Genomic DNA, 72,089 nt, shown 5'->3' with positions numbered 1-72,089 from the left:
ATCTGTAAGGTAGAAGAAGTAACAGAGCAGCTGATGGAAACTACTACAAGGCAATTTGAAAACCTGAAAAAAGAAAAGGATCACCAGCTTTGGCTTAAAGAACAGTATGCTACCTCATCTGCCTCTCCAAAGACTGCTATAAAGCAGATTTTCCCTGCTATGAATGAATGTCAAAAGACTGCTCCAGTCATAAATATATCAGCCTCTTCTTCAGACTCTCTCTCAGCTTGTAGTTTTCCAGAGAATATCCCTGTACAATTGACTGAATCTCTGAGAGATTTGACACCTCTTGATTCAAAGGATGGATCAGAGTCTTCAGAAGGAAGTGTCTCAGCCACTCTATCAGAACAAATAAAGCCAAAGGAAGAAGAGAGTCATGATACAGACTCCAATAGCTGCACCTTAAGAAACCAAGATATGACTTTTCTGGAGATTAATGGCAAGTTGTGCAACAGTGTTGAAGAGTCTGAATCTAGTGGTGACCGTGGTTCCTGCCTTGCCGTGAACAAACCTGCAGATAGTGCTGTTCAAATGGCGCGCACACCAGAATTTTCAGATTGTGGGGATACTCCTGCCCTTTCAAACAATATCATAGAATTTTCAGAAAATGAAGAGACAGTTCCTGTTTCAAGTGAACTAATGGATTTTTCTGACCGTGAAGAAATACCCGCAATTACTAAGAATGTAATGGACTTCTCAGAAAGTTTAAAAATCTCTTCTGTGTCAAAGCAAACCGTGGAGATTTCAGACAAGGAAGAAAGCCAGCAATCTGAAACTAAACAGCCTGTCATAAGAAATGAGAGCCTAGAACGGGACACAGTTGCAGCCTCAACCCCGGATTCTGACTTGCTGTTCCCTGCCACTGCGCTGCCTGTTTCCAACTCAACGGTTAGTGAAGAACAGATCTCTGATCTACCGGTATCTGATTTTGATGTAAAATCAGCCACACTAATGCCACCTGCTGTGTCTCTGAAATTAATGACTCCTGAAAACCAGCAATCTGAAACCGAAGCTCAAGTACTTAAAGATATAATATGTCCCACTAAAACTAAAGACTTGAATTTGAATCTTGTATTCGAAGATCTGATGATAAGTACTGTTCTTAGCGTTTTATTGCAAGAAACCATCATCAATTCAAAGGCTAGAGCTGAAAATGTAGGTAACAGTGTAAAGGTGATTTCTGAAGAGAATCCAGTTCTATTTCTTTCCAAAGAACAACCTTTCGATGTTAACAGAGTTGAAGATCAACTACCTGTAGTACAAACACCTTGCAAAGAAACCATTTCTGATACCACAAACACACCACAGAGCACTTGCAATGAAGAAATCCCAGTCTTGTCTGAAGATCACCCTAAAGAATTAGCTTGTGGAACTTCTACATTTTCAGATGTTAATCCACGTTCTAAAGACCTGAAAACTCCTGTTGCTCCTGAATTTGATACTTCGAAGTCATCCAAGACGAAAGAAAATTCTGACTTTTTCATGTTTACTTTGAGAACACCAGTTACCCATGTTTCCCAAGTCTCTATGCTTTGCAAGCCTCAGACCACAATCAATGTAAATACTGCTGCAGAAACAGACAAATCCTGCTTGTCAGAAGATGTTACAGACCTTACAGTTACTAATACACCAATCCGCTCCTCCAAAGAGTAAAGTATTGAACAGGAAACTAATGTCATAAAGAATACCACCCGTAATGCCATTCCAGATCTCCTTGCTCCTGAATCTACTTCACCAGAAACCAACTCCATGCACTCCTCCCATATCAATCGAACAATAGAGAGGAAAGACATCGGAGCCCATATGGGTATTAATACATGCTTTGCTCATTGGAAGTTTCACCTATGGCAGGACTGTAAACTTATCAACCAAGGTTGGTGTTGGATTTTCTTGCTGTGGCTTTTCCTCTACAACATTTTTCAGCCAAAGGATCGCCTTCTCTTCTTGAGCAGACTGGTGGGAGGGGGTATACTGTTACGACTCTGTCGTCCCATTTCTAGGGGGCGCTGTAAGGGGACTGTCAGAAGCCTGGGAATCACCTTGAACACCTATCTAGAGTCCCTTGCTGACCCCTGTTTTTCTCTTTTCTCTATGGTACACTTGTATAGTACTACATTTGCTTCTTGGGACTGCAAATCCCATAATGCACAGCTTGGTAGTCAGGAAAACCCGGATTCTGTTTCCCATTGTCTTCTATGGGAGAAGTCCAGTTGCTCCTTTTCACTGGATCCTCTCCTCCAGGACTTGCAAGTGTCCAAAACTACACACACCTGAAACCTTTCCTGTGCAGCCCAGCTTGGAACTGCTTATAAGCAGCCATTTCCTCAAGATCCCCGTCGTGCATCGGACTTCGATTCCTTTGTGTTACAGACCCTTTGTCGGATGGTGTTCCAGTTTTGTGCCTGTTCCTGTTCTGTTCCAGCTTGATCCTGTTTCCTGTTTCTCTGCCCTGCTCCTGATTGTTCCAGCCAGAGTCTGCTCCCTATCTCTTAGCCTTGTACCTGTTAGTTTCTTCCAGAGCCTGCTCCCTGTTTCTCTGCCCTGCTCCTGCCTTGTTTCAGCCTGAACCTGCTCTCTGTTTCCCAGTCCTGTTTACTGCTAATTTCCTACTCCCTGTATTCCAGCCCTGTCCTTGCCTGTTCCAGCCAGGACCTGCTCTCAGTTTCCCAGTCCTGTCTCTGTTTGTCCCAGCCAGAAGTTTGCGCCCTGTTTTTAAGTCCTAGTCCCGCCTTTGCTTCAGCCTGAGCCTGTTCCTAGTTCTTGCCTCTGCCTCTTTGTTTGTTCCCTTCTGTTTCTGTTTCTTCTTGGTTCTTTGTGTCTGGTAAGTGTTCTATCAGTCTTCACGAGTGCATACGTGTCCTCCTGTGTACTGGGGTTGGCTCCTGGTTTCCAGGAGGCAATTCCAGCCCCCATCCTTGTCCAGTATTATACGTTGTATTTCGTGCCTAACAGTGACAGTGTGCTATTGCTGTTTTCTCAGGAATCGCCACTGTGTTTCCAGCTGGACCCACAAGAGCGTGTCCTGTGTATGTAAGTACTATCCTTGTTTGTGCTCTAGGGTCCAGAGACAGAATCACTTCTGCTGCCTCCTTTCTATGGGGCTGGTAGGGTGACTATCTGTAAGAGCAAACTGCACAGAGGCATTGAGATTCCCTGTCACTGTGGAAGGTTCTGCGCCTTACTCTGTGTACAACCCCAGCGTGTTTGTCCACTAGTAATCCGTTTCTATTTGTTCACACAAGGGTTGCTCTGCTTTTACTTTCCTGTTTCCTGTGCCTGTCTATAGCTGTCCTTTCCGTGTATGCCTTTAGCTGCTCTTCTGCCCTAGTACACTACCTCTTTAGGATATTCGGTGACCTCAAGGGGTGTCCCAACCAGAGTCCTGATCAGACCTGTCCGAAACCGTGACACGTGGAGGAATCTTCCTCTCTTCCCCCCCCAAACAGTGAAGGGTAGAGTTGTCTGGGGCGCAACCACCGCTATGGGTGGAGCACTTACACGCTACACATAAGATCGCCCCGCCGGGTCCATGAGGTATGAGATAGGAAGTGGGACTGGAAGGGTCCTTGACCCTCCTTTTCACACATTATTGACGGGAGTGGTGAGTGATAGCTACCGTTTATATTGTTTGCTCCCCACAGGAACAGCAAAATTATTGATCCTTTTTTAATTATTGAGTACCTGTTTGCTGCTAAGAAGTGCTGGTACTCTCCCATTAAAAGCAGTAGAGCAATGCTGGTACTACCCCTTCCAAATTAAGGCCCAGATGTACTGACATTTTACATCATGTTTGCAACACTTTTTTTGCCACAGCCGCAGCGAAATGCTACCCGAGATTTACCAAGCCACGCAAGGGCCGATTTGTATTGCTTTGCGTGGCGTGCAAAAAAAGTAACTTGTGCTGCATTGTGATATACTGCATCAGGTATGCTTTATGTGGGTGGAGCATGGACATTTCAAACGGCAAAGATTTACTAGAGGCAGTAAATTGTGGGTTTGTGCCACATAGTGTGCCTACCCAAGAGAGGCATAACTAGGAGTATCTCCATTTCTTCTTGTTACGTCTTCTTTCTATGTGTGCTTAGAAGAGAGAAGAGGGAGGTCACTCAGAAAGAGCAATATGCCTCTAATGATTGTTTTGTGCAGGAAGGCATGCCTTCTTGCACAAAACAAACCGGCCCATAACGTAAGCACCTATGCACCATGGCGCAAGGGTGTCTCTGTGGCGTTAGACTGCCTGACGTGAGCCAGGGCAATGAGATAACCGAAGTTCACCGTAGCTTTATAGATATGGTCATTCCTGCTCTCTTCCTTTCCCACAATGCAGTGCAGCAAGTTGTCTTGATGCATTGCTTTGGGTGAACGGTTAGCAAATCTGGGCCAAAAGAAGTGCAGTTACTGAGTACCTGATAGCACCTACCCATTCAAATCACTGTGTATCAGTTACACAGTGATCAGGCGTTCACTGCAGGTAGCTCTAAGGGGCACTTTAAATCTCTCTGGAATGAGGTGCTTGGTGACTTTATTTCCCTTCTTATGAGCTATTTTCCTCCTTCTTGAAGTACTTTTGCTTTCCCTATCAACACCTGAAGGGAAGACTCTCACAACTTTCTTAGTATTGCAGGTTTTAAGATAGTAAGTTCAGAGACTGAGTGCGTGTGGTGGTCCAGCATTCCTGAATGTCTCCTACGCCTACTGAATGATCCGGACAAACTGTGGCTTTGTTACAGGTCTTTGGAATCTCCCATACCCTACATATCAGAGTGATGTCTCACCAGTGCCTTGGCTCGCACTCCTAGGCTGGTGGGACAATAGGCATCACCCACTTCCTGCTCCCAGGAATCCAGTGGTTACAGGTGCCAGATTAGTGTGAAACCAGATGCATACTGTGCTATCATTTTGAAACTGGATAATTTCGAAGATAAGTTAAAGCAAAAATAGTACACTTGAATAAAAAAAAAGGATGTTGACAGCGGGGGCACAAGAGTTCTTCCACAACCTATTTCGCACACAAAAATGCTTCTTTGCTGAAACACCACAGCGAAAGTCTTGATTTTCATTGACTATTTCAAACTGACCCAACTATACAGAAAAGTGTAGTTTTTGTGTGGAATATACCACAAATCAATGGGGAAAAAAGCATTACCTCACCCACCACAAGAGACCACAAAATAAATAATTAGAAAGGATCGGGATCAAATCACCATATCGCTAGGGTAGGGTAGTCATCCAGTTGAAGGAAGGGTTTTAGGTTCTTCTTGAAGGTATCCATGGCAATTATAGAGCCGATATCTAAGCAGAACATATTCCAATATTGGGGTGCTAGAACAGTGTAGGGCCAGAAACCGGTGGTAACGTGGAGTTGTGATGCGCTGGAGATGGTGATGCACGGTTTGCTGGGGCATAGAAGGCAAGACTTAAGGTTAGGTAGGTGCAGTGCTCTGAATGAAATTAAATATTATTGTTGGAAAATTGTCCAACAGTGATTCCTAATTGATGAGCCAATCAGCCATCTAGAAATAGGCAGGAAGAGCCTTTAAGGCTTGGCAGTTCTAACATGTTTTGACTTTCAAAGTTGAGGGCTTTATCCAAGGACGGGTAGGAGTGTAGTGGGAGACTAAGGAGAAGTCTGATGGAGTACTAGAGTAGTGGTTTTAGCAGTGTGGAGGGTACGATGAGGCCAGACTTTGTAGATTATTAGTAAATTGGCCCAGGCGGTGAAAACATTGTAGATTACGCTTTTCTGCTTACTATCACAAAGGCCCTCCGTACTCATGTCGGCGGCTCCACAGTTGTGGCAGTATCTTCGCACTCATGGTGGGATCTCTGCAGTGGAGTTTCTCATTTGTGGCGATGCTGCCACGAGTGCAGAGGTCCCGCCATGACTCCTGAGCCTCCGCCATGAGTGCAGAGGCTGTTTCAGAATCAATACACCAGAATCAAACAGGAGAGGTAGAAGTATCAGGTTACCACTCAGCTTCCCAACTAACCGTCTTTTAATATCAACAGAAGTGTAACCACTCATCCTAGTATTCAACAAGGAGTCAAAAATACTAAAAAGTGCAGTGAAAGTGATCTAAAAATGCCTCTATCACTCAGCTACAATCCAACTTTACTACGGGTGGGATAGGGTATGTTTAAAAACAAATATAATGTGATGTCCTTCACACATATCAGGTCAGGTCAACATGTTTCAGCCCATTCTTGCCCAAAAGGGTAATTTTCTTTCTTCAGGACCAAAGAATCAGTGGATCACAAAGTGCCCAGATATGGGTTTTACCTTCCTGTACTCCTCAATTTAGTGCCATGACTTTACAAGCTCCATACTTGTGGTGCCCAATTGCTCCTTATTAAGAGAATCCCCTACTCCTTCTGTTTATTACAGAGCCACATCTCTTGATGTAACTACCTGGTCATGAATTCACTTAACACAATGATGTAAAACACCAAGAGATGTCAATGTCAATATACTACTGTTGATGGGGTTGCATAAAGATGAAGTGGTATTTCACATACTTACATGGATAGGAGTATATGACAAGTTTAAAAAATAGGGTAGAGTTGCCACCTCCTCCTTGTTAATTATGTCAGATCTGTGTGACCTATGACCCATTGCCTTTGTTTTATGATGTATAACTGTTGCTATGCCTCATATAACATGGTGCTATGTATATGTTTTATTATTAAGACTTGCAGTAGATACCTATGTTCTGCCTATACAGCATCTGTTCTAGTAGGCATTTGCCTCACATGTCCACACCTTCTTACGCATCCTAGCGGGAAACAGTACAAACAGGGCATTATGGTCTGTTGTGGCTCAGATTGACTCATCCATCAGAGACCATCATCTTAAAGGACATTTGGCGTTCCCCCCAACTATCACCTGGTACAAGTTCTGGGCTGTGTCGGACTATGCTACACACAACCTTGGTGTCACGTATGCAGATTCAGTCTGTTATCTCTCGTAATGGCAGATTGCTAGTTACTGACGTTTAAGCCTATGCTTTGTACAAAATATATACAGTATAATATAATTCTAAGTTTCTTCATTCTGTTCATTTTATGTTCACTGTTGCCAATATATTTGTGATTTTCCTAAGCAATTTGCTGCATATGTTTTGTATTAGGTATACAGTTCAAAGATAGCCTCCAGCATGCTTATCCATACATTTAAGTTTATGCATTAATCTGTGGAGGTTAGGCCGTGGAGACTCATTGTCCAGCATCTAGCAGGACTGATTATCCATTCGAATATAGGCCATGCTTCAGGTAAGATTCGATCTTTGTTCTCTGCTCCAGATAGATCCTAGGTAAAAGCAAAAAGGAATGCTTCAATTAAGCTCAGTCACTGGCTATTGCTCGGAGTTGCCTCCCAATCCATCATTTTTTGCTCACCATGCCACCTCAGTTTAGACCCAGCCATATGCAAATCAGTCTTGGCCCTGCTCCTCATGGGAACAGTCAAGCTTGAACTGGCAGGCCAGGTCATCCCTGAACCAGAACACAAGCACCATAGTTCCAGTTCTGCCCTAGTTAGGGCTCTTCAACCAGGTATAGCGTGGTTCCAGAGGCACAGTGACCCCGGGACCCATGTCTGGACATAGCCGGTGCAGTTAGGACGGCGAATGCAAAAAACAAGACAGTGATGGATGGAATGCTTGAATTATTCTCAACCACTGGCAATCGCTCAGGGCCGAAACCAAATCCATTGTTCATTGCCCACCATGCCACCTCATTTTAGACCCAGCCATGTGCAAATCAGTCATGACCCTGCTCCTCATGGGAACAGTCCAGTTCCAATTGCCAGGCCAGGTCCTCCCTGAACGGTAGCACAAGCAGCCTAGAACTGTTCTTGCCCTAGTTAGGGCTCTTCACCCAGGTATAGCTTGGCTTCAGTGGTACAGTGAGCCCAGGACCCATGTTTGAGCATACCCAGCGCACTTAGTGCAGCAAATTCAAAAAGAACAAGGTGATGGATGGAATACTTTAATTAATCTCAGCCACTGGCACTCGCTCGGGTCGCATCCCAATCCATTGTTGTTTTTGCCCACCATGCCACCGCAGATTGGACCCAGCCATAGGCAAATATGCATCACCTTCTTGCATTCGCCACCCTAAGTGCATCTGGGCCAGGTATGCAATATATTACAATATTTCTATAGTTCCCTCGTTTTCATCACTTGATTTCACTTGCAAGGAAGTGTCACTCATAGTTGTTGAAATGTCAATCATAATTACACTGAAATTATGAAAGTGTCACACATAGCAAACTGAAACCTTGGCAACTATGTTCCCTGCCATAGTGGCTCTTCTGAAGGCATTGGATGTTTGCTGAGCAGCCGCCATGTTTCATGCGGCCACTCAGCAAATGTTTTTGTAAAACATAAAAGTAATGACCCTGACATCCTCAGTTTTCCTCCAGACACCTTCAAATACCAAACACCCTAAGAGTTTCTCGCAGAGTGTGAGGGGTAATTTCTTTTCTTTTGTTCACTTCGGGACCGCCATGATTTTTCTGGTGATCCTGAAAAGAAAAAAAGTGCATCTACTCTAGGTAGGGCAAAGGTGTGATGTACTTACACTGATGGCCCCAAACCTGTTTGGCCATTGCTGTAAGATTTCCACCAGAGAACAAGCAGGAGCACCTCCAGTAGAAACATGATGGTTTGCCCAGCAGTAAATAATGGGGCGGACTGTCAGTTTGGTGGACTGAATACTCCAGGGTACAATTGTGGCAGAGAACCCAGTCCACTAAACCTTACACCGGGTCCTCTGTGGCCAAAATTTGACATTGTTACATGTTTCATGTTAGAATCTTGCAATTTCAAAACAGTCGCATCTACAGGCCAATGAGTTGGCTGTGTGTTGTATAGTTGCAGCTTGTCAACCGCAAACTCTACCACTGCAATGGTTTGAGATGTCTTAGTCTCTATTAACACACTTAGAAATGCTTAATCTAACCATAATCTCGAATCATTTAAGACAGGAGCACTTGGATGTTATGTTACATAGACGGATGTGGTTAAATTCCGGAATGGGATTACAATGATTTCAACACTGTTGGACTGGAAGCCACATGTAGCTATGGGATAAATTTGCATTCCAGACCCCAATACAGTGACCATGTGAGACTCTCCATGGGGGCTGTGTTCCCGAAAACAGTCTGGAAAATACAGAATAAAGCAGGGAATTTGGCAATATATTTTCCAAATACTTTCGATACAAATATTGGTGTTACGGTTAATGCCACAGGTGAGCTAAAATATATTCCAATCAGTGAAAAATTGGAAATAGATGTGTATACATTAGATTCAATACTGGGGGAATTCTCATCTTCCTTAACTGGTGTAACTAGGGGCTTTAATGCAAATCTGTATTTAAAGAGGACACCAGCAGTCCTATGTATGCGATTCATATACCCCCGATCAAGTTCAAAGATGATTCCGAGTGGGTCCATGCCTGTTCACCTCCCACATGTGAAAGACTCTGCCGATATTTTCAATCAGGGTGATACATTTCATTCATCTAAGAGAGGTATGGAAAGTGTATGTATGCAATTGTGTACGTCAGGGCTGAGTATGAGGCCTATGCGCACTTTTGCCAGTGTGCTTGCCTTTGGATCCTCAGTGTCCTAAGCTGTCGGTCTGGCCACATAGAGGACATTCTCAATGTTATAAAGTCTCATGTACAACCATCTATGCCAGGGGCCTTTGCTGAATATGCAACTGCTCCCTATTGGGTGAAACCAAACTTGCACACTTACTCACATGTATATAAAATATCTTTGTAAAAGTCCAAAAATCACTCACTCCTCCTGGATCTGTCCAGGACATAGAATATATTCAATTGTTGGATGAATTGTACGCAATCATGAACTGAGGACAGCGCCACAAAAACACATTGGTGTTCTGTGCAGCTTTCTACATTTTTGGCTCTTTGCACCTTTTTGTTGTTACTATGACAAAACCTCTTTACTTTGAACATATATGCGTGTCTTTTGTATAGTGTTCGAGTGTTACTGTTATTCACCCGTTGTATGGTTGATTCTGAGAAGGTGTGGATGGTAAATAGCTTTTGGCACAAATTTTGTGTTTCTTTTACTTTAAATGTTTCTTTGATTTAGATGTTTGTGCTATGATGGGCATGTTTTTGCTCCTGTTCAATGGTCAAATCTAGGGTGGTCTCGTACAAGCAATGAAGTATTAATCAGGATGTATTAAGATACCGCGACATCGTGGATTAGATATTGTCCCACAAAAGTACTGTGTCCCCCCGGCACCGGCTTTCCGTCAGCCTTTTTATGGTGGAGTCCCCACCAGAAAAAGGCTGGCAGAAAGTGGGGTTGTAATCAGCCAGGTGGCGCTGAGTTCAGTGCCGCCCTGGCTGAGTGCAACTCTGACCGCCGTCGACCCATCAGGAACGATTTTCCTGGCGGGAACGGCGGTCTCCTGGCGGGTCTGCCCGCCAGGTTTGTAATGTGGCAGTCAGACTGCCACTGCTGCGGTGGTCCTAGGATCGCAAACCTCCTAATAAGGCCCTATGCCTTTTTCACCTAATAGCTGCCTGTGGAGATCGCGGAGTTCCTATAAAGAGCTAAGATGCTCTGTTATCCCACAGAATGTGCCTGCACTGGGAGGCATGCTGCTGGAGAAGCCAGCTGTACAGTCATTCACTTTTTTGTGCAGATAAACTGAATATTTGTATGTTGTGTCTGTCGCTGGATCTTGTGTAGGGCATTACAGTGTTCACTGTTTTAAAATAGGAGCCTCATAGTCCTGTCTCATTTACAATGTTTACTTTAAAAAAATGTTTATTGTCAATAAACAACTATTGACATGATTTTAGAATTTACTTAAATGTAATTATAAATAGAAATTATTTTGAAGCCATTACACATTCATGTAGGTAGAAGCAATTAAAGTCTAGAGGTAGCGAGAAAAATATCCAAACAATAATTCATTGGCAGAGTCTCACTACCTATTGGAATACAAATGTAGTTGTTTTAAATATGAGATCTGTTTATCAAAAGATTCCCCACCTCTAAGAAACTACTCCCATAGATTCAAATGGAAGGTTAAATAAATCCTTCAGTTTTGACCAAAATGTTGCTATTTTAATATTGAGGAAGTATTGAGTGACAGGAACGGCGGGCGGCCTGTGTAAAGGGGATGCTGGACTGAGGCATCGATCTCTCTCGTATCCTAGTAATTTTAGCCCCTCTAAAAATATTATGACAGAAATGACTGACATCCCATACTTCCCCATCACATATTTTAAACCAGCTGTTTTCATATGTGAATGAACACCTCCTGAGCACTTGTATGACAGTCTGCTCCATAAGAAAGTCTTTAAATTAAACAGTCCCAGCAAAATGATGTTCGGAAGACCCTCACGTTTATCTTGAATATGTTGGGCCGCATCACACAAAAGTGATCACTCGCAGCACTAAGTAAAGACACGGGCCCTGATTTAGATCTCAGCGAGATACTTCATCACAACGGTGAAGGATTTCCAATCTGCCGAAATATAAATCCCCTTGTATCCTATGGGATTTATATTTCAGCGGATGAGATATCCATCACCGTTGTGACGGAGTGACAGAGTAACTCGTCCACCGAGATCTAAATCAGGCCCACAGTCTCTGCCGCAGTTCTGCACTGATTCAAGAGCTAGACCGGCGCTATTTTACCATCCGAACTGTAAATGGTTGCACGTTACAGGAACTTGCAAGGCGTGTGCTGCTTTTGGCTGGCAGTTACAGCACGTTTTTTACATACCAGAAACAAACAATAGAACATCCTAACTTAACATAGAAAAAGTAACATAGCCCAATTAAAACATAATCAGGCACATCAAAAAGTACAGCCAAACCAGAATACAACACAATAACCGCAGTGCAACACAACAAAATCACAGTACAATAATGCAGCACAAAAACACAGCAGAACACAAAAAAAACACTAGACGCCATACAGCAAATCTGCACAAACACTCTTGTCGCACAGTACCATCTTCCGAATCCTATCTACAAAACAAGGTGGTAAAAGAAATAGGGCCCTATTATGAGTTTGGTGAATGGGAAAGCCCGTTTGCCAAACTCCCAACAGGGTGGCCGCTGCCTACACGGCAACCTTCCTGCCGCTGTTATTAAGAGTTTCCTGCTAGGTCAGCGGTCGGAAACCTAAGTTGCTGGCCTAATAGGCTACAGCATTGTCTCCGGCTCATAATCGAGCCAGCGGCAATGCTGTCACTTGCAGGGTGCACCAATACCCTTGCAATGTTCACTGTCTGCAAAGCAAAGCAGACAGTGAACATTGCAATGGTGCTGGCCGGGGGGCCTCTGTACTTGTTCTCCACCAGCCTTTTTATGGCGGTGCTACTGCCATGAAACTGCTGGCGGAGAAGGGGGTCTTAGTCCCTAGGGCAGCGCTGCCCTGGGGGACTAGGACTGCCAACCACCTCCAGACCGCGGTGATCTGAGATCCTGGCAGAACTGGTGGTTCCCTAGCGGCCCTACCACCAGGGTTGTAACGTGGTGGTCAAACCGCTGCATTAGCAGCGGTCCAGACCGCCACCGCGAGTGTGCCGGTCCAGAGACCGCCACACTTATAATTGGGCCCAGAATCATTTGTAAAGCGCCCTAAGAACAGGGTGTTCCAGCACTGAGACCATAGAAAACTAAGTAGTGCACTTCAATAGGAAGAAAATAAACATGTTTTCGGCTGTTTGTGGAAATACGTTAAGGAAGTTGTCATGCGGAGATAAGGCAATGGGCCATTCCAGAATTTAGCTGCAAGGTAGATTTTCAGTGAGTATTCTTTATTTGAGTGATTAAGTAACAATGAACAAGCTTCTGAAGGGGAGTGATCCCATCTTAGTGACGTCTCTGTAAGTGATCATAACAGATAGCCCTCTGCGGGTTCATTGGAGCTCTAGGTGAAGCTATGGTAGAAAGCTGTGGAGTCAACTGATAGACTGCTGCTGGTGTTGGAGGTACGTTTCACTCAGCATGCTAGACTTTTTTTTCTGAAATAGATGGGGAAATTATAGAAAATATGTAATTTAGCTTTCTAGAGAGCTAATCATAATTCCTATGACAAAATGAAACCCTTAATTTTGTTACTTTAATGCTGGCCCCTCCACAGCAAATTATTTTAATTCCACAGGTCCTATTAAAGCAACATGGAGGGCTTTACTTTCTCATGAGCATAGGATGCTAGCAAGTTAGATTTTCATCAAAACTCTGTGGTGAAGCTGCCGCAGAACAATGGGAAATCAACTGACAGATTGCTGCTACCATGGCAAGTACGTTTTTCTCAACATGTCAGCATTTTTACTCACATTGCTGAGTAAGATATTTGTGAATTTCTTGAAAATTTGCCATAATTGTAGCTTCTGGAAAAGCTTCCAATATTTCCATAACAAAATCAGGAGAATTTTTCTTTTCTTTCATACATTGTTAATCAAACATCAGCAGAGGATCAACTGTATTTTAGGATAAAATCAACCTATAACTCACAACAGTTCATAAAATTAGTATGATACCACCAACAAATGATTTACATGGTGAATAAAATCCATTACCACTCTTTCTTCCTTTCCTCTTTGTGACACTCAAAACCAGATATTGACTACAGTGCATTTCAATGGAACAAAATGGCAGACCCTTAGCATCAGAAAACCCAACTGGTATGTAACCATCTACCGAAATAGTCCCATGAACAACAAACCAACCAATAACGATTTTGGGAATATAATCCCAAAGTTTTGTGATGTTATTTACAATAGCAATATAATCCAAAGGGGTGGGCAGTCCCAGGTAATTATTGAACAATGTGGATGTCGTAGGATGGCAGATCAAGTACACCAGACTTCTTGTCTCTTTAGGTAAGTATGATTTATTGCTCTTTTACAGAGTAATTTTTTCGGTTAGGTAAGTCTGTGATAGTTGGTTGTAGATGTCTTCTCTCATCTGGGCGCTAATCTCGTCTTCTTCTTTCTTTCCTCTCCATAGGCCTCTCAGGAAGCATGTGGGGACAGAAGAAGAATAGGTACGGTAAGTGGTTGTTTTAACTTTTCTCTCTCTCTCTATCTCTTCTCTTCACTCTATTGTCTCAACACTTATTCTCTCTTTCTTTCTTCTCCTCTTTTGCTCTTATCTCGTCTTTTCATGCTGGTTCTTCCTTAGCCCTGTTTTCCTGGTCTTACTCTTCTTCCCCTGTTTCCTGTGGAGGGGGTGTTCTTTTTCTCTCCTCCCTGTCTCTAAGCTTATTTCCGCTATCCGCTTTCTCTCTCCTCCTGTGTCTTTCTTTCTTCTCCTCCTTTTCTGTAGATGCATGAGTGGTCTGTTTCTTTAATATTAGCCCTCTTTCGTTCCCGCCGGGTCTGTCTCTGTTTCCTCTCCTCTCATTCTCTTAGTCTGTGCTCGTAATATCTTCCCTCCCCTCCTTTTCTATACCACTTCCACCCCATCCATGCTCGTTGTGTTGTGCCCGTGAACCCCCACTTCCTGCCCCATTTCCCCGTGTTGAACTCCGTACCTGACTTGGCCACGCTTCTCCTGAAGCGTGGCGGGTCCTAGGCGTGTGCTCCCCGGGGCCAGCGGTCTCCGTCCAAGGGTCGGGACTGTGAGGGTGTCTGCTCCTCCGAACTGCTTTCCTCCCAGGAACTCCGGACGTCTCCCGGTAGTGCTCCTCCGTTGTCTCCTCCCGTTTCTCTGGTCCTCTCGCCGGTCGGCTCCTCCAGGGTTCCGCTCCGGATGGATTCCCCTGGGCATTTCTGGGTCTTCCCTTTTACGGCCCCTCCTTCCCGCGGGCACTGCGGAGAGCCAATAGGGAAGCCGGCTCTTCGGGTTGCTTCCGGGACACTATGGGCAGAATCAGCACTAGTCACAGCAGTGTGCGGGTCGCCACGGTCCGACCCGTCACAGTGGAGTATTTTCTTATGCTATACATCGAGCCCTCTGATTCCACCCTGATCAACAACTACCTGGATTACTATCCCTAGTGCTTAATTGATAAAATATGAGTGCCTCTTCCTACATCTTTCTGCTTTGTGTGTTTTTCCCTCTGTTGCTCTCAGGAAATGTCTGATGCAGAAAAGTAACCGCCAGTGGCCCTCGCTGGCAACCGCCGTCTCAAATCAAGCGCTGACATTGCTCCTTGGATACGACTTGCTTAACTTTTACTTAGCAGTTCAGACCTCATTTCATTACCCAGGCTAATGGACAGTCACACAAATACATGACTGACTGCATAATCCCTTAATCATTTCATTGACAGAATGGGGCTACAAGTATTTTTTAATTTATTGTAATACTGGCTGTATTGTCAACTGGAATTATCATCAGTTTTTATCGATCTGCCTATATTTTAGGTGCAATATTCCCAAAGTGATCAAAAGAAAAAAACATTTGATATTCACATACAATTAGAACATCCCTGAATAAAATGCAACAAATAACAAAGTGAAGTAAGGAATGCTTGTTTTATTCTCAGCCACTGGTGACTGTTCAGGACTAGAATCCTGTCCATCATTTTGTGGCCACTAAAATACTCTAGACAGAGATGAGACTTATGAAAATTAGTCGACGTTTCTGCTTCAGTAGGAATTATCCTTTCTAGGCAAAGCACCCTCCTTTAGGGAATACAAGAGACCCCAGACTTGTTTCAAGCTGTGTGGGTCTCATCAGTGAGGTGTAGCTTGAATCCTGGGACACAGTAAGCATGAATCCCTCTGTCTGTGCATGTCCATTGCACTTAATGTGCCCACCAGAACACACAACAAAGTGATAGAAGGAATGCTTTAATTATTCTAAGCTTGGAGCTTAGTTCTAGTCTATACTTTTTCACCTAATGTATCGCTCGAGAGAGGCCAACCATATGCATTTCTGACTTGGTCCTGGACCAACATCAACAGTCCAGACAGAATTGCTAGGCCAGACATGTATCTGCCTACTTAGGTCACATTAGTGAGATATAGCTTGAGTTCTGTAACTCATCAAGCACAGGAGCCATATATGGACATATGTCTCACTCAAAGCATATACTGCAACACATAAAGTGATTGAATTAATCCTTGAATTAGTCTTGGAAAACACTTAGGGCTGCATTCAAGGCCATTGAGGATTAAAATACAGAATTATAGATGGGTAACTGTGGATAGCATGGATGTTTTTCACCGAGGGGTTCTGCGTGGCATCAAATAGCCAAGGTGAAAAAATCTAAATTTTTCAAAATTAGTCATCTATAATTTTATGATGTGTGATGATCTCCAAAATCATCTCTTCATGCTTCCAACACGTACACAGGAGCAGAGCTGTAATGGTATCATCATATATAATATATAAAAAATGTATAAATCCCCCATCTTCTGCTATCCATCCCTACCTATCTCAACATATACCCTCCCTTCGCCCCCAAGTTAAAAAAGAAAGTTAGCAACCCCCAACACAGACACCCGCCGCCCTGTACAAAAAAAACTGCCTCGCCCATCTCTAAATGTTAAAAAAAAAAACCTGGCCTACGGGCACCCACCCACACCACCCTCCGCACATAAACACCCACCCCTCTTCGAACTAACTAGACCCAAAAAAGTAACTGCCTCTTTCTCCCCTCCTCCACCACACTCTGCAACAACCCCAAACTAAAACAAAATAACAAGGACACCTGCCATCCACCACCAATTGTCCAACCCCCTCGCACCCCAAAATTGAAATAAAATAACCTGACCTCCTGCCACCAACCCCCACCACCCTCTGCACAGTTTCCTCATTGCCCCCAGCCAAAAGCTGTGCTCCCCGCCCTCGAACTGAGAGTGGAGAAACGGCATAGCTATTCCTAGTGGCGTAACAAAACTTGATGGGGCCCCAATGCATAGTACATAGACGCCCCCCACCCCCTCTGGACTCACGCCGGAGTACGAGGCTGTCCCCTGGATAACGTCACAGTCGTGGTTAATCACTTTGGTTAACCATTGTTCGCACGTCACTGCAGTGAATAACCAGATTTCAACCCAGTTACTCATGCTAAAGGCGTACTATAGAAGCCATGTCCAACATTACAATTACCACCAGTGAAGATGCATCAAAGATGTAGCTCTGCCACCATCACATGTGACAAAAAGAGTTTGATTTGCTTTAATTCATTTTTAATGCATTTTATTGTACGTGACTGATGACCAACAGAACTGACTCCCACCACCAGCCTCCTTTTTCTAGTGCCTGGGATGCCAGAAGGTTACTTCAAAGCTCTAGAGGAGTATGGGAGTCGGGAGGGGAACACAGAAGAGTGATGATAAATGCAGTGTTCTGGGATCCACATGAAGAGAAGGATTGTTCTTCAATGCATGTCTGCGCTCCAAGTGGTCAGATAAGGGGTGGTGATGAAGCAGAAGAAGAACATTGGGAAGATGCTTAATGAAGAGGTTTCCCCTAAAACAGGAATGCTTTGACCAGTACACAGGCAACAGGTTTTGTGCAGTCAACGTTAGTCCCCTAGTAGTGTGGAGCGCCCTCGCACAGCATCAGCCACAATGGCACGATATCAAACCACATAGACCTCCAAAGCTTCTTACTGGTCACAATGGAATTATAAGTTTTCAATTTGACATGGAGAGTGTGGCTGCTGAAAACAGCTGAAATCTCCATGTGAAAATCTGGTGGAAAATTTGGAATTATTAAGAGAATTGGACCCAGAATTAGATTGCACCAGTAATTCTACATTTCTTTGTGGAACCTCAGGGTTCAAATCATAACAGGTCAGAAGGTCCTGACTGTAGTACCTAATATTGCCGCCAACAATATCATGGCATCCTCATATGGAGTAAGGACTATCAATGGACGAAATATCAAAAGGGAAGTGCATATAGAGGAAGTATAGATCTAACAAATTACGTAGCGAGAAAACTGGCAAGATCAGCTAGAAATCGCAAGCTCTGAATTGGTGACACTACTACTGGAGCCACCTAGATTCAAAACAGAAAGGACATGCACATTATTATTCACAGGAAATGCATCCAGAATCTGGAACTCACTTCCACCAGAGACACAATCAAACCTGTTGATGCACAGTTCAAAAGAGGAATTAAATGACTGCTGCTCAAAACACGTCTGGGCTCAAAATAGAAATGACTACCTTCCCTGCATGGACCGTAATTGAACTCCATGATAATCTTGGAACCATGCAACCAAGTGGGTACCATCACATCAAGGGTGGTTAGATTGTATGCGTCAGGTATACTACTAATGATGTATACCACAATGTATATATTATATAATGTGTATACTAGGAGCCATGTAACATTAATGAACTATTTTATAAACTCATAGTTCATGTAACCATCAGCTTAAGGGTGGATCCATTGTTTACTATGTTTATTATTTAAAGCGCTCTGATACCCAAGGGTCATGACAGTGCTATATAAAACTCTCAAATAAATAAATATAGATTTAGTATTGCTAACTCCACATCTAAATAGATTGAAGATAAATGTACCACATAGGTACATATCTGGAGTTAGGTATAGAAAGTCTACACTTATCTGTCAATACTTAATTCACGATATTCTGTCCCATCAATATTGTTGATTCAATATTTATGGGGAACATCACTGTCCCCACCCCTGGAGTTGCTGGTACCCTGTAATGAGGGCCTCAGTCTTATGGATCGTTTGGAAGAGCAGACGTACTATGATTTCCTCAAAACTGATTTGATGAAATAGATTCCACAATCCATGCATACTTTAAAAAATAGCGAGCAGATGTTTTGTACTTTCTTTTACAAACATCAGTCTATTAAGGATCTTGCTGCAGCGTCCACCCTTTGTGTTTCAATTTTCTTCATTTTGACACATTTAACGCAGCTTTGCAACAACCTCGAACAGGACAGGATTTGTATCATGTTTTTCATTTTCAGTTCGCTCAAGATCGCAGGAGAAGTTTTATTGTTTTCATTGTTAGTGCCTCATTTTTGTTCTAAAACATTTTTTATTATCCATAATTGACATTATTGCAAATACAGCTTTCACAGAAAGTGTCCAATGCATACACTAGTATGGAGAACGCCATCCAGATATATTTTACTTAACAGGGCAAAATGGATACTGGGGTTTGAAAAGCGAAAGCGAAGAGGCTCCTGCATAAAGGACTCAAGTACAATCTGAGGTTCTCTATGTTGGGAACATTTCACTCCATATTTTATGTATGAGCCTACTGCTTCACTGCAGTCATCTTAGTGATGTAAAAACTATTACATGATGAGTGTGTTTGAACATGTGTTTGCAGTCTGTTACACTAAAGTTATGGTGCAGCTGCTAGATATGCTGTACAAGCAGGACTTAAGAGGAGGAAGCCCCGCCCCCTGACACTGACCACTCCTCCTGAAACCACCTTCAACCCCCTTCCTTTCCAGAACACTCCGAATCCTAGGACCTGATACAAAAATCATTGATCACTTCCCATTTTTGAAACATATAAGAGACTAAGGTGGTCATTATGACCCTGGCGGTATTATAACACCAGGGCCAAAACGACGGGAGCACCGCCAACAGGCTGGCGGTGCCTCCCGGCGTATTTTGACCGCGGCAGTAGCGCCGCACTCGCACCACCGGGGCCGGCGGTTTTCCGCCACAATGGGCCCAGCGGTTGTAATCCGCCAGGGCAGCGCTGCCCAGGGGATTACGAGTCCCCGACCGCCAGCCTTTTTCTGGCGGTCTGAACCGCCAGGAAAAGGCTGGCGGTACGGGGAGTCGTGGGGCCCCTTGGGGCCCCATGTGTCTTTTCACTGTCTGCTGTGCAGACAGTGAAAAGCGCGACAGGTGCAACTGCACCCGTAGCACGGCCGCAACACCGCCGGCTTCATTTGGAGCCGGCTCCCATGTTGCGGCCCACATTCCCGCTGGGCCGGCGGGCGGAAACTTGGTTTCCGCCCACCGGCCCAGCGGGGATGTCCAAATGGGCACCGCGGGAGTGCGGCCGCATTGGCGGTTACAGCTTGGCAGGCGGCGGTAGCCGCCCGCCAATGTTGTAATGACCCCCTAATTTTTTTAGTGAGCACAAAGTACAGCACCAAGGCCCTCATTACAACATTGGCAGTAAGTGCCGCTTACCTCCATGCTGACTGCCACCAACATACCGTGACCGCAATGGGTATTATGACCCACACATAGAAATCCGTCACTATACAGACACCCACACAAGTCCGCCAGCCCAAAGGTCAGTGATAAACTAGCGGTACCAAAACCCACACCGTTACACCAACAGAAATACGCCCACAGCATCATGACCGACAAATCACTGCGGCGGACATTCAACTGCGGTAAACCATTGGCGGTACATACTGCCGCTCTCACAATACACACACACACACTAACAAAACAGCACCACATTGGAAATTCAAACTACACACACCTGACACACATACACACACCACACCCACACACACACACAACACTATAAAACACACACCCACAATACCCACAACCCTTTACGAGCCAAACATTTTGGCAAGTGAGAGAGAGTCAAGCCAGGGGCACCCACTGAATCTGAGCCACAAAACACCATCACCCACACACCATCCACACACCTCACAGCACACACCCCAACACATCACCCCACACACCCTCACACATACCACTCACACTACACCCATGGCACCACAAAGACACCCCAGGTTCTCAGAGGAGGAGCTAAGGGTCATGGTGCAGGAAATCATCCGGGTAGAGCCACAGCTGTTTGGATCACAGGTGCAGCAGACATCTATTGCAAGGAAGATGGAGCTATGGCGGAGAGTCGTGGACAGGGTCAACGCCGTGGGACATCACCCAAGAACAAGGGATGACATCAGGAAGAGGTGGAACGACCTACGGGGGAAGGTGCATTCTGTGGTAGCAAGACACCAAGTAGCTGTACAGAGGACTGGCGGTGGACCCCCACCACCTCCCCCACAACTAACAACATGGGAGGAGCAAGTCTTGGCGATCATGCATCTTGAGGGCCTGGCAGGAGTAGAAGGAGGACTGGACTCTGGTAAGTCAAATCTTTACTACTTTATCCCCCACCCTACCTGCATGCCATCACAAACAACAACTCCTACCCTCACCCCTATCACCCCACCACGTCACATGTACCCCACCATCACAACCCACCCATCCCAATACCAAGCCCTGCATGCAACACCAATGCATGGACCCCCATCATAGACCTGCATGGACACCCATCACCACAGCATGCACACTAGTGACAATCACTTAGCCAAACCAAGCACAACTCACACAAGCCAAAGCTGCCTTGCTAATAACAACTATAGGGGGAAACATATCCATGCACAAGATGGCACACGCAGATACAATAACACTGCATTTACATCCCCACAGGACTCCACTCAATGTCACCGGAGAGGAGGTGTCCGCCACATCCAGTCCCCCCCTGAAGAAGCCCACAGTGATGACAGCAGCTCTGCACGCCTGGATCACGATGACCAACCTGGCCCATCAGGAACCTCTGGACAGTCGGTGACCCAGCCACAGTCCCAACCCACCACAGAGCCTCCCCCCTCAGGAAACACCAGCACAGCACCCATCCAGTGGGCTCATCCCTTAGTCCCCAGTACACGTCAATCAGCAGTGTGTCCACCACTACAGGGACCACAGGCAACCCCACCAACACAGGACGATCAGGGACCTGGGGTCAGTGGGCATACGGTTCAGGGGACAGAGGCACAGGACAACAGGGAAGCTGGGAGGACTGCTATGTGACAGGGGGAGGACAGGCCCAGGGAACCGACTCTCCACAAGGCACTCACCAACATCCTGGGAGCATACCACCATTCCAAAGGAGACCATGGGCCAGATACTGGCCAAGCTGCAGGAGACCCAGCGGCTGCATGAGGGACAGTACCTGGGGATCAGGGAGTACCTGAGGGACATCCACACCACCCTGGTCACCATTGCAGGGGTGCTGGCAGACATGGCCAACACCATGAGGGAGGCAGTGGCACACCAACAGGCCCCTGACACTAGCCAAACCGAAGAACAGCCCTCCTCCTCCGCCGGCGCAAGTGGACAGGAGGCCCCGCCACAGGACCAACAGGCCACCAGCACCCCGCCCCCTGCAGAAGGAGAACCGCCCCGCAAACGGACCATGCGATCCATGCAGAAGCCAGAGAACACTGCCAAGACCCCCGCCAGGAAATAAGACTTTCTTGATTGTCACCCTTCTGTCCCACTCTGTCACCCTGTCCACCTTGAATTGCCATTGCTCCACTTCCTATGCCCCCTTGGACAATGCACCTGTGATACAAATAGACTGGACTCTACCCTGGACTTTACTCCATCAGCAATCCAGCTCATTGCAATACCCCCTACACTTATTAGCACATAAATAAACACTTTTGGAACAAATTCAAGTATGGAGTCTGTGAATTCTATGACAAATGTATTAGTTTCACAAACTGTAAACATTGAAATTCAAATGTACTGTATTATTTTCATAGGTATGACCTGCAGTGGGCAGCAGTAAACACACCAGGAGCCACAGGGGGGCCCAGAGATCTGAAAATAGAGATGCCAAAGGGTACAGTAAGTGGCCATAGAAATAGGGACATCAGGCTGCCATGTTCAATGTCAAACACAAAACTGCAATGGAAGGTGAAGTTACAGTGTCTTACCTGTGTGTCACTGGAAGTACTGTTGAATTAGTGTACTTCTGTTGTCTACATCTTCTTCCTCTGCCTCCTCTTCGTCACTGTCCACAGGCTCCACTGCTGCCACACGACCATCCCCAGGCTCATCCTCCTGCAGAAAAAGCACCTGGCGTCTCAAGGCCAGGTTGTGATACATGCAACATGCAACAATGATCTGGTACACCTTCTTGGGTGAGTAGTACAAGGACCCATCTGTCAGATGGAGGCACCGAAATCTGGCCTTCAGGAGGCCAAAGGTTCTCTCAATGATCCTCCTTGTTCGCCCATGTGCCTCATTGTAACGTTCCTCTGCCCTTGTCCTGGCATTCCTCACTGGGGTCAGTAGCCATGAGAGGTTGGGGTAACCAGAGTCACCTGCAAATATTCGAGGGATGCCTGTTAGCCACACACTCACCCTCAGGGCCAAACCCACACCCATATACCTACATCAACTGAGTGGGAACCATGGGCTCACCTATAGCCACACCCTGTGCCTCTGGAGTTGAGACATCACTTATGGAATGATGCTATTCCTCAAGATAAAGGCATCATGCACAGAGCCAGGATACTTGGCATTGACATGGGAGATGTACTCATCCGCCAAACACACTATCTGCACATTCAGAAAGTGAAAGCTTATCCTATTTCTGAACACGTGTTCGTTTCTCTGGGGGGGGGACAAATGCAATATGTGTACCATCAATGGCACCAATGATGTTGGGGATATGTCCCAGTGCATAAAAGTCAGCCTTCACTGTGGCCAAATCCTCCACCTGGGGGAATACGATATAGCTGCACATGTGTTTCAGCAGGGCAGACAACACTCTGGTTAGCACGTTTGAGAACATTGGCTGAGACATCCCTGATGCCATGGCCACTGTTGCTTGGAAGGAACCACTTGCCAGGAAATGGAACACTGACAGAACCTGCACTGAAGGGGGGGGGGGGGGGGGGGGGTACCTGTGGTCTGTACACGGGGGATGTCTCCATCTCCTCTTCATCCTCAGTGGTTGAAATCTAGGGTGACAAACTGTGAGCATGTGGTCATATTCACACATATGTCAATATTAATATGCATTTCTTCCTTTACAGAAACAGTGTGTGAACTTGTGAGCCAGCTTATGTGCCAATGTCTGCTGTGACGCAGTTAGGTGCCATGGCCTGTGCCCCCTGAAATGGCGGCTGCCTGACCTGTGAGGAGAGACAAGTGGAAATGAGGTAATTCTGCTGGCATTGTGCACCGTTGCGGTCGGCAGTCGATGACCGCCGTGCAAGATTGCATTGGTTATCATTGGGCCCTATGGGTTCCAGGAGCCAATGGTGATGTACGCCGGCGGTGACGGTACGCACCACTGCGAACGTGACCGCCATTTTCTTTCTGTGCACTCACTTGCTACCTGACCTTCAACAGGAGAGGACCTACACTGCAAGTCCTGCTGTGACCTGTGTCTGGAAGCGACAATGGCTCGAGTGTCTGGGGAAAGGGCCCCTACCTTCACTTCCGAGGAGTTGGAGAGACTAGTGGATGGGGTCCTAACCCAGTACACTTTACTCTATGGTCCTCCAGACAAACAGGTGAGTACACTGTGAGCATGATGCGTGGGCCATGAATGCATGAATTGCTATGTGTGTAAGCCCATGTGGGGGGGGTCTGAGAGGTCCTGGGCAGAGTGCTGCATGTATGGTGGTCAATGTGTGTGGTAAGGGGATGGGAGGGATATGGTGCGCCATGGGTATGACAGTCCGGACGGTATGACTAATCCCTTTTCTGCTGTATTTTTTCTGCAGGTTAGCATCCATCAGAAAAAGGGTATTTGGTGTGCCATCGCCAAGGAGGTGCGGACCCTGGGGGTCTTTGACAGGCGGAGCACCCACTGCCGCAAACTGTGGGGGACCTGCGCCGCTGGGCAAGGAAGACGGCGGAGGCCTAGCTGGGGCTGGCTTCCCAACGAGGAAAGGGAGCCCGTTGTTCCCTGACCCCCCTGATGTTCCGCATCCTGGCGGTGGCCTATACGGAGTTGGATGGGCGCTTGAAGGCATCACAGCAGCCACAAGGGGGTGAGTACAGATTCAGAATCATGACTTTGCGCCTGTTAAGGTTTTACCTGGGTGGGGGATGTGGGCTGTGGGTGCCCCTAGGCCAGGGCGAACATGGCAGGCTATGTTCAATGATGGGCAAGCTCAGATGCACTCCAACCCCAATAGTGTTAGTGGGCATCTACTACTGGGCAGGGTCCTGTGGGTTTCAGGTGTGCAGCTAATGGCGTTAGGCATTGTACCCCATGGGCTGGTGACTAGAATTGTAACTGGTAGTGCATGGCCTAGTGCATAGGGCTGTTCCCTGTGTGTTATGTACCCCAATGGTAGTGTTGTTGCTGGCACTGACCAAGTGTATCCTCTGTCTCTCCCCCCCTTTTTGTTTTGTCACCCTGCCCTTGTGTGCATTAGCATCATCTGGCGGAGGAGCAGAGGCACTGGCGACGAAGGGAGCTGCATCCCACATGGGCCTGGAGGCCGAATCCACCGATGGTGAGGGCACCAGTGGGACAGAGGGCGAGGGGAGCACCACAACGGAGACAGGAGGGGACACTACCGACAGCGACTCCTCCTCTGATGGAAGCTCCCTGGTGGTGGCGGACACCTCTGTGCGCACCGCAACAGGTACAGCCACTACCCCTGTACCAGCACCGCCCTCCCAGCAGCCCCTCAGCATGTTTACCGTGCCCGCTCACCCAGGAGGGTGGGCATCTCCTTCGCCCCAGGCACCTCAGGCCCTGCCCTGGTCAGCCCTGCCGCCCTCAGTGAGGAGGCTATTGACCTCCTGAGATCCCTCTTTGTTGGGCAGTCAACCATACTGAATGCCATCCAGGGTGTAGCAGGGCATTTGCAACAAACAAATGTATACCTGGAGGGCATTCACTCTGGCGTGGCGGCCCAACAGAGAGCATTCCAGGCTGTGGCCTCCGCACTGATGGCAGCCATTGTCCCTGTCTCCAGCCTCCCCCCTCCAACTTCCTCTACCCAGTCCCAATCTCTTCAACCCCAGCCTATCCCAAGCACACCTTCAGACCAGCAATCACCCAAATCAACACACAGAAGTGGTTCAGGCAAACACAAGCACCACAGTTCATCTCACAGGCACTCACACAAGCACCATCCCCATGTAGACACACCAACATCCACAGCCTCCACTGTGTCCCCCTCCTCCTCGTCATCCACCTCCCTCCCATTAGCGTCTCCACTCACATCTGCATGCACTACATCCTCATCCACTACCTCCATCACCAGCATGCCTATCACTACATGCCCCTCACTGGCAGTCACCACCCCCACATCCATGCACACGTCCCCTGTGTCCTCTCCCACTGTTTCTATGACCCCTCCTCCCAAAGTACACAAACGCAAGCACACACACACTCAACAGCCATCCCCCTCACAACAGCATCCATCCCATGCACCTGCACCCAAACACAGCAGACTGGCACCTCCTACAACCACTACCTCTTCCTCCACTCCCAAAACTTCACCCTCTTCCCGCCCAGGTGTCCCTAAGAAACTTTTCCTCGCCAACATTGACCTATTCCCTACCCCCCCCCATCCTTCACCTCGGGCCAGGGTGGCCAGAACCCAGCCCAGCACCTCAGCCACCCACTCCACGGCCACTGTGGTTTCTGCAGCCATGAGAGGCTCCAAGGAGGCACCCGTCAGCCCACCCAGTGTGCCAGCACCACCTGCCAAGGCCAAGAAGGGTCCGCCACCTGGCAAGGGCAAGAAGGGGATACCAGCCAGCAAGGGGAAGGAGGCACAACCAACCAGCAAGGGCAAGACAAAGACTCCAGTTGGCAGAAGCAAGGAGGCACCACCATCTGCCAAGGGCAGGAAGGGGAACAGAACACCAGCCATGGCACTTCAGCCATCTGAGGCTGCAGGTGAAGGCCTGGAGGCTACCACCACCACTGCCTGCACTGCCACCTGCACCGCGGCCAGCACCGCCACCTGCACTGCGGCCAGCATCGCCACCTGCACCGCGGCCAGCACTGCCACCTGCCCCACCGCCAGCAGCACCACTGCCAGCAGCAGCAGCCCCAGTGGGCAGCCGACCGAGGCTGCAGGTGATGACCTGGAGGCTAACACCACCACTGCCTGCACCGCGACCTGCAGCGCAACTGGCATCCACTGAGCAGCCGTCACTGCCGGAGAGCAGTGTGTAGTGGTGACTACATGGGCTGTAGTGCGTCCTGGGTCCTGCAACAACGGTCGGTGTGACACACAGGTGAAAGACTGTGACCTTGCCCCATCCAGGATGAAGCACACTGGGCACAAGGCCCCCTCCAGAACCAGTGGAAGAAGCCATCCACTCAGCCCCTCCTTGCCAGGATGAAGCACACTGGGCACAAGGCTCCCTCCAGAACCAGTGGTAGAAGCCATCCACTCAGCCCCTCCTTGCCAGGATGAAGCACACTGGGCACAAGGCCCCCTCCAGAACCAGTGGAAAACTGGCACCCACTTGAGAGACTGTGGCCTTGCACTCCCTAGGTGCAAGCAGTGGGCAAACCACCCACTTGAGAGGCTGTGGCTTTGCACTCCCCAGGACCAAGCAGTGGGCAAACCACCCACTTGAGAGACTGTGGCTTTGCACTCCCCAGGACCAAGAAGTGGGCAAACCACCCACTTGAGAGACTGTGGCTTTGCACTCCCCAGGAGCAACCAGTGGGCATGGAGCCCCCCCCAGGCTAGGGGCGTTATACCATCTTCCGGCAGAGGTGCCCCCCCATTCCCCTTCCCCCTGATGTGTGTGTGTGTTTTCGACTTGATGCCCCTGCAGTGTTCTCTCAGTATTGAGGCAGGAGTCAAGTGTGGCCTTGGCCTATGTGTTTTGGCCCAGTGGGCCACGGACATTTTTGAGTGGGCATTGTCCCTCCTTTTGTTTATATTGTATATATTGTACATACTGTTTATTTATTTCTGAACGTATTTCTCAAAATTACTAATATTACACTCATTTTACTCCATTCCTTTTGTCCTTGCGTTATTCCTGAGGGTTGTGGGGTGTATATGTAATGTTGTTGCATGTGTTTGTGTGTATGGTGTTGGGGGTGAGGGTGGGGGTGTTACGTGTTGCGTGGGGGTGTGTCACTCTTTTTTTCCTCCCTTCCCTTCCCTGTGTGCTAGGTGCAGTACTCACTGTGGTCGTCTTCGCCAGCGTTCATGCTCCTGGTGTATGAGAAGGTACACCAGCATGGGAAACACCTGCCGATCGGGCTTCATGGCGTCCTGGTTCTTCCTTGAGTGTCGAGAGGTGAGTCGTTTCCCTTCTATGTTCTGTTTCTGCCGTGCTTTTGATGGCGTTGGTACCGCCCCGGAAAAGCTGGCGGATGGGCGTGTTGTAATGCAGTGGGCGGTACATTGTGTTCCGCCTGGCTGTTAGCGGTTACCGCTGCAGTGTTTGTTGCTACCGCCGTGGCGGTCAGAGTGGTAAAGTGCCTGTTTGTGTTGGCGGTTTCCACCTTGGTGATGATTCCAATTTTTTTACCGCCGCCCTGTTGGCGGTACTACCGCCACTTTATCACTGACCGCCAGGGTTGTAATGAGGGCCTTAGGCCCTTATTATGACTTTGACGGTCTTCTATGAAGACCACCGAAGTCCCACCAGACCGAAGACCGCCAGTGTTGGTGGTCTTTCGACCACCTTATTATGACTGCTGGTGACTCTCAGCCACAGTTTGGGTCGGAGAGCCGCCAGCAGCCATACTGGCGGTCGGCAAGGCAGTGAAGATTGATCCTCCACCACCGCCACGTCATCAGAACACCGCCCACCGAATTAGGTTGCAGTATTCGGTGTGGCGGTGTTGTGGTGACGGGGTGCTGGCGGTGGAGCAGGCCCCATGGAACCCGTTCCGTCCCGGATAACCACCAAGACAGGTAAGGTGATCGTCCTACAGGGGAGGGGGGTGGGGGAGTGTTGTATGGCGTGTGCGTGAATGGGGGTGTGACTGTGTGTGTATAGAGGGGGTGTGTGAGTGTGTGTATGAATAGGGGGTGTTGTGTGTCGGCGGGATGTATCGCGTATGTGTGTGTGTGCATGTGGTGCACTTGTATGTGTGTGAGTGGTGTGTGCATGCTTGAGTGGGTGGGTGGGAGGTATGTATGGGGGGCCCATGGAGTTCGGGGGGTGGGGGCCCTATCAGCTTTGGGAGTGGTAGGGGGGCCGTGGCTGTTGGGGGAGGACTGTGGGGAGTGGGAGAGGGGGGGAGACCCCTATCAGTGCCAGGGAAGGACTAGTGACGGCCGCTGGGCTGGAGACCGGTGTCTCCAGCCTGGCGGTTGTTACTGCCGTGGCGGACGGCGTGGTACATTGGCGGTTTGGCATGGCCAAACCGCCAATGTCATAATTTGGCAGTAATTACTGCCAGCCTGTTGGCGGTGCTACCGCCAGGGTTGTAATGAGGGCCCAAGTGTTTTTATCACACTAATGAGCAAGAAAAAAAGTGTCTATTATCTGCGCCGTGACAAGCGGCAACCACTCACCTTATAAAACAAGACAATCTTTAACTTTTTCTTAAAAGCCTGATGATTGCGGTTCCATCTTGATTCCAAAGATACCATATTTCAGAACTTTGGACCCAGATATCTGAGGGATCTTCCATCACACCAGACTCCCTTCACATGCAGTACAAGAAGAAACCCTACGTGGTGCGTACTTGGGTAGTACCACATAAAGGGGGTCATTCTGACCCCGGCGGTCATGGACCGCCGGGGCCAGGGTTGGCGGGAGCACCGCCAACAGGCTGGCGGTGCCCCGCAGGGCATTCTGACCGCGGCGGCTTGGCCGCGGTCAGATGCGGAAAACCGGCGGTCTCCCGCCAGTTTTCTGCTGCCCTTTAGAATCCTCCATGGCGGCGCAGCTCGCTGCGCCGCCATGGGGATTCTGACAGCCCATACCGCCATCCTGTTCCTGGCGGTTCTCCCGCCAGGAACAGGATGGCGGTATGGGTTGTCGTGGGTCCTCTGGGGGCCCCTGCAGTGCCCATGCCAATGGCATGGGCACTGCAGGGGCCCCCGTAAGAGGGCCCCACTTTGTATTTCAGTGTCTGCTTTGCAGACACTGAAATACGCGACGGGTGCCACTGCACCCGTCGCACCTTCCCACTCCGTCGGCTCAATTCTGAGCCGGCGTCCTCGTGGGAAGGCTCTTTTGCACTGGGCTGGCGGGCGGCCTTTTGGCCAGAATCACCGCAGCAGTCTAATGACCGCGGAGCGGTGTTCTGGAGGGGGGAACTCTGGCAGGCGGCCTCCGCCGCCCGTCAGGGTTAGAATCACCCCCAAAGTCTATTGCATTAATTGAGGTGGGATAACACGTAGGAAGTGATTTCCTTAGCAGGAGTTTGTTTGGTAAAAAATACCATTCTTTTTCCATTGAGTTGTTGAAGAAGGAAATTGGAAAGGAGACTACAGTTATTTGTGCCACAAGACAGAGGTCCTAATACAGAACAGCACATGGAGATTTCACTTTTGGCACATGTGATGGAGGGATGAGCCTACTGGCTGGTCACCAGGACTGTCCCAGATGCCTTTATGGTTGCTCACAGTCAGCAGCTCAGTTTCGATCAGGTTGATCAGGAGGAAATTGTAGATAGCCTCCAACAAGTCTCATTAGCCAGATGCTGAAGACACCTGCAAACCTATCGAGCTGAATGAGCATCTCTGTTAGGCCTATGACAAAACTCTGTGGCCGAAAGATCTTATGCGCTCTGACAGAGGTTGGGTATACATATAGAATTGCATGTTGGAAGTGGGAGGCATGTTAAGGTCAGTGTGTAGCCTTGCATGAAAGACCTCCATGATTTGCACAGAGGTCTTTCACATCAGCAGCATTGCAGCAGACGGACCAGCTTTGATTCAAACGCTACTGTGGTACTGTTTCTGGCACTTTGCGCATTGCTTAGTTATGGGCCAAGTGGTGAACCCAGAGCAGGGTCTCCCGGTGGATTCCTACCCCCACCACCTCCTGGACATGGTAGAGCTGGGAACATTTTTACCAGGATTCCCTTTACCACACCAAGGCTATAATCCCTTTACTGATTCAGCTCAAATACTGGTAGACTTGTAAACCAAGCAATAAAACACAGCCACAACACCTGCCGGCACCACAATAACAAACAGCCACTCCAAGAATACTAGATTTACTTCATCAGAATGAAGGGCACCTCTCACCACTTTGCATTTAAAGCAGTGGTTCCCAACCTTTTGACTTCTGTGGACCCCCATTTTATCATTGTTGGCGCCCGGGGACCCCCACTGAATCATTATTGGAATCCAGGGAACCCCATTGAGTCATTACTGGAAGCCAGGGACCCCAGCCCAAACATCATTAATAATTTGCTGCGCAAAACAGTACACAAAAAATGCACAAACAAGCATTCACCAAAAACATACACAAATGACACATTTTATTTAATTTGCAAGCAAATATTTAATATGAAGGTTGGACCGTTTCTAAATTCAATTGAAGCCACACATCGCCCATTCTATATTCTGTTTGATGGACCTGCGCTTCTCCCACGATTCAATCTGAGGATGCTAATTGAATTTGTAGCCTCCAACTTCAAATACCTTGACAACTGTATATTTAGCCAGTTTATTTGTATACACTTTATTAATCTGTTAATATTATTTACTTTTTTGAAGCAGTAACGGCCCCCTGAGGGGGTTTTGCGGACACCCCGGGACCCCGGACCACAGGTTGGGGACCCCTGATTTAGAGCATCTAAGCGGCGTGGTTGCACCCAGTCAAAGCAGCTTTAAAAGTAATGTGAAGAGTATTTTGTGGGGGTCCAGAGCCTGTTTGGTCACTCTTAAGGGAATACATCCCTTGCTTCAAAATTAGGTTGTTTTGATATCACGAAGAGCAAATGCTGAAAAACGGAGGTTCTCTGAAGATTAGTAAAAATGTGAAACCTATCTAAGAGATTGCTTGCAAGAAATTTGAGACCGACTTTAAATTGAGACAACATATGAAAGATTGCAATGTGAAATCTGCAAGCATAAGAATACACAGAGGGCTTACTTGAGACTAACTTGTGAAAGGTATGAATGCTGAAGCTACCTCTCTGAGCAAAAGCACACCTTCCCATGAAACATTTTATGTTGGTGTCTGGGGCCTAATGTTCTGCTGCTAAGGGCACTCCTGCTTCTCAACGAAGGAATTTCACCAATAATCAAGGCAGTGTAACAGCTAAAAAGCTAAGCTACCCGCAGTTTGGAATAAACTGCATAACATATATTTCAACATTGTCTACATGTATTGAGACAACCACATTAAAGTCAGCACAAATATGAAATATTGTGGTGAGGAAGCCATCACGAACAGCCAAATACTTCAGGCCAGACAAAAGACCAAATCCCCTGAATAGTAAAACAGCCTTAATATAAAAGCCTTCAAGAACCAGAATATTATGTGTATTTGTATAGCCCACAACTTACCCAGAGGTGTACCTTGGCGCTGAAGCGGGATGTGGATAGGCCAAGCCAGAGTTGGATTGGCCCAGGGTCGAGGCTAGGTCTTCGGTTTCCTGTGGTATTCAAGCTCTGAGTAGGTGGCTTTAAATGTACAAGGGCAGGTTGTTCCAGGCTTTAGGAGTGAGGTAGGAAAATGCATGACCACAGCATCTGGTTCTGTGTCTGAGATGGGTGTGTGTGAGTAGGATTCCAGCTAAGGAGAGGTGATTAGTTGGTCTGTGGAAATTGTCTGATTTTGAGGTATTTGGGGTCAATGTTATCTAAGACTTTGGAGGTCATTACAACATTGGTGGTAAAAGCCGGTAAAAGCCGCTTACCGCCGTGCAGAAGACCGCCAATACACCGCCGCGGCCGCGGAATTCCGCCACAGCTATTATGACCCACATCTCGCAATCCGCCAAAATTCAGACACCCACACAAGTCCGCCACACCAAAGGTCAGTGATAACTGGCGAAAACAATTCCTCCACCGTCACGCCAACAGAAACACGCCCATGCTATCACGACACACGAATCCACGCGGCGGTCTTTCAACCGCGGTATTCCATTGGCGGTACACACCGCCGCGCTCAAAATACACACACATCTCCAAAACACCGCCACATTGGACAATTCCAAATACACACACCTGATACACATACAAACGCAACTCCCACACACCCAATAAAAATATAAAACACACATCCACATCACCCACAAACCCCTACGACCAGAAATTTTGAGGAAGCCGAGAGACAGAGAGCACAGCAATTGAGAACCCCACCACACAGAGGCACACAACACCATCACCCATACAACATTCCACGCACAAAACACCACACACCACTACACATCAACACTTACACCACCCCACACATCACCCACACCACCCCATGTCACGCCAAAGACACCCCAGGTTTTCTGAGGAGGAGCTCGGGGTCATGGTGGAGGAAATCCTACGGGTAGAGCCACAGCTATTTGGCTCACAGGTGCAGCACACCTCCATAGCCAGGAAGATGGAGCTATGGTGAAAAATCGTGGACAGGGTCAACGCTGTGGGACAGCATCCAAGAAATCGGGAGGACATCAGGAAGAGGTGGAACGACCTACGGGGAAGGTGCGTTCTGTGGTCTCCAGGCACAACATCGCGGTACAGCGGACTGGCGGCGGACCCCCACCTCCTCCCCCACAACTAACAACATGGGAGGAGCAAGTCTTGACCATCATGCATCCAGAGGGCCTTGGAGGAGTCGGTGGAGGAATGGACACAGGTAAGTCAAATCTTAACTATCATATCCCCCACCCTACCTGCATGCTATCACACACCCCCACCTTCACCCCATCCCCTATCACTCCAACACCTCACTAATGTACTAATAACACAAACCACCCATCCCAACATCAAGCCCTGCATGACACAACTAAGCATGGTCACCCCTCACCAAAGCATGCTCACTGCACATATCCATAACAACCCCCTAACCATCATCACACAAACCCACACACAGGAATGCTTGCACTGGGGTACACGCACACCCACCCATTGCACACCATTACACACACACATGCAATAATCATGCTCTTATATCCCTGCAGGACCACTACAGAACGTCACCACACAGGAGGGTCCAGACATCTCCACTCCACCCACAGAAGAGGCCCACAGTGACGACAGCAGCTCTGCCCTACTGGATCCTGATGACCAGCCCGGACCATCGTGGGCCTCGGGACAGTCGGTTCCCTTTGCACAGGCACAGCCCAACACTGACCTTCCACCCTCTGGTAACACCAGCACAGCACCCACCCAGCGGGACCATACCTCCGTACCCAGGACAGGTCAATCAGCTGTGTGTCCACCACTACAGGGAACCCAGGATAACCCACCACCCCAACAAGAACAGGGACCTGGGGGCAGTGGTAGTGGGCACACGGTCCAGGGACGGAGGCACAGGAACACAGGGGAACTGGGAGGGCTGCTGTGCGACAGGGGGCGGACAGGCCAAGGGAACCCACTCTCCATGAGGCCCTCTCCTCCATCATGGGAGCATACCACCACTCCCAGGAGACGATGGCGACGGTCCTGGACAAGTTTCAGGAGACCCAGCACCTGCAGGAGGAGCAGTATTTGGGGTTCAGGGAGGAGCTCAGAACCATCAGCTCCGCCCTGGGCACCATCGTAGGGGTGCTGAAGGACATACAGAAGACCATGAGGGACACCGTGGCACTCCAAGGGGCCCCTGACACTAGCCAGGATGATGAACTGCCCACCACCTCCGCCAGCTCTAGTGGACAGGACGCCCCGTCACAGGACCACCACACCAGCACTCCACCCCTTGCAGACGGACAACCACCCCGCAAGCGGTCCCTGAGATCCAGGAACAGGACAGAGCAAGATAGCAAGACCCCCGCCAGGAAATGAGACCACCCTGATTGTCCTCCCACTGTCCCACGTTCTTACCCTGTCCATACTTAAACTGCCCCAGCTCCACTTCCTATGCCCATATGGGCAACGCACCTGTGTGACCAATAGACTGGACTATGCCATGGTCATTCCTCCACCGTCCCCATCACCATTTTACAATCCCCCTCCATTTTTGAGCACGTAAATAAACACCTTTGAAGCACAAAACAATCTGGAGTCAGTCTGTGATTTGGTAAAATTGTATTATCAATGACAGTGTCAAAATGCGTGTTCAATTGTAAAGCCAACATACCTATGTCACACATCACAAGTCCATGGAGGATGCAAGCAGATGACACACGTTGGTAACCACACCTGTGAAACCGTAATGGAAAGGTACAACTCAGTTACCAAATACTGCTACTAAATGACAGACAGGATAGAGGTAGAAGTGTGAACCTGTTCTCACCTGTGTGTCACTGGAAATATTGCTGTATGACTGACTCCCTGTTGTCTATGTCTTCTTCCTCAGCTTCCTCCTCATCACTGTCCACAGGCCCCACAGCTGCCACAACACCGCCATCTGGACCATCCTCCTGCAGAAAAGGCACCTGGCGTCGCAAAGCAAGATTGTGAAGCATCGAGCAGGCGATGATGATCTGGCACACCTTCTTCGGTGAGTAGAATAGGGAACCACCTGTCATATGGAGGCACCTGAACCTGGCCTTCAGGAGGCCGAAGGTGCGTTGGATCACCCTCCTAGTCCGCCCATGGGCCTCATTGTAGCGTTCCTCTGCCCTGGTCCTGGGATTCCTCTCTGGGGTCAATAGCCAGGACAGGTTAGGGTAACCAGAGTCCCCTAATAGCCACACACAGTGCCTCTGGAGTTGACCCATCACATACGGGATACTGCTATTCCGCAGGATGTAGGTGTCATGCACAGAGCCAGGGAACATAGCATTTACCTGGGAGATGTACTGGTCTGCCAAACATACCATCTGTACATTCATAGAATGATAACTCTTCCGGTTCCTGTACACCTGTTCACTCCTGTGGGGGGGGAACCAGAGCTACATGGGTGCCATCAATAGCACCTATGATGTTGGGGATATGTCCAAGGGCATAGAAGTCACCTTTAACTGTAGCCAAATCCTCCACCTGAGGGAAAACGATGTAGCTCCTTACGTGTTTTAGCAGGGCAGACAACACTCTGGACAACACGGTGGAAAACATAGGCTGGGACATCCCTGATGCCATGGCCACTGTTGTCTGAAAAGACCCACTTGCAAGGAAATGGAGCAATGACAGCACCTGCACGTCAGGGGGGATTCCAGTGGAATGGCGGATTGGTGACATCAGGTCTGTCTCCAACTGGGTACATAGTTCCTGGATAGTGGCACGGTCAAACCTGTAGGTGATGATTAAATGTCGCTCCTCCATTGTCAACAGGTCCACCAGTGGTCGGTACACCGGAGGATTCCGCCATCTTCTCAAATGTCCCAGCTGACGGCGCCTAGGAAGGACAACAGCGACCACAGAGTCAACAAATTTCCAGGTATGTACCCACAGATACACAGAACACGACACCAAACACAAAACTCTTCCTGTATGTGTGTTGATTGTAGGCCTAGGTATGTGTGACGCAGTAGTAAATGAAGCCATGTGGGCCCCTGAAATGGTGGCTGCCTGACCTCTAAACTGGGACAATGGGATGTGAGGTATCTGCGCTGGCGTTGTACACCGTCGTGGTAGGTGGTCGTAGACCGCGGCGCAATGCTGCATTGGTTAACATAGGACCCTATGGGTCCCAGGAGCCAATGATGAAGTGCGCCGGTGGTGGACGTGACCGCCATTTTCTATCTGTTCAATCACTTGATACCTGATCTTCGACAGGAGAGGACCTACACTGCAAGTGCTGCTGTGACCTCGGTCTGGAAGAGACAATGGCTGCTGCGTCTGGGGAAAGGGCCCCTGCCTTCACTGCTCAGGAGTTGGAAAAGCTTGTGGACGGGGTCCTCCCCCAGTACACGCTACTCTACGGTCCTCCAGACCAACAGGGAGGTACACAGGGAGCACGTTGTATGGGCTATGCCTGGGTGGAGAGGGCTGGATGTTAGTTGGAAGGGGGCAGAGTTCTGGGAACATGAAGGACTGTGAATGCATGTGCCACATGGCAAGGGTAGGGATGGGGGCCACTCACATTGATGGTGCAGTTGGTAATGACTTCTCTTCTTCCCCTGTGCATGTCATGTAGGTCAGCGCCCACCAGAAGAAGGACATTCCTGGGGGTCCACCAGAGACTGGGCACCCACTGCCAGAAAAGATGATAGGACATTCGCCGCTGGAGCAAGAAGACGGCGGAGGCTCAGCTGGGGATGGCCTCCCAATGTGGGAGAGGTGCCCGTCCCACCATGACCCCCCTGATGTTTAGGATCCTGGCGGTGGCCTACCCGGAGTTGGATGGGCGCTTGAGGGCATCACAGCAGACCCAAGGGGTGAGTACACTCTCATTCTGGGGACTTTGCGCGCAGTGGAGGGGTCTGGGTGGGGGAGAAGGGCTGTGGGTTTCCCTAGGCCAGGGAGGGTTCTGTAGGCTAGGCCCCTCCATAATGCAGGCCATGTGGCACTCCACCCCACCTCAGTAGAGTGCCAAGTACAGGTATTAATGCCCCTGTGGCATCTATGTGTGCAGATGTCCACCATAGCCATGTAGGCCAGATCCCAGGAATTGCATCTCTAGAGGCCAAGAGCACGGCGTAGTGCAGGGGACTGCTGTGTCTGTATTGTCCGCCAACGGTAGCGGTAAGCCATGCACTCAACCTGTCTTTCTTCTGTCGTCCCCCCCTTTTTCTGCTCTCCCTGTTCTTTTGTGCATCAGCATCATCAGGCAGAGGTACAGTGGCACCAGAGCACGAGGGAGCTGCATCCCACATGGCCATGGAGGGCCACACCACAGACTCTGAATACACCAGTGGGACGGAGGGCGAGGGGAGCTTCACGTCGGTCACAGGATCACCAAACAGCGTCACGGACTCGCCCGACAATGGGAGCTCCCTTGTGGTAGCGGCACCATCTGTGGCCCCCACTTCTACAGGTACAGCCGCCACCTCCCCTACCAGAACCGCCCTCCCAGCAGCCCCTCAGCGTTTGCCCCGTGCCCGCTCACCCAGGAGGGTGGGCATCACCTTTGCCCCAGGCACCTCAGGCCCTGTCACCCCTGCTGCCCTCAGTGAGGAGGCCATTGACCTCCTCAGGTCACTCACTGTTGGGCAGTCTACCATTGTGAATGCCATCCAGAGTGTAGAAAGGGAGTTGCAACACGGTAATGCATTCCTGGAGGGCATTCATTCTGGTCAGGCTGCCCTTCATCGAACCCTGCAATCTCTGGCCTCAGCACTGATGGCAGCCATTGTCCCTGTGTCTAGCCTCCCCCTCCAACTTCCTCCACCGAGACCCAATCCCCTGTACCCCAGCCTATCCCAAGCACACCATCAGACAAGCATGCATACAACTCAACACACACAAGTAGCTCAGGCAAACATAAGCACCACACAATCCACAGGCACTCACGCAAGCATCACCCACATACAGACACAGCAACATCCACTGCCTCCACTGTGTCCCCCTCCTCGTCGTCTCCCTCCTCCCTCCCAGTGTCGTCTACACTCTCACCTGCATGCGCTACATCTACAGGCACTAGGACTTACACCAGAACAACCAGAACCACACCCCGCTCACCTGCCCCTACCACCCCCACTACCATTTACACGTCCCCTGTGTCCACTCCCAGTGTGTCTGTGACGCCCCCTCCCAAAGTACACAAACGCGGGCACCCACACACCCAACATCCATCCACCTCACGACAGCCTCCAGTACCTGCACCTGCACCCAAATCACCTAAAGTTACACCTCCTACAACCACCTTCTCTTCCTCCACTCCCAGACCCCTCCAGCTACCCATCCCAGTCTTCGTCAGCAACTCTTCCTCAGCAACGTTGACCTCTTTGCCCCCACCCCTCCAATTGATAGGTCCCGTAGTAGCACCTCAGCCAAAAAAAGTCCTGTACCAGTGGTGCGTGTTAAAGTTGTGTGGAGTGCACCGGCCACCAGGGCAGCCAGAGTGACACGGAGCCAAAGCACTGCCAGTCCACCCCCTGTAACGCACGCAAGTTGGAAAGTGGCTGACGGGACAGGGTGAAGACTCCTGGTGGCAAAACTGCTCACAAGGGTCCCGGGGGATTGCAGAGTCAGCTGTGACTCCTCCAAAGGTGGCGAAGGGCCAGAAGAATTCTGCACAGTCTGGGAAGAGCAGCATGGCGGAGAAGGGCGCCATCCTCCCCGGCGGCCGGGACGCCACCGCCAGCACTGTCGTCACTGGTCCTGAGACCACCACCAGAGTCACTGCCCAGGAGGGCAGCACAATCGTCACTGGTCCTGAGACCACCGCCACAGTCAGTGCCCAGGAGGGCAGCACAATCGTCACTGGTCCTGAGACCACCGCCAGAGTCATTGCCCTTGGTCCTCAGACCACCGCCAGAGTCATTGCCCAGGAGGGCTGCACAATCGTCACTGGTCTTGAGACCACCGCCAGAGTCAGTGCCCAGGAGGGCAGCACAATCGTCACTGGTCCTGAGACCACCACCAGAGTCAGTGCCCGGGAGGGCAGCACAATCGTCACTGGTCCTGAGACCACCGCCAGAGTCATTGCCCAGGAGGGCAGCACAATCGTCACTGGTCCTGAGACCACCGCCAGAGTCATTGCCCAGGAGGACCCCGGCAGCCACAGCCCCGCTGGGCAATGAGGGACCGTCATGCCACACAAAAATGCACAGGTCAGAGACCGCCATGGCAAGCACCGCTCAACAGGGCAGAGACTGCCATGGCAAAGCACCGCTGAACAGGGAAAACACCGCCATGGTGAAGATCGCTGAACAGGGCAAAGCACCGCTGAACAGGGCAAAGCACCGCTCAACAGGGCAGATACCACCATGGCAAAGCACCGCTGAACAGGGAATACACCGCCATGGTGAAGACCGCTGAACAGGGCAAAGCAGCGCTGAACAGGGCAAAGCACCGCTCAACAGGGCAGAGACCGCCATGGCAAAGCACCGCTGAACAGGGAATACACCGCCATGGTGAAGACCGCTGAACAGGGCAAAGCACCGCTCAACAGGGCAGAGACCGCCATGGCAAAGCACAGCTGAACAGGGAATACACTGCCATGGTGAAGACGGCTGAACAGGGCAAAGCACCGCTGAACAGGGCAAAAGCACCGCTCAACAGGGCAGAGACAGCCATGGCAAAGCACCGCTGAACAGGGAAAACACCGCCATGGTGAAGACCGCTGAACAGGGCAAAGCACCGCTGAACAGGGCAAAGCACCACTCAACAGGGCAGAGACCGACATGCCAAAGCACCGCTGGACAGGGAAAAAACCGTCACATCAAGCATCGTTATCCCATGTGCAGCTGGGACAGTGACGGAACAGGAACGGTCACGGGGAGCCTGATGCAGTCTGGGCACCAGTCCCCCTCCAGAACCAGTGGAGACTGTTATCCACTTGAGAGACTGTGGCTTTGCACTCCCCAGGATGGTACAGTGGGCAACCCACCCACTGTAGAGACTTGAGAGACTGTGGCTTTGCACTCCCCAGGATGGTACAGTGGGCAACCCATCCACTGTAGAGACTTGAGAGACTGTGGCTTTGCACTCCCCTGGATGGTACAGTGGGCACCCCACCCACTGTAGAGACTTGAGAGACTGTGGCTTTGCACTCCCCAGGATGGTAGTGGGCAAGCCACCCACTGTAGAGACTTGAGAGACTGTGGCTTTGCACTCCCCAGGATGGTACAGTGGGCAAGCCACCCACTGTAGAGTCTTGAGAGACTGTGGCTTTGCACTCCCCAGGATGGTACAGCGGGCAAGCCACCCACTGTAGAGACTTGAGAGAATGTGGCTTTGCACTCCCCAGGATGGTACAGCGGGCAACCCACCCACTGTAGAGACTTGAGAGACTGTGGCTTTGCACTCCCCAGGATACATCAATGGGCATGGGGCCCCGTCGTGGATCTGGCGTGGTGCTGTAATCCGGCTGAGGTGCCCCCCCTTCCTTCACCTTGAGGTGCCTGTTGTATTTCTATCTGATGCCCCTGCAGTGTTCTCTCCGTTTGTGGACAGGTATCTATTGTGGGCCTCGCCCATGCATTTTGGGCCCAGTGGTGCACAGACATTGATATGTGCATACCTCCACTACTTCTCGTAATGTATAAAATCTGGAATGTATATATATATCTGTATATATTTGGTAACTGTATTTTGATACATTACAATGTTTGAACTGATTTCCTTTTGTCTTTAAATTCTTCCGGGGGGGTTGTGGGTTGTTACTGTGATGTTTGGAAATGCATTGGTGTGTGTTGTGATGTGCGAGGGTGGGGGTGGGGGTGTTGCGTGTGTGTCCCCCTGACTTTTGCCTCCCCCCTTCCCTATGTCGTAAGTGCAGTACTCACCGTTGTCTTCGGCGCCGCCGTTGCTGGTGTTCGTAGACGAACAGGAACACAAGGGCAGGGAGTATTTGTAGTTCCGGCTCCATGGTGTCCTCCTTCCTCGTGGAGTGTGTTAAGGTGAGCGTTTTCCCATTACAAAAGCTGTTTCCGCCGTGTTTTTTATCCACGGTGAATCCGCCCCGGAAAAGGTGGCGGATTGGCGGGTTGTGATACTGTGGGCGGTACATTGTCTTCCACCTGTCTGTTGGCGGTGACGCCCGCGCTGCTTGTCTGTACCGCCGTGGCGGGCGGAGTTTTAAAGTGGCTGTCTATGTTGGCGGTTTCCGCCACGGTCATAATTCCCTTTTTTGGTCCGCCGGCCTGTTTGCGGTATTACTGCACCTTTAACACTGTCCGCCAGGGATGTAATGACCCCCTTTGTGTGTTTGTGGATTGAGAGCAAAGGGAGCTTTTTGAGGTGTAGGGTGATGTAAGCGTGGGGTGGCAGTTTGAGGGTGAGCTTGGCAGCTGAGCTTTGTATGGTCTGTAGTCTTCTGGTCAGTTGAGTGCTGATTCCAGCATAGAGTATGTTGCTGTAGTCCAGCTTGGTGGTGATGAGGGCTTGTGGTGCAGTTCTAGAGCTGTTGATGGGGAATCATTTGAAGATCTTTCGGAGTATCTTCAGCGTGTAGTAGTACAAAATGAAGACTGCTTTCACTTGCCCGGTCATGGTGAGTTAGTTGCCAATTACTATTTTGAGGCTCTGTGCGTGGGTTGCTGGGAGGGGTGCGCATCTGAATTCAGCAGGCCACCAGTTGGAGTCCCAGGGCAAGTTATCTGTACTACTTCTGTCTTGTCTGTGTTGAGCCTGAGGCAGTTGCTTTTCATCCATCTGATAACCTCGGTCATGGAGACAGAGAAATTGGATCAGGTTTTTGGGGCCTTGTAGGAGAGGGAGAATTTGAGGTGGGTGTTGTCAGCATAGCATATGATGTTTATTCTGTAGGTGTCAATGATCTGGCGAGTGGGGTCACGTAGACATTAAAGAGAGTGGTGCACAGCAAGGATCCTTGTGGAATTCCACAGATAAGGTTGATACAAGGTGAAGGACGCCAGGACAACTGACTGGGTGCGGCCTGACAAGAAGGAGCAAATCCAGTGACGTGTGGGACCTTGGATCCCGGCTTTGTGCAGTTGTGCAGTCTCATTGGTAATAAACATATGATAGCCTACATGCAGAAGCTGTCTTGTTTGAAAGCAACCACACCTATTGTTATATTAAATTATATTTAAAAATCTGAATACATTAGTGAAAAGTACTTCCATTCTACTAGGGAAATCTTACAAGGTAATCTGAAGTATATACGTTCAATTTATTGTGCTGTTGATTTACATTTTCAATTGAGAAGCGTTGCTGATAACATTTTAGGGTTTATATAGCCCTCAAATCACGGTATATTACAGAATGTGGGCACAATTGTATGCAAAAACAAAATCCATTTGCCAAAGAAACTCTCCCATAAATCATCATTTACCAAAGCGGTCCCTACATGTCCTCTGCTTCTTTAGGCAGTCACAATCTTATGGAATCCTATATGAGTCACACGCTGGCATCTGTGCCAAAGCAGCAAAATACATTGTTTTATTTGCTCTCCTAATGGACTCAGAAAGATCTATATATAGGTTAAAGTACCTGTTACAAAACTGAATTAATGAGGCTGAAGGATCATTAAGTAATTTACTGGCACACAAGGATAGCAACATCTGGAGCTATTACTGACAGCATTCACTTTACAAGAACATAAGGGTAGCCATCCTAGAAACAATATACATTCCCCTACTCCTGCCACATTCCACCTAGCACATCTGCACAGATCATCACCATATTCCACGGCGGGACATACCACCTACATTGTAGCCCAACCCACAATTCACAACACCAAACAAGACTCCAACAAAACACAGATTACACACAACTGCACAATTAATGCCACTTAAGTACAAAACTATGTGTAACCTATTGATCACCTCTATTGGCCTTGACTACACAATTCTGACCCCATCTTCATGGTTGACCAGATGTATATCTATGTGACCAACCAATTTTGTTCCAAATATACAGACCTTCTACCCGTCCAATGCTAAGGAACGTCGCACTTAACATAAACTCTTGTAAATATCATGCTTTGAGTCAAATCTTTTACGCCATAATATTCAAGTACCTTAGAGGTCAACCTCTATCCCAACTCCAGTTTAATACTCCTAGAAAAATATCCCACAACCAATGAGTCAAAGTGTTGTGGCTTAGTTTTAGAAACATCCCAAGTAGAACTATGGTAGTCACACTGGTAAAAAAAAATCCTAAGTAATTAATTCAATACTGGACTGTTGTATTTTGACTAGAGATCAGGTGGATGTTTTTGGCTGAACAGGCAGGCTGCTTTTGGTGAGTGTGGAATGTATACAGTGGAATATTCTACTGTGCTTCAGTAATTATTACAAATCAATGCTCATCTCCCAGCACATCAAATGCATTTCAACTGCTTAAAACAATCTTCTCCAAAAGGTTCCCGGAATGTTCAGCAACTGCAGTGAAAGCACTCAGGCCTTGTGAATCTCACCCCCTCTACCATCATCACCACCACTATCTGCATCATCAGATTGTTTATTTCAGGCTTATTTGTCCATAAAACATAGTTTGAATCCAGTCCATAAAACTACTTCATAAACTCAGATAGTTACACATGCTTCGAGAGCTCCTGCTTACGTCGGTTCTCTCTAGGTCTCACATTTGGCAGAACTAGAGCTAATGGCGCTGTAAATTACAATGGGCCTGATAACGAGGCTGGCGATCCGAAGACCATTAGCCTCGAGGTGGCTGTCAGACTGCTGCGGATGTGGCGGTCTGACTACCACATTACGAGGTTGGCATGCAGACCCGCCAACCTACAGCTGGCCTGCCAAAATCTCAGATCCCGACAGGCCAAAGGCAGTGCAGGTTGTAATCACCCAGGGTGACGCTGAACTCAGCTGCTGATTACAACCTTGTTCTCCGCCAGCCTTTTCATGGCGATTCAACTGCCAGGAAAAGGATGCCAGAGAATATATGCAGGGGGCCACGGGGTTACATGCACTGCCCATGCATATGTCATGGGCAGTGCAGCCGTCCCCCTGTCCAGCACCCTTGAAATGTGCACTGTCTGCTCTCCTCTGCAGACAGTGCACATTTGAGAGGGCTGGTGCCCCACGCATGTGGCAGCAGTGCCGCCAGCCCTTTTATGAGCCACCTGCAATGCTGCCGCACTGTTTCCACTGGACTGACCGGCTGAAACCTTGGTGGAAAAGTAATAATGGGGCAACCACCCCGTCAGGAGTTTGGCAGACAGGTGTTTCCGTCCGCCAAACTCCTAATCGGCCCCATTGTCCTTTGTGCCAATGTGTTTTTTGGTTTGGAGTGTAGTGGATGTATGTGGTGTGGAATTATGTGGGTTGTATTATAATTTTTAGTTGTGGAATTGTGTGGGGTAGAATTGTGTGATGTGGGATGTACTTGTGTAGTGGGATTATGTGGCATGGTGAACAGATGGGTGTGAAGCCTGCACAAAAAGATAGAGAGGGATAGATAGTTTGTGCAGGAAGGGGTGAATGAACTCGAGAGAGAGGAACAGAAAGAGTGTGTGAGGAAGAGAGAAAGAAAGGGCGAGTAGGCCACAGATGCATAAAGAGGGAGGACCTGTGCATGCAGAGGAGGAGAGCATGGGTTTGAGGGATGGAAAATTTGAAAAGGCACGGGATAGAAACTGTGCTTAGTATGTGTGAGCAGGCAGTATAGAGAGGAGCTATGGAGTGTGAGGGGTGAGAGAGGGTAGCGGGATTGTAAGATGAGAGGGGGTGAGGCAGTAGACATATTTGTTTTCAAATGTATCTGTTTAAGTTAACGTTCCTGACTGTAAAAAACTTTCATTTTTCAAAGACAATTGCGAGATGCTTTACTGGGCAAAATGTTGTCCGTAGGCAGCTACATTTTTTGTAAAGTGCTTGCAAATCTATTTTATCAGTGACAGTCTCTAATTACATATGGAATGAAAATCGGATACATGCTTTAGCATCAACAAAGCAAGTAACTAGAGGTTCAGGGACAGGTATATCCAACGCTGGACAAACTATGGTACACTATCACAGGCTGTCACTGGAGGTTTCTGCATAGGAATGTACAAGTGTAGACCCCTGCTTCACTCTCAGCAACTGCACAAAATTGCTTAGAAAATGTGGGAATCGGAAACCTCACTATGTTCACCCTAATGCCTAGTTATCGTCTACAATACTAATACTATGGAACAATTGTGTGCAAGCAGTAGATTCAACAATTCAAGACTTGAAACTGGCAGCTACCGTGACATGTCAGTCAGAGAATCTCTTGAGACCAAACTCAGGTCTGTAACCCAGAGGTTTGGGAGAGGTCCACTTGCCAAGCCTCGAAAGGCAGGCTGTCACACAAATCATGCCGGGGAAACAAAACGTTCTGCTACAAAATGTGTTTCAAATGTCAGTACATCCTATAGCGTGCCAAGGGTCCCAACCGAACACAGGCAGGTAAGCCCAAAAGCGCAAGAGACAAACCATACTATTTTTAATTTTGAAGTACTCTAGCCAAAAGTACCATGACTCGCCCCTTGCGGAACAGCAGCGACAGACCAACAAATGCCCCAAAAAGCAATCCTAATCATATATCCACAGACCAATATGCAAGGGAAAGACTGTCCCTATAAAATTCCCCTGAGTCTCTGGTGCTGCTGCCCCCTTCCCTGGGAAAGAAACGCTATGATGGTCCAGAAGGTGGAGAGGTGGCAATGCCTCCAACACTAGGAAGGAACCATGTGTCAACATCAGGACAGTGCGCACTCTATGGGTGACAAAAACCCAGCCTTTATGCAAGAGCATAATTCATGCATTGTGTTTATATGGAGTATGTTAACCTTTTGCGTTTCAGACTTTAACCTTGAAAAACACTATTAATGATGTTTGCAATAATTGTTCATTTGCAAGGTATTGCTGCCGGCTTACTGAGTGTGTTAGGGTGTGGTCCCTTTCTAGGACCTTCTAGAAGCTTTCTCTGCAGCATGACTGGGTGTGGTTTGTGGGCTGGGCCAGACTCTATATAAGGGAGCCAGCCCAGCTCCACGTGCTCACTATTCAGAGGTGCCGGTGCAGAGCAGCGGCAACTTCCTGAGCTCCTGTTCCGGAGGCCTACCTTGATGTTCCAGGTCTGCCCCGCATTATATTGGTGATCCTTGAGCAGGGTGGTAAGGAAAGGTCGGGCTGGGCCCCCGACCCCGTTCCCAAAGACTCTTGAGTTTTGGGCCTGCTCGTGAAACTTTCAGAGAACGCAAATTATTGCTCTCATGTAAAACTTGGTGTTCAGATCAGCAACAGCTTGCGTGATCATTTCATAGCATTTGCATATTCTTGTTCGAATCGGTAGTGTGCGCAATTCATTTCCCGTATGTAAAACTTGGTGTTCAGATCAGCAACAGCTTGCGCGATCATTTCATGGCATTTGCCTATTCTTGTTCGAATCGGCAGTGTGCACGATTCATTTCCCGCATGTAAAACTTGGTGTTCAGATCCGCAACAGCTTGCGCGATCATTTCATGGCATTTGCATATTCTTGTTCGAATCGGCAGTGTGCACAATTCATTTCCCGCATGTAAAACTTGGTGTTCAGATCGGCAACAGCTTGCGCGATCATTTCACGGCATTTGCATATTTTTGTTCGAATCAGCAGTCTGCGCGATTCATTTCCTGCATGTAAAACTTGATGTTCAGATTGGCAACAGCGTACGCGATCATTTCATGGCATTTGCATATTCTTGTTAGAATCGACAGCGTGCGCGATTCATTTCCAGCATGTAAAACTTGATGTTCAGATCAGCAATAGTGTGCGCAATCATTTCATGGCAATTAAAACTTTGATGTGTAGTGTTTGTTGAAGTGCACACATTTATCCTGGGCTTTTGGATTTTCTGTGAAGATGCTAAATTCAAAATGTGGCATTTTTTGTGCATACTAAGTCCCTAGTACAATTCCTATTGTTTTTCAGGGAATGTTTCAGATTGCCTTTTGGCCTCATGTAAAAATGCAATGTTTGTTCTGAAACATTATTCTAGAAGGTTCTTGTATTCCTAGACAGTATGTGGCATTTCATGAAAAGCTCATATGAAACATTGTATTAGCCATTCTTGATTTTTTCCAGGTACCCAGAGTTCTTGAGGCCTAGCTATAGTCACTTCTTAGGTTATCCATGGTTACAGTATGAGAACGCTTAGAACCATAGTCTAGTGAAAGTCAATGTGATAACATCTTGATATTGTGTTGTTTAACCTTTTGCTTCCTACAGAGTTCCTTCCCAGCTGTTCCCTACCTAATCCCCTTTTCCTCCACTTGGACTCTCTCAGGCTCTGTGAGGCCACTTGGACTCTCTCAGGCTCTGTGAGGCCACTGGTATTTCTCCTGACCCATACAGAATCCAGCCCCAGGGTTAACTCTATTCCACTGTTTCTCTCTCTTTCTCTCTCTCCTTTCCTTATCTATCTCCGGATCACTTACACAAGCGAATAGTCTCCATTATTCATGTGCACAGTAGTTCTTGAATGGTGAGGCTTTCAGTGAGTGAACATACAAAGAACCTGATAGAATATTGGTTGATATGCGGCTACATTTTGTAATTGGTGCAAGTATAAACAAATACGCCCGTTGAGATTTCGGAGATCAATACACATTGGCGCCTTTCTTTCTGACATAAACAGTAGCGGCTAACCCCTCCAAAGCCTCTATGAATTCCAAAAAGCCATTCTCATGTGTCCCAAATGATTCCTGTCTTCATCTATATGTTTCTAACTTTGTGCACAACAGGTTGCATACTGCTCTAAAACAATTTAGATATTCACAAAAATGTGTGCATAATGAGCCTGTAAAGAAAGTGTGAAGATTTTGTCTTCAGTTTGATAGATCTGATTCTGAACTTGGTTTCAGCATCATATGGAGATTTCTCCACCCTAGCTGTAGCTCCCTCTCTATCCCCCACAACACATTAGCAACTAATTTCCTATTTTCTTACTTGATTATACACCTACAACAATACTAAATAGACTGTCAAGGCCCTTTGTTTCTGCTTTTACATTGTATACTTCAAATTCATCAGTGCCAATTATCCTGATGGGTCTACTGCCTTAGAGCTTGTAATTACCTACTCCTGTATTTTCTATCTTGTACAGAGTTTAGGGATTGGGTGTAGACAATATGCGATTATTCCTGGTTAGACAGCATCTTGTCATGTAAGATTGTTTAACATATTTACAAAACAATCACACTTAATAGTAGTATAGGATATAAACACAATCTGGGACAAATTTTGAGGGTTAAAGGTAAAGATGAGTTTTTTATTCTTCTCAAGTATCTCAGAATATACTTTAATCATATAAAAAGCATGATTAAAGTCCATGGTTAACTAGCAGATTGGCAGTTCCTGTAATAGGATACAGCCAAAACTTGGTTTACCTTTTATATCCGGGTAACCTTGTGCCTTTTCAAAGCTGTTAGGAGATGTGAAAAGATATATATATGTATATAATATATTGACGCATACTAGAGTGGAGTTTATAAACAAAGTTGCATATAATTGTTTATTATTAGTGAAAACATTACGAAATTTAAATTCCATTTTGTTCACTGTGCTAGGCTTATGGGGCACTCCACACTGAAAGGCATTAAGCCTATCTGTAACTCACTGAGTGTAGGCATAAGTGAAATAACACTTGTCCCGCCATAAGACCCTTCCCCCTATCAACGTGTGCAGCACTCAACCAATCAGAAGGCATCTTGCTATGTCTTGTGCTGGCCCCAGTGTCTGCCCACTCAGCATGTATGAACAGCACAAAAGACTGCACTAGACAGTGGTGGTCCGTTAGTTTGGACATTCATTGACACAGAAGCAGGTCGTCATTATCGTGTCACATACATCTCTACATCCTGCCTCTCGCAGGGAGAACTCACCAAAGCTTCTCCAATGAGGAAGGCAAGAACCTGGCTGGCTGCTTGAGTCCAGCTCTGCTGCAAAAAGTTCTGGTGCAGTTGTGTGTCCTCAGTTCCTGCCACGCAGTTCCAGGCATAGAGAAGGGCTCCATCAAAGTGTGCATTTGGCAGGAGGCCTTTGGCTACATGAAGTCCTGCACCAAGAGCACAGCTGTATTGACAGGGAAGAGGAGGAGTGTTGGGGAGGACTCCTAGAACTATTTAACTATTTAACATGCCAAAACTATACACCTGTGTGCAAATAATATCAGAACCCTCAACCTTCCCAGAAGCTACCTGTCCAGCTTTCTTTGTTTCACTCTCAAACTTGTGTCTTCATCTTGTAGTAAACAGATCTTCAGGTCCCAGGATGTAAAGTAAATACTGGAGGGACACTTGGGCGCTATGGAATTTTGTTGTTTTATGTAGATGTAGACTTCAGCTGTCACTACAGTGGTAAGGGCAAGGTGGCGTCAGGGACATCTTAAGGATTTTGGGTGCCCTGGGCCAAACTTATTTTGGAGGCCGCTGTTCAGAAGAGCTTTGAATTGATGATCCAGTTTCCTCTCTTTCATGCGCTCCTTGGCCAGATTACTGACAGTGCACAGGCGAACTCGTCTAAATTCTAAAGGTGTTTGCACAGATAGTGATGTGTGTTTTCAATACTGTAACACAGCAGCTGCAGAATCTCTGTGGCATTCTCCCATTTCTCATATGTGAGGGCCTGCTTTGAAGTAAAAGAAACTTTTTTTATGGCTGTTGCATGAAACATAAACATACATTTCTCTGCAAAATGTTTGTAATAGACTCTCACACATCACCCACATTAAAAATAAATTAAATAATTAAGGCCCGTATTTATACTTTATTAGTGCTGCATTTGGGTCATTTTTTTACGCAAAAGCGGCGTAAACTTACAAAATAAAATTGCATTTTGTAAGTTTGCGCCACTTTTGCGTCAAAAAGCGGCGCAAATGCGGTGCTAAAAAGTATAAATACGGGCCTAACTGTATTTAAAACAATCAGAATTATAAAAGGTCATCAGGACGAGACTATGCAGGATAGAGCTGGCTCCATCAAGGGTACCCTGGACCAGAGCCCACTTTGCCTATGCCTTAAAGACGACTCTGAGAGGCGTAGAACACCCACCCTGGTCAGAGTGCCACCATCTAAGCCAAACTCAGTGCTCTGACATGAGCAGGGTCGACTGATCTCTGCTACTGGGGATTTCAGCACTCGCCGGACGAGGGGCAAGTGCGTCACACTGCGTGCCAAATCAGGCCGCGTCCTACTTTCTTGCCAAAGGTTTGGGAGCTGCAGAGGGAGCTCTGTGGCGGTCGACGCTAAACCATAGCGTCACTGCTGATTAGTTAACGCTCATCCCACAACTTCTGGCCAAGCATCACATTCTCAGGAAACCAATGAGGCATCGCGTGGTGTCCCCAATAACCGTAGATCAGTGGCGTAACGAAACCTGACGGCCCCTCCGCAAAGTACCTGGAGGGGGCCTCCTCCCCCTGGACCCAGTCAGGGGCCTGCAGCCCGTGCACAGTGTACCGGTCTGAGGGGGCCGCCTGGAACTAAGGAGGGCGCACCGCGGGGGTAGGGGCCCTTTGTTACCCACTGCTGAAGAGATAGAGATTTTCCTCCGGTGCATCAAAGGATCTCTGGACTGTTTGAAGGCGGAAGAAAATGTCTCAGATGCAAGAGCTTTGTTTGTGTTACCATTTCTGTCCAAACCACATCGTGGTTGCCTGCTGGAGTAGAGTGGGCCTCCAATGCGCAGTTCTTTCTGTCTCCCAAACAATGTATTTCCAATAAACTCAGAAACCGTAGGCAAATACATCCGTATTTTTGTTACATTCGCTGCCATAACTTGCTTTGCTCAGGACACCTGAGGTTCACAGAGGATGCAGCGTAGGGCCTGAAAGACAAACTAGGCTGTGATCATTTGCTCCCGGTTCAGTGTAGCGCCAGATAACCATCTCAATGCGCTATTCTTTCCAATTTGTTTTTGCAGTGGTTAATGAAATGTTGTGACAGAAAAAACAATGTTTGTACTTTCTTTATAGAGACAACTAAATGCATTAATTTTTCCTTGGGCGTCAATGAATTGAAGCGAAATAGCATCCGAGGGTCAATTCATCTCCAGTTTACGTAACTCAGACTCCGGTCTCTACTGTTAATACAGTCATTACCACACGTCTGTAGCACACATAATGGTTTACCTCATCTCAAGGTACTGATAACACCCACTAATCAACTTGATGGCACTATTTTTAATAACTGGGGAAGGATGAATGACTGAGTGGTCCCTACCGGATGTAAATCCATGGCCTCGAGAGTATGCACATATCAGTATAATGGATGTATTAGTCCAAGTAGCTGGTTAGGGTTCAGCTTCCACCAGGCTTCTTTTTTTGTTTTCACCATATACCCACTCCAAATGCTGGTAAACAATGGACCCAATGCATTGCAATGGAAGCACTTACTAGGAGGTAAAATGATCCACTAGACAGTGAATGACACGAGGGGACATAACTTTACTGTTCTGAAGTCCTCTGTATATATTTTTCATGACAAATGCTCTAGCACAAAAGACTATTTTCCATCAGCTTGACCTTGGAAAGAAATGTCAAGAAGGTGATCTGGGATTGGATAACTTTCACATGTAGGAAAAAACTAATTTTCTGAGGGGGCATTATGAAGAATACAGAAGTCCTCACAGCCCCCACCTCCCTCCCCAACAGTCATCACCCCTGTTTTTCTGAGTTCAGTCTAAGGACATGACCGTTCATCCAGTCCTGGACAAGTTTCATGGATTTTTTGGAAAAATTGTATTGTCACTTATCATCTCACCCCTTCAATGATTGATGAGGATCTCTCATCAACCTACAAGTTGAAGTGAAATGCATGGGGCTTGGTGGGATATCCTATTAGCTCAACACAGATGTGAAACAGGACTCTGGGGACACCTGAGGCAGTCTGCGGGTAAGCACCCATGGCTTTGAGGCAAAAAGGTAGAGAGGCTGGAATTGGCTTCTTAGAATGGATAGCAACTACTTTAGCTCTGGCAAGTGTGGATGATAAAGCAGGATTCCGTAATTGATGTAAAATGCTGCCCAAAGAGCAATACACTGTCGATATCCATCACTAGTTGCATGTCATGAAGCCAGCTGGACAAACCAGGTACGTCAGTGAGGTCTTAAGTCCAGCTGAGAACCTTCCAGGTGATCGCTGCCTCCAAAAAGTTCCAGAGCACACTGACCATCTGTCGTTCCGTGATCTTTGAGATATCAGGAAGAACTGTCATAAGTCTAAAGATCAAAGGATTAGAGGGATCGAGCATGACTTCCCCAGAAAATTGAAGCATGACGGTCTGTTTGTAATGCCATTGCCTCAGAAGGGCCCTGATCAATCAATCACAAAGGGCTGTTTAAAACATGAAAGCATATGAAGATTGAAAGCTTTGTAGAACCTGGACTGGACATGGACCAATCAGAGAACATGATTTAAATCCCATACAGAATAGAAAATTGTGATAAAAGATCCTCCATACAGCCCGTGGACTAATAGCAGGCCTTCTTCTTTATGCATTTGTTATCAACGTAGTTTACTGCTACGTGGGTATGTTTGGTAGATGCGTGTTGTAAGCACTTCATCACAAGCGTACCTGTGACTCGCCATGCACTGCAACAGTTTTTCAGAATGAGCAGTACGCGCATAGCACATTCGATGCAGATATGTTTAGGCTCCACCTGAAGTATTTATACATCTTACATCACAAAGGGGACACCGAAGGAGCCAGAGCCAATACCAGACACCCTACTGCAAGCACAAGAATGATGCAATAAAGAAATTGGCAAATAATGCAAAAATAGTCACCTGGAAAATACAGCTTCAGGCACATAAGTGAATACATCAAATAATGCACTCTTAAAGCTACTCTGTGGGAGCTACTCAGCGCCCTGTCGTGCCCAGCAGATCCCGCCTCTAAAGAAATGTCCCTGTTTATCCTTCCCAGGTCTGACGAGGTGGCTGGAAGGCAGGGCCACACTAGGTGGGCGTATACTGTAGCCACAGTTGGAAGCCGTAAAGATGAGGCAGCCTCCATTCAACGGCAAAGCACCTGAGAGTTTGCATTACATTACAGACACCTGGTTTTTCCAACTATATTCAGTTTCAAATGAAATACAGGTTGTGCCAGTGATGCGGCACACTGAGTTCTTATCACCATTGCTGAGAAGTAAAATCCATTAACACAAGGCACATTAAGTAGCTCACTGGCACAAGATGATACAGGCAGATGAAGTCATGCCTGCCAGGTCCATTTGCAAGAGGATGAAGGGCAACTGTCCAAGCAACATACTCCACATACAACCCCCAGAGAGAACCTGATACTGTACAGTTATGGGTGCGGCCTCAATGCACTTGGCGTGTAGTGGAGAACGGTGTGAGATCTTGGGGGCATATGTCACATGGAGAACCTGCAGATGGATGCTGCCATGGTTGTTTTGAAGTTTGTCCGCAAACTGCTTTCCCTGAATTTATTATATAATAATTGTGTCATTCACATGTTAAGTGTATCCTGGCGAATTCCCTTCATGTGGGGCAAATTCCATGCAGTCTTTATTTTCCAGGATCACACAGTTCTCTTTTTCTCATTTACATAGGGAACCCCCTCATAGTCATAGTCGCTCCTTCCCCTCCACCTGTACCCCCTTGGTCTCGTTTGTGGAGCAGACCACCCCACTCTTCCCCTTCTTTCTTCCTTCATCCCTATTACTATAACCCAGCCGGTGACTCGCTTTTGTCCGTGAATTTTGTTTTTTGTTTTATTTATTCCTGTCCATTACCCCTGCCTATGCATAGTCTCTCTCACTATTCCATAGTACCTCTGCCCCGCCTATACCGTAGTGGCCCTACTCATCCCATACTATAATGGCTTTGCCCATACGCTAGTATCTTTAACTACTTCATAGTTCTTGTACCCCTTCCTACGTGGTGGTAACTCTGCCCTGCCTATACCCTAGCCCCTCTACTCAACCTGTACCATAATGGCTCTTTGTATACCCTAGTCTCTCGACCTATTCCATAGCACGTCTGTCACTTTCTAATTGGTAGTACCTATGCCCCTGTCTATACCCTGGCATCTTACCCAAACTATACTATACTGGCTCTACTTATACCTATAGTACTTCTGCCCCTTCCTACATGGTATCACCATTGCCCATGTCTATACCCAAGTATCTCTACTCAACCTATATCAAAATGCATCTATCTATACGCTAATCTGTATAACGATTACATCGTTCCTCAATCCCTTCCTACATAGTAATACCTCGGCCCCCTATTATACCCTAGCACCTCTATGCAACCTATACCATAATCAGTCTAGGTGTACACTAGTCTCACTGTGTCGAGGTCCGTGTTGGTTCCTAAGGGGCCACTGATCCTGAGGTGCAAGGTGCTGCATCCCATTGCGCCACAGTGCATCTATTCCAACATGGCCATGGATCAGGAGCTGTGGAGTGCTCCATTGCAAGGTTCAGCACCAAGATGCGTCAATCTGTGGTGGTTCCAATGAGGCCACCGATCAGGGGCTGCAAGGCACTGAGATGCAAAGTCCTGCATTGAGATGCAAAGTCCTGCATCAAGATGCATTGAGCTGCATCGGTGCTGCTGAGTCCTTCGATCAGAAGCTGTGAAATGCTGCAATGTGAGTCCTGCATCATGCTGTGTTGAGTTGCATCACTCTGCTTCAGTTCTGAGGGAACCCACAGTTGGGCAAGGAGGAGTACACTCTGATGTCGCGCCGCTGCGCACGGCACGAGCCGATAATTCGGCTCGGGCCGCAGCACGCGTTTCTCTGACGCGACGTGCCCCCAGTCTGCTGTGTGCTTGCAGAGGCCCCAAATTGGGCATGGGGCCTCGTTCTTTTGCTGTGCACCGCGTTGTTAGGTATGTCTGAGCCCCCCACTCACCTGTTCTTTTCTTCTTTTCTTGGACATCTGGTTGTGCCTTTCTTTATGTTTTTTACTCCTTCCCATGTTTCCTTTCTCTTCCCAGCATTCCTTGTTCCCTATTCTCTATGGTTCCTAGTCCATTCTGTTCTATGTGCTTTTCCCTATCTAGATGTGTCCTTGTACTTCCTGTTGGTCGTTTCCTGTTTGTTGGTATTTAAGGGCTATGATTCTTTCTCTCCTTGCGCTGCAACACTTTCTGTTTGGATGGTGTCTTCACTCCTGCTTCCTCGTATTCCTGTGCTGGTTCTCATCAGTTCAGAATACTTTTCCTGTATTTGCTCTTGCTGATATTCTCTTCGTTTTTGTTCCTGTTTTAGGAACATTCTTTGTGGAGGTTTTTTCCCCTTTCAGGTTTTTTTTCCCTCTGGCGCTACTTCTAAGGGGCACGTCCTGCTCTTGGCGTACCCATTGCCTGCAGCACCGTGGCTACCAGAAAGAGTCGCCCCTACTTGGGCCAAGGCCGAACCTTCAAGAACAGGACCCACGCTACTCGCTCTGCGGCCTCCAGGGCAAAGCAGCACGTAAGTCGTGACAGATTGCAGTGCCAAATACTCCCGACGTCGTCTAACATCATGGATGATACAGTGGCGGCTGCTGCAGATCCTGATCAATCTCTTCTGGCAACCATTCAGCAACAGGCTCAGGAACTGCAACAATTACGGAACAAGAATGCTGCTTTACGACAAGCTTTGGCCTTTCGCAGTGCGGATGTTCCGGCCGTCTCCACCTCTACTCCTCATTTCTCTGGTGAACCAACTCAGCTGCGAGAATTTCTCAATGCATTAACTGTGTATTTCACCTTCCGACCCACCCAATTCTCCCACGACAAGACAGAGGTGGGATATCTTATCAGTGCCTTATCTGGTCCTGCCTTGGCCTTGGCAACCCCGATGGTATCCTCCAATGACCCAGTATTATCTGACTATCCTGCCTTCGTGAGTCGGTTTAAACAGATGTTCAGTCGTCCAGGATTGGAGGCCTCTGCGGAAGAAGCCTTATGTGACATCCAACAAGGCTCACAAGATGTCCTCCAATATATTACCCGCTTTCGACAGCTAGCGGCTGGGACCACTTGGGTGGAACGAACTCTGGGGACTTTATTCCTTAGAGGACTTAAAGAAGAAATCAAAGAGAGTTGGTACACTCCACCCGAGTTGAAGACATTTGTGGTCTGATGGATCAGGCTCTTTCCATCGAATACTGTTTCCAAGAGCGACGTATGGAGAAGAGAAAGAGTAGAGGACCATCTCAGCCAAGCACTTCCCGTGTCTTTATATATCGTCCCAAGGAACCTCGTCCTCCCGCCAGAGACGCCGAAGGCGAACCTATGCAGGTGGATATCACTTGAGGATCACTTTCCGTTAGCGAGCGGGAAGACAGACGTAGGAGGGGATTATGCCTGTATTCTGGTGCTGCCGGCCACATGCTCCGGACCTGCCCCGTTCGTCCTCAAAGGCCATCGGGAAACGCCACTTCCCGTCCTCTGTAAGAAGGGAGGGGACGGGATCATCAGCCATACCTTCCATCAGTTCTTTCAAGGACAATGCCACTACTTTGTTTATGTTACCTGTGACGTTACATTTACCGGACGGCCATCAAGAGAGAACACTGGCTTTACTTGATTGTGGTACCAGTGGCATATATATGGATAAGACTTGGGCCACGACTCAACAAATACCAGCACGACCCAAAGAAACCCCAGAACAAGTTCACACAGTGGATGGGTCTTTAATATCCTCAGGTCCAGTCGATACCACCACCATGACACTGAGTTTACAATTTGGGAACCATCAAGAAAACATCTCTTTTGATCTAATATCATCCTCCAGTCATTCTATCATTTTGGGAATTCCGTGGTTCATAAGACATAACCCTTATGTAAATTGGGAAACCCGGACTATTTCCCTGTCCTCCCAATTTTGTCATGAGAACTACTTTGCTTCGGACACTTATTGGTCACCCAAGAGATTGATGCCTACTGAAAGTATTACTGGATGTTCCATCAATACAGTTCAAGGAGTTCCTGATCACTATCTAGAATTTCAAGATGTATTCCAAAAACCAATCAGACCTGTTTTACCCCCATATCGAGATTACGATTGTGCTATTCCCTTGGAACCCGGAGCTATTGTTCCCTTTGGGAGGATGTATTCACTCACTGAACCTGAAAGAGAAGTGTTAAAAGAATATCTGCAAGAAAACTTACATAGCGGTCTTATTGTACCATCATCCTCTCTGGCTGGGGCACCTCTCTTTTTTGTACCCAAGAAAACGAAGGATCTTCGTCCCTGCCTGGATTTTCGCGGACTAAATAAAATAACTGTAAAGGACCGTTATCCTTTGCCTCTCATTAAGGATATCCTAGAGGCAGTCAGAGGGGCTCAACGATTTACCAAACTGGATCTTCGTGGAGCCTACCACCTTTTGCGTATTAAAGAAGGAGATGAGTGGAAGACTGCTTTCCGGACCCCATTTGGTCATTATGAGTACAGAGTTATGCCTTTTGGTCTTACTAATGCCCCCTCCATTTTCCAGAGATTTATGGATTCAGTATTCTCTGATCTCTTGAACCATACGGTTGTCATCTATTTAGACGATATCCTTATTTATTCTAAACGTCCTGAACTTCATTTCTCTCATGTTAAACAGGTCCTCCAAAGGCTCCGGGAACATCAACTGTCCTGTAAACCCGAAAAGTGTGAGTTTGATAAGACCGAAGTCAAATATTTGGGATATCACCTGAGTCCCACTGGCATAGCTATGGACCAAGAAAAGGTACAAGCCATTCTAGATTGGTCTTCTCCTGCCTCTATTAAGGAAGCACAACGTTTTTTAGGATTGGCTAATTTTTATCAGCAGTTTATCTTGGACTTTGCAGAACAAACCAGCCACATAATTCAAACATTAAAAAAGGAAAATCTAAAGAAAGGCTTCGTCTGGACTAAGGCGGCTGAACAAGCTTTTCAGAGTCCAAAAAAGGCCTTTACCGAGGCCCCGATATTGAGGCACCCAGATACAAACAAACAATTTATTGTTGTTACAGCTGCTTCCGAAAGAGCCATCGGAGCTGCCTTACTCCAACAGCAAGAAGATGACGGTCTTGAACATCCTGTGTTCTATTTGTCCCATGTACTCTCTGCGTCGGAACAACATTACTCAGTACTTGAAAGGGAGTTGTTATCCCTAAAAACAGCCTGCCTTGAGTGGAGACAGTTTCTTATGGGTTCCAAAGAGCCCTTCGAGGTACGAACAGACCATCGCAATCTACAATGTTTGCGTAACTTTTTATGCCAGAACAGTCGTCAGGCTCGTTGCGCCTTCTGCTTCAGTCAGTATGACTTTTATGTCACTTATATTCCTGGATCCCAAAACATTCTGGCTGATGCCCTATCTCACCGTTATCCAGATTGTACTTCTACCCCATCACAGTATCTTCTTGAGCCCGTTAAAATCATCGGAGTAGCTCAGTCTTTCCTGGATGAGGTACAACTGGAATACTCCAATCTGACTGATCAAGAAATAAAGAAACTGAACATATGTAAGATGCAAGGATATTATTATTAGAAGAACTTGTTGTTTCTCCCTACTAATGGAGTCAGAGAAAAGGCACTACAAATGTGCCATGATTCACCAGTTGCTGGTCATAGAGGCATTAAAGCCACACAAGAATTACTCTTGCGATCTTTCTGGTGGCCTACCTGGAAATCAGATGTCGAAAGATACGTTCAGGCTTGTCCCATATGTGCTCAAGTAAAGATTCCCCGTACCAGACCTTCAGGATTACTACAACCATTACTTGTTCCACCGGCTCCCTGGCACACCATTTCTACTGATTTTATGTGTTCTTTACCTCCATCAGCAGGAAACCGTGTTATCATGGTCACCATAGACTCCTTTACTAAGATGGCTCACTTCACTGCTCTGAAAAAACTACCTAATTCCCAAGAACTAAGTCAGATATTTATCCATCATATTTTCCGTCTCCATGGACTTCCACACAACATTATATCTGACAGGGGACCTCAGTACATCTCCCGGTTTTGGAAACATTTTTGTAGGACACTGAATATCAACATAGCACTCTCATTGGGTTTCCATCCTCAAACTAATGGACAGACTGAGCGTCTCAACCAAGGATTGGAACAGTACCTTCACTGCTTTTGTAATTCTACTCAGAGCAACTGGAACACTTACCTCCCAATCGCTGAATTCTCCTACAATAACTCTGTCCATAGTGCCTCCAAGGTCACTCATTTTTTCTGTTCATATGGCTATCATCCTACCTCTTTTCCTACTATTCCTCCGTCTACCTCCTCTCTTCCTGCTGTTACTTCATTCTCCAGACGATTTTTACAGATTCATAGATTGATTCGCTCTAACTTGTTGAACACCAAGAGATACATAAAGAGAACAGCAGACAAGAAACGGAGAGATGCTCCAGAATATCACCTTCAGGATAAAGTCTGGCTTGCATCCAAATTTCTACCTTTACGCCTTTCTCAGAATAAGTTCACACCTTGTTACTATGGTCCTTTCCAAATCCTTCAGCTGATCAATCCCATCACTGTCCGGCTTCACTTGCCTCGTACCTGGAGGATTCACCCGGTCTTTCATGTTTCTCAACTAAAACCCTATGTACCTGATCCTTACTCTCGTCTGTTTCTCTGTCCTCCTCCTCTGTTAGTGGATGATGTACATGAATATGAGGTCCAGGAGATTTGTGATTCTCGTATCTTTCACAAACGTCTTCAGTACTTGATTCATTGGAAGGGTTACCCTCTCAGTAAATGCTCTTGGGAAGATGCATCTTCTGTTCACGCACCTCTTCTGATTTGTCGTTTTCATCGCTTGTTTCCGCACAAACCTGGGCCTTCAGGGGGTGGGGGGACCTACTGTTGCGCCGCTGCGCGCGGCACGAGCCGAACATTCGGCTCAGGCCGCAGCACGCGTTTCTCTGACGTGACGTGACGCGCCCCCAGTCTGCTGTGTGCTTGCAGAGGCCCCAAATTGGGCATGGGCCTCGTTCTTTTGCTGTGCACTGCGTTGTTAGGTATGTCTGACCCCCCCACTCACCTGTTCTTTTCTTCTTTTCTTCTTTTCTTGGACATCTGGTTGTGCCTTCCTTTATGTTTTTACTCCTTCCCATGTTTCCTTTTTTCTTCCCAGCATTCCTTGTTCCCTATTCTCTATGGTTCCTAGTCCATTCTGTTCTATGTGTTTTTCCCTATCTAGATGGTGTCCTTTTACTTCCTGTTGGTCGTTTCCTGTTTGTTGGTATTTAAGGGCTATGATTCTTTCTCTCCTTGCGCTGCAACACTTTCTGTTTGGATGGTGTCTTCGCTCCTGCTTCCTCGTATTCCTGTGCTGGTTCTCGTCAGTTCAGAATACTTTTCCTGTATTTGCTCTTGCTGATATTCTCTTCGTTTTTGTTCCTGTTTTAGGAACCTATCTTTGTGGAGGTTTTTCCCCCTTCGGGTTTTTTTTTCCCTCTGACACTACTTCTGAGGGGCACGGCCTGCTCTTGGCGTACCCATTGCCTGCAGCACCGTGGATACCAGATAGAGTCGCCCCTACCTGGGCCAAGGCCGAACCTTCAAGAGCAGGATCCACGCCACTCGCTCTGCGGCCTCCAGGGTAAAGCAGCACGTAAGTCGTGACATCTGATGCCAGCCAAGGGTCTTAGGTCTGGGGGGCACCTCTTGCGGATCAGGACTCACTTCACCAGAGGCCAACAGCAGGGCACAGGCAGGTCCAGTTGAGTCTTGGCAGCTGGGGAGATGCAGGAGGACAGTCCTTCGTGTATTAGGGCAGCAGAGGAGACTTCCAACAGCAGGGCAGCACAGCAGACCTTCTTCTGAGTCTTCCACAGGTCCAAAGTGATCTGAAGAGTTGGTATGTGGGTAAAATTGTTGCGTAAACTGAGTCCCGGGCTCAGCTCAACAAGGTTTGTTCCCACCCATGGGTGACATGAGTGAACCAGTTCAATGAACCAATGATGAATGTGAAAGGTATTGTAGCCCCACCAAACCACACCGTACATAGTTGAAGTGGGATCAATGCTTCGGGATATTAACAGTCTCAGGGACACTGTGATGACCAGAAACAACCCGTTTTAATTCTCTTCAATCATACACACACAAGACACACTAACAAAAAAACACTTTAACTAAAAAGTTAGTTTATTTCTACTGGTGAATCCTATTGCTCACCACATCTAAAATAACTAGTCAGAATTCAATTAAAACAGCACAAAAGCACATTGCCAACAGCGAGAATAAGATGAACATTTCTTACATGATAAAATGTACATGATATATCTAAAAATCTAACACCTTGCAACCCACTTCTATGTGCTACGATAGGAGAGCATGGAAGTAGAATGATTCGCAGCTAGATTTTCTTAGGGAGGATGAGCTCACTGCATACCTTATGTACAGCTAAATGCAGTAATTATCAAGAGTCAAGGAGGCTGTATCCCTGCGAAGGGAAAACACACGTTCAGCATCAATTCCTCCCACTCTCCCGCTGGATATCAGCTTTCAGTAGAAAGTGTGGCACAGTGGTGGCATCTCCGAAAGACAGGATCATCTTCTGGTCTGGCAGTATCTTGCTTGTGATAATCTCTGGCGAAGGACCTCTCCTGACAGGTGGTCAAGTCGCAGTCCTTACATACTATATCTTATCTGAGATGGAATTTGAAATGTCACCTTTGGAATCTTTGATATAACGAATAAACATCAAGATACTAGTTTAAGATGAATTCATGTTTACATATAAGGTGAAAATACAACAATTCAGACTACACTGTTGTGGCTATTGCTCTATGTTTGACTTTGAAATTGAGATAAAAAGGCACATGTGCCAGACTGATGTTGTATCAGGTGTTTTTTATAATGTCTATATCTAAATGACTTGACACTTTCACGGTTCTTGGAAAGATAAGGACAGATGGCACCTCTGCAAAGGCAGCCATGTTGATGATTTTGTAAAAAAAACAGAAAATTGAGTCACAGTCAAGTCAAAATGGAGTTGGCCTTTTAAATTTATGTCATACCTGGCTTGTACGTCTGAGTTGTGACATCATATGAGCAGAGAGATATTGGGATTTATATGCAGTTGATATGGAAATCCATTAAGGGCTACATGTATGAAAGAATTTATTTGAGACTCGCAAATTGTGAATCTGAGCGACTTGCAATTTGCAAGTCGCAAAACCTGATGTTGAACAGTGTCAATGACACTGTTTGCGATTCGCAAAGGGGTCGCAAATGCCCTACCTCATGAATATTCGTAAAGTAGGTCGCAACTTGCGACCACCTAGGGAATGGCCGCCCTCACTGGGATGGTGGCCTGCTGGAGACAGCAGACCACCATGTCTGTGACTGCTTTTAAATAAAGCAGTTTTTTTTCTTAAATGCAGCCCCTTTTCCTTAAAAGAAAATGAGATGCATTTCAAAAACAAAAAATGAAACGTTTTCGTTTCATTTTTCAGAGCAGGCAGTGCTCTGAAAAAATGTTTTTACTGCCATTCACAAAGGGGAAGGGGTCCCATGGCGACCCCTTCCTGTTTGCGAATGGGTTAGCCCCAGTGTGACACTGGTGCTAACTGCGATTGTTTTATGACCGCATAAGCGGTCACAAAACAATCATACATGGGACTGCGACTCACAATTAGGAAGGGAACACCCCTTCCTAATTGAGACTCACAATCCCTTTTTGTGATTCGGTAAATAGTTAACCGAATCGCAAAAATGGGTTTGAACATACCAAAGTGCATTTTGCAGGTCGTAAACAGCCCAATGCGATGTGTAAAATGCTTCGTACATGTGCCCTAAGTCACTCCCTTCTGTGTGATACCGTTTTGTTGCAGTGAATGTGTAGCGCTTTGATGCCAGGGTTGAACCCGGTTCCAGCTTTGAAGTAGGAGAATCTTCTACACTTTCCCCTACAACTGATTCTGGGATTCCCTTCCTCTCTGCCCTGGTCCATGGATGTCTGGATTCACAAACGACTAGTGTGAAGTTATTTGTGTGTGTGAAGCACATTTGAAGGTCAACTGTGTAGGTGACAGCTCCGCCCCACCCATCAGGTCAGGGTGGCCCATCTTGCCAACACCCAGTCCCCTTTTGTAATACTATCTGGGAGGAATACACAAAGGCAAATTGCCAAAGACACATAGATATGTGACCCAGGATACAGGTTGTAGTCACTAAATGGTTAGGAAAAGAAAATGCCAAATTTCTAAAAGTGACATTATCAGAATTGTAACTTAAAATCTGACTTCACCATTAAAGAGGGTTTTAAATTACAATTCATTAGAGACTGAACATGACCTGTTCACAAACAAATGAGATCACTTATCAAATATAACAGGATAACCCAATGTTATCCAATGGGAGAGTTAGGCCTTGCAGTAGTGAACAACAAATGTAAGAGTTTTTCTCTATCAGGGCACATAAAACTTAAAAGCACATGTTCGACTTTTTAAATACAATGCACCCTGCCCTATAGGCTGTTTAGGGCCTACCCTAGGGGTGACATATATTCTGAAAAGGATGTTTAGGCATGGCAAAAGGTTTATTTTGTTTGGTTTAAATAACAGTTTAAAACTGCACACAAGCTGCAATGTCAGGCCTAAGATGTTTAAAAAGGCTTCTAAGTGGGTGGCATAATAAATGCTGGCTTCCCGCTAGTATTATTTATTTTAAAGTACATGCTGTACATGAGTACAAGTAGTGTCACTTTACTAGGGACTTATGAGTAAATTAAATGTGTTATTTGGGTGTAAGCTAATTTTACCTTGTTGAAAGGAAAGAGAGCACACACGCTTTAGCCGGTTAGCAGTGGTAAAGTGCAGTCTTGAAGCCAGCAAAAATGAGCTCAGCAAAACAAGAGGGGTGAAGGCAAAAGGTTTGTGGGTGACTGCAGACAAGGCAAGGCCCAACCTTAGAGAAAGTGAGTTCTAGTGTTTTCCTCCACAGTGGGACAGCAAAAGGCCCTTCCATATTTTATTTTTAAAAATGAAGGAAAAAAAGAATTATATCTCAAACTAAAAGTAATCCCTTGTCACAATGTTACTGCAGTTCCTGTCATCAACACATTGTGTCACCAACATTGTGAATGGAGCTTAAAAGAAGACACTTTGTAAATAAATTTGTCTCCTCTTTTCTGTTTGACCTTATTTATTTTTTTTAGGTACACAGAATTAAACTTTGTTACGAACAATGTAGATCTAGTGGCTTTGGGTCAGCCCTATTCAGCCATTGGTTTGTTCGAGTCGGCCATTTTGACCCATTGCTCAAATAGATTTATTTGCAGTCCTATATAGCGCAGACATGACTCAAAGGGTGTGAGGCGCTTTACATAAATATAGCTATAAATTTACATAAGCTCTTTGAATTTATTACATAACATTTTGTTGAGGACAAATTACAAGTTACATGTTTCAATCAAGTAGGATCCATGCTTTTGAGGTAGATCACGCTTAATTTATCCAGACAAAAAACTGTAGAGTGTGGACATCCAGACACATATCCTACCGCTTCACTAGACCCTTCACTACTGTCAGCCCCATCACTAGTCACCACTGTTGCCAGGACCAAGGTAATCCAAACAAGAGTGCAGTGCAGCGGTGTCCTATGTCTCTGTTGTTATAGGCCACCACTGGAGTATAGCTATTTATATTTGTTTGCTGATTACTGTACCGTCTTGGTAAAATGTTGGTATCTCATGGCTCAACAGTAGCTGCTGGACAGTGTGTCACGTGTTTGGTGCAGATCTCGGTAAATTACTAAAAAAGGACGTTCAAACCACTGTGACAACGATTGGAAATAGTTTAAAGTTGGTGGGAGGCCATTTTTTCAAGCATGGCCGTGGCCATTCGTATTTGGTTGTATTGTTCTGCTACAAGGGATAACATCTATTTGTCACAACATGGCGGCCTCCAGGGGAATCATGGTGAAGGCAGTGATGAAAGACGCATCATAGCAGCGTGCACCCTGCGGAATGCCATGTTGGAGAGTATGATGATCCATGCAGCTCCTGGAGGTCCACCTGCATTTCCAGGCAAGTTGCCACCCCCACAGCACCCCAGCATATCGGACAGGGTCCCTTTGCGTAGCCCCTGCAGTCTGGTGATGAGCACACATTCTCGAAGATCATCTGCACTACAGCCTTCAAGAAGGGGTTTAAAGTAACGGGTGCCTAGAGGAGCAAGCATTAATGGGGAGCATGTAGCCCAAAGGGGCCTGGTGCCTCCGCAGGATGAAGATGTCAGATTAGAGAACTCCCAGAATGCAGAAAAGCCAAGGCTGGATGGTAACGGACGGCATCACCTAGGGGAATGGCCCAGAGGAGCACTCAAGAGGAGCTTCTACCCGTATCCAATTTGGAGGTAGTAATCTTGAAGCAGCCATCTTGAAGGCAGTGTCTTTCAAATTTTTGTTCATCACACAAGTTTATTGCAGAGATTTACTATTTGCAGTAGTGACTGGTGCTTGGCAAACAAGTTTGCCGTACGTTGTGCCAATGCTTGTGCAGGGGAACTGAGTTTGAACTGTGTGAGGCTGGCAGAGGCCACAATGCAAAACACTTGTCTCGCTTGAGGAGGAGACCAACATTGCTTCGTCATGGCACAGCTAACAAACGCGCCCCTATTGCACACTCAGATAAAAGTGTACTGTAAGAAAGACCAGGATTAGGAGAGCAGCATAACTGCAAGTCATTTCATCAATTCACTTCATCTGTACAACATGCACCCTAGATAATAGTATTTAATATTTTTTTAAATATCATTCTAATCCACTTTCCTTTTCTTGCACTCCATTATAAAAAGCATCAAATTGATTCACCATAATAAATTTAGAAATAGTATATTTACTTTTACGCAGCACAAGGAAGTGTGTGGTGATACCAATATGGGTATTTTCATCAACACCCTGTGTTGGAGTGACAAGCATAAGGCAGGTCTTTTTGGCAGCCAGAAATACTCCATTTCTATGCAATGAAAGCTGTTTATCATAACATTGACAGCTTTTAACTGTGTTAATTCTGTATCATGGTTTTCTTCTAGTTCAAAGGATGTTGATGGATCATCTGACTGTTCTGTATGTAGTGAAGGGACCCTATGTCTTCACTTGTAAGCAGTCAAGGGATCTAGAAGCTTTAGACCCCATTGTAGTTTCCTCTGTGGACATGTAGCATTAGTTCACTGCAAATGTGGTCGGAGTGGCCATTCATCCCATGGGCATTTCCTTGGAGGGCGGGGGCTGGAGTCGGAGGCCAACTTTTGAAAGCCATTGGCCGCTGATAGTGCCTTTGTCGCCTTCTCCAGTTCCCAAGGTTAATTGGAGAGACAAGAAAGAGAGAGGGAGAGACAGAGAGATGAGAAAAGAGAGACAATGCATGGATAAAGGGATGAAAAGAGAGAGACAGACAGATGGGAGGATAGAAGAGGGATCAGTTTGAACTTCTGACAGGGCTTGTTTTGGTTCCCAGTCCAACCCTGACTTTAAGCACCCATGTAGTTTCATTTGAGGACTTCTATGAGGGCGGCTGTTCTATATGCAGTGTAACTCCAGCCTTTGTGGGCTGGTACAATATTTGAATCCACAAAATAATAAGAGGGACAGGGAGATTAATGGTCCAGTGTACAGTCTCCCGGATAATGATACTAATACATAAGAGTACACTGCTCCAGGAAAGAAGAGTAAGTCCACCAGGCGCTCATCTATTTAGAAGCAAATGCCCTCACACATCCAATTGGATGTCATGCTTCATCATAGGGCTTGCTCCTCGTCAGACTGGCGCTGCAATGTCTGCCGGGCACCCCATAAAGAAACTTCTTTGAGGACAGCTGTTGTTTGTTTAGTGCAACGGCAACTTTTGGATTCCATTGCAATTTGATTGATCTGCAGTATTGCCCAAAGCCTGCATTTTTTGTGACAGCCAACAGATGAAGATCTTTTTCTTACCTGAGTGCTGCACATCTAAGCTCTGTCATCAACTGGATACATTTTCAGCCATATGAGCCTGGTTATCTATGAAACACTCTAGGATATGCGGATTCTGGTACAATGGAGAACACCCCCACCCCTTCAGCTGTTCCCATGACTTCAGTGGAAGTGGTCAGTTCACCCCCATATGTCAGTGTTGGAAGTCTGCCTCCCCATTCAAACCTTAAATTGAGCTCACAAGGTGGCCCATGCCCAGTCTCAATTCTCCAGGCTTTGCCTCCATATGGGGTGAACTGATATGACCTCCCATACGCCTTGCCAGAAACAAGGCTTTGTTACCCCTTTTCTAAAAAAAAAAAGTAATGGAGAAATAAATGGCTAGCAGGCTGCTGGCCTTCTAAATGCTAGATAGGCCATCTTTCGCCCCAGACACAGCAGATCAGTGGTCCGGGTAGTTCTTGATGAAATCTGATGACATGGGATGGAGGCAGCCAGGGAGACTTTTGTTGCTCAATTTGTCTGCTGCTTTTTATTATGGCCCGCCATAATATATTGATTGCCTGCATTCTTCTTGTCTGTTAGATCATGCTATATTATTTTAGGCCCTTTCTTATAACTTGGACCCATTTGGTGGCGCCATTCCCCTTCCAGTGCTCAGACAGCAAGCTAAGCTGCAAGGAACCGACAAGGTTCAACCTTATTGTTGTTGCTGTTTAATTTCAATGTCAATCCATGAGGGGCTTTACTGGGGTCCTCTGACTTCCAAACCTTTCCTGATGCAGATAACACTAAGTTAACCTACGGTACAACCGGGCCTCCTCTAATACTGTCAGTGGTCAGCATAATTGCCTGGAAACTGTACAGATGTGGAAGTTAATCAACTGCCTCAAAGAGAGTGGAAATAAGACTGAAAATAGTTGTGGGCTCAAATCCTTTGAGGTGCTCAGCAGCTCTCTTGCCCAAACTCATCCCCCCTCATCCAGAGCCTGTTTCCTTAGTGAGAAACCTAAGGGCGATGCTCAATTCCAGCCTGGTTTTGACTACCATATTCAGGATGTGTAGAGTGCGGGGTTTCTGCATCTTAAACTGTTCCAGAAAACACTTCCTTTTCTCCTCCAATCCTTGCACTCATCAATGTTTGGAGTCTGGGTTATATTGCACATTGAAGTTTGCTACTTTGCTTCTCTTGTTCTTCTTCTACAACACCAAAACCACAGATACAGTCATTAGTGCATCCAACTAATCATCTGTGCTCCTATTTGTGTCCTATAACTGCAGATGTATTTGCAAGTGTGCTGTCGTTGAGCCTTATTAAGCCCTTGGAGGATGTCCTGCCATCCCCCAAGCCAGTGGATGTCCACTCCCCTGATGGAGGATGGCCATGCAGATCTAGCAATCCCCGCCTGTCTGGCATGCATACTTCTTTTGTGAAGAAAGCCACTGATGTGGCAGCTCCCTTCAAAGCCGTGAGGTTGCCAAGCGGGCACCATGTTTAAAGAGACTACTTGGCAAACCTTTTTTGTTTATAGAAACAAACTCCCTAAGCTAGAGTTTTTTCTTAAAAACAAAAACCTAATTGTCCGGGCATATAGTGAGTTTCCTCCCTCTGTGTGTGAGTAATTATTGACTTTCCATGCCTGTGTCGGCCAAGAATAATATGGCGGGTGTGGACAGGGAAAATAGGTGACAGTCAATAGGGTGGAACATCCATCACTGTGACCTGGCGGTCCCTTGGTGGATGGCTTAAACTAGTGGAGGGTCTGCCAGTGTAAACCCAGCGCCTTTCCAAATCTTCATATAGGGCGCTTTACCGTCATAACTGTTACATAAGTGCAGATATACTTTCATTCTATCACTGTTCTTTTATAGGCTGGACAGATACCCAAGTATATCAGGATTTCTGAAATAGTGATGCTGTAACTTACAATTTGGAAGTGCTATAAACGTTGTGGAGAAGTGTTATCAGGATGCACTTGAGAACAGTTCCATCTGCCAGAAACCACTCATGTTGTGAGTTTTGTAGAGCTGGTTTGCGTCCATTGAGATAAGTAGATTAATGCTGTGAACAGCAATGATTTGTTGGTGGGAAGCTCAGCAAGGGCTGGAAACAGTATCTATGATGCCACTGAATGAGGCTGGCGCCCGACACATCCTTGTGACATTATCCATCACAGTGTAATGCGTGGCACTATTCTTGGCATCATGAAGTGGACACCAAGGTATCTATGCCAGGATAACACAAGAACATCAAAAGACAGGCAAATATGACGTCACTGTGAGGCAACAGTACACACCCTATATGTCTGCCTTTTATGTGAAGAAGCCATGCTGGTGGAAATATCTGATCCTGAACAAGTCTTGTTGAACAACTAAAGTTAAAATTCAGTAAGTCAAGAAAAGTGCCTCGAAGTTTGTAGATTATATAAGGAGATTTGGCATGCAACAGTTCTTGCACTGTGGAAGACTGGATAGAGCCGCTCACACATGCAGGTCCTAAGGTGAATTGTTTATGTGAACAGGCAAAGGGACCTGCAATATTTTACAGCCCTGCAGCAGCCTCTCCTTGAATAAGTAAACAGCGCTAGTCCCCAGTGCTGCTGAGTCAGGACTTTACAGCCGAGGCCTCTGCAGCAGCAATTAGACAAAATCCATAAGCGCATGTGCCCTGGGTAACATCTAGATATGAAACAAGTCAAAGTGGCAGATAGCAACGCACCTCCAATTCAGAGTCAGCAGAAGTGAATGTCCATTCATAAGGTAAAGAAACAAGTTGTGCCTGACAGATTGGTTGAGATCAGGGTCCACTGACCAGCATTTGTAGTCAAGGGTTTTATGAACACTTCCAGAGAACCCATGGCCAGGCTGCAAAGGCTACAAAAGCAGGCGGTCAGAGTGAGCTTGTATCTGCAAAACCAGACCTGACAGCTCTTCCCTGAGGGTCACAGTTGAGACAAGGATCAAGATCAAAGTTTTTTTCCTCATACATAAAGCCTACTGGTCATGCTACATGTTACAATTAATCCTATTTGGCAAATAGGAACCTAAGCTTCACGGCTACACACCTGATCATGCAGCAAACTGTTTTGTCTTCAGAGTTGGAAAGAGTTTGTGTTTCTTTCTGTCCCACAAAACTCAGTTGAGAACTCCTTGTGTTGGCTGGTAGGTTGTTTCAACCCAGATCTGTGACTGGGGGTGAGTGTTTCAAAAGTTTCAACACTCCATCCATCATACATTTGTGTTGCTAACATCTCCCTAAGTGATATGCCCTGACGTGGGTCCCTTTCGCACAGTGCCACTGGATTCAAGCTAGCCTAGCTGATCGGGGTGATACCCCGAAACCGGTCCCAGGATGCTTGTTTCCGGGCCAGGGGGGACCTGGCCTGGCAGTTCAGGATGGACTGTTCCCATGGGGAGCAGGGTCAAGACTGATTTGCATGTGGCTGTGCCCAAACTGGGTTGGCATGGTGAGCAAAAGAACAATGGACTTAACTCAGATATGTGGCTGGGGGTGTGTGTTCGAAAAAGTTTCAGCACTCCGTCCATCATCCTGTGGTGTTGTTAAAGTCACCCTAAGTGACCAGGGTATGCCAAGACACGGGTCCCTTGCTCACTGTGTCACTGTGTTCAAGGTAGCCTGGCTGATGAGGGGTGATACCCTGAAACCGGTCCCTGGAGGCTGGTTTCCGGTCTAGGGAGAACCTGGCCTAGCAGTTTTTGCTGGACTGTTCCCATGGGGAGCACAGTCGACTGATTTGGGCATATGGCTGGGTCCAAACTGGGGTGGCAGGGTGAGCAAAAAAATGATGGATTAAACCCAGATCTGTGACTGGGGGTGAGTGTTTGAAAGGTTTCAGGACTTTGTCTATCATCCTTTTTGGTTGTACCAATTAGCCTATGAACTTATTTAGCAGCACTGACCAAACCCAGGTGTGTGAGCTTTAGATGGCATCTTTAACTGGTGTACACAGTGGTTGCAAAGCTTTGAAGAAGCCTGGCAATGGGCATCGTGTGGAGTCTCAGCATAGTGAACATCGCTGAGAGGAGAACTACAGGCGAGGGACTGGAGAAGAATTTCATGACGGCTTACAGTGAGATGTAACAAAATTAGCTGCAATATATGTGCCTTTTATTGCCTGGCTGGCATTTCAGAGGTGGGGTGTGTTCGATGCAGCATCATAGGTCATTCGCATGATGCAATGCGCAGCCAAGTTCGAAAGTTGACAGATAAATAGCATGAAAGCTGTGAGCAAAATTGGTATCAATATCAAATCAGCCTGATTTTGTTGCCGAAGTGCACTCTGCTTCGGCCAAAAGCAGATGAGTTGCAGAGGCAAAGCAGGGCCTGGCCTAGGGTTGAGTGGGATTGTGAATATCAGAGGGCAGAGCTGGGCAAATCTTTCAGAGAACCAGCACACACTGAAGGGGAAAAAGATGTGACAACAAGATGTTTAATGCCACTGCAATCTGTTGCTGCTGAGGGCGCGATCTTCACAGCAGCCACGTGCTGCGCACGGGTGAGACACTTCAAGCCAAGCCAATCTTTATTCGGTTACAAGGAAACCATAAAAGTACACAGATTGCATTTCGAATTACATAATAAAACCAAAGAAGTAAAATCATCATACTTAAAATCATGTCCAAACCCCTTCGGAAACACAAATTACGTTTAGTATCATATAATAAAATCACAGGAGTAAAATCGTCATATTTAAAATCTAGCCCAGACCATTCGCGAACAGAGCTGAGCATAGAGTGACTACACGTATTAATATACAAGAAAAATAATTCATTGGTAGTATCAAAAATAGAATACAAGAAACAGTTCCAAAGCAACTTGTTATGTTAATGTATCTGGACCCATTTCCACATTTGGAACTATGTAAACACACTACTGGCACCAAACCATATTTCACTTCCCAGCCAATCTACACGGTTGGACCACATCTGGAATAAATCTATATAGTGTGCGACAGACCA

This window comes from Pleurodeles waltl, chromosome 6 (assembly GCF_031143425.1).
Source record: "Pleurodeles waltl isolate 20211129_DDA chromosome 6, aPleWal1.hap1.20221129, whole genome shotgun sequence".
Lineage (NCBI taxonomy): Eukaryota > Metazoa > Chordata > Amphibia > Caudata > Salamandridae > Pleurodeles > Pleurodeles waltl.
Note: the sequence above shows the minus strand (reverse complement) of the source record.